This window comes from Oncorhynchus kisutch, linkage group LG26, assembly GCF_002021735.2.
Source record: "Oncorhynchus kisutch isolate 150728-3 linkage group LG26, Okis_V2, whole genome shotgun sequence".
In the NCBI taxonomy this organism is placed as follows: Eukaryota; Metazoa; Chordata; class Actinopteri; order Salmoniformes; family Salmonidae; genus Oncorhynchus; species Oncorhynchus kisutch.
In genome coordinates this window covers 7805658-7877746 of record NC_034199.2, presented here as the reverse complement: position 1 = coordinate 7877746, position 72089 = coordinate 7805658, and the positions used below count along the sequence as shown (strand labels likewise).

At 40.7% G+C, this 72089-nt stretch overlaps 1 protein-coding gene across 1 annotated transcript; it reads right to left on the bottom strand.

The window, feature by feature from the left end:
• Nucleotides 1-30470: 30470 nt before the first annotated feature.
• Nucleotides 30471-52567, bottom strand: LOC109870865 (actin-related protein 3). The gene is made up of 12 exons (XM_020461545.2): nucleotides 52372-52567; nucleotides 49036-49091; nucleotides 48563-48675; nucleotides 47215-47325; nucleotides 46450-46545; nucleotides 46096-46203; nucleotides 37449-37592; nucleotides 35009-35182; nucleotides 33685-33777; nucleotides 33349-33474; nucleotides 32370-32453; nucleotides 30471-31559 (listed from the first exon to the last, which is right to left on the bottom strand). The coding sequence occupies exons 1-12, from the start codon at nucleotides 52413-52415 to the stop codon at nucleotides 31464-31466; spliced, it is 1245 nt and encodes a 414-aa protein (XP_020317134.1). The 5' UTR covers nucleotides 52416-52567; the 3' UTR covers nucleotides 30471-31463.
• Nucleotides 52568-72089: the final 19522 nt, after the last annotated feature.

Sequence of the window (72089 nt, the reverse complement as noted above, 5' to 3'; positions counted from 1 at the left end):
ATACAATGTCACTGTTTTACGTTGAAAGATACAGACAGATTCAGAAGATGCTGGTAACAATAAAAAACTGTAAATACGATGTAAACACTCAATCTCAAACGATGTACACACACACAATCTTGCTAATATAAGTGTGTCTAGTTGGCACTTGACCGACGATGACTACAGAAGATATACAATTGGAAATTATGAGAATAAAACACCCCAAAAAACTCAGACACAGCTATTCCTTTTTTACTTTCATGGCCACATAAAATTAAGATGTAAAATAATTGCAATAATTTTAGGTCAAAAGTAGTCGGCACGTGACCTGTTTTTGCAGCTTTCCAGTTTTAGTCTGTGAAGGGAGAAGACAAACTCCACCTAACTAGTTTCAATGCTTGGAATCACTTGGGATATTTGGGATTTTAGGTCAACTTCCTCTTTAAGAGACTCCCCTGTGGTCTTTGGTGAGCCAATCTAATGTTGAAAACTGCCTCACCTAAAGCCCATTCTTGTGGGAAGCAGCTATAGACCACCAAGTGCTAACAGTCAGTATCTGGAAAATATGTGTGAAATGCTTGATAATGTATGTGATATCAACAGAGAAGTATATTTTGTGGGTGATTTAAATAGTGACTGGCTCTCATCAAGGTACCCACTCAATAAAAAACTTCAAACTGTAACCAGTGCCTGCAACCTGGATCAGGCTGTCAGTCAACCTACCAGGGTAGTTACAAACAGCACAGGAATAAAATCATCAACATGTATTGATCACATCCTTACTAACGCTGCAAAAATGTGCTTTGAAGCAGTATCCAAATCCATAGGATGTAGTGATCACAATATAATAGCCATATCTAGGAAAAACACATTTCCAAAGGCTGGGCCTAATATAGTGTATAAGAGGTCATGCAAGAAGTTTTGTAGTGATTCATATGTTGATGATGTAAAGAATATTTGGTGGTCTGTGGTGTGTAATGAGGAGCGTACCAGACGCTGCACTTGACAGATTTATGAAATAGCTTATTCCGGTTACTAATAAGCACGCACCCATGACTGTAAAAACTGTTAAATCCCCTTGAATTGATGAGGAAATAAAAAATTGTATGGTTGAGAAGGATGTGGCAAAAGGTATGGCAACTAAGTCTGGCAGCCTAACTGATTGGCAAACGTACTGCAAATGAAGAAATCATGTGACTAAACTAAAGAAAAATAAACTATACTTTGAAACTAAGATAAATGATTTAAAGAATGATAGTAAAAAGTTTTAGGGCACCTTCAATGACATTTGGGGAAAAATAGCGAACTTGGCTCCTTCATTCATTGAATCAGAATCATTACAAAGCCCACTGATATTGCCAATTACTTGAATTACTTTTTCATTGGCAAGATAAGCAAATTTAAGGATGACATGCCAGCAACAAACGCTAACACTACACATCCAAGTATATCGGATCAAATTATGAAAGACAAGAATTGTACTTTTGAATTCCATAAAGTCCGTGTGGAAGAGGTGAAAAAATGGTTGTTGTCTATCAACAATGACAAGCAACCGGGGTCTGACAATCTGGATGGAAAATTACTGAGGATAATAGCAGATGATATTGCCACTCCTATTTGCCACATCTTCAATGTAAGCCTACTAGAGAGCGTGTGCCCTCAGGCCTGGAGGGAAGCTAAAATCCATATCCTGTCTAACAGAACACAGAGCGTGTTTTTTAATAGAAGCCTCTCAAACATAATCCAGGTAGAATCAGGAATACCTCAGGGTAGCTGTTAGGCCCCTTGCTTTTTTCAATCTTTAATAACAACATGAACCTGACTTTGAGTAAAGCCAGAGTATCTATGAATGCGGATGACTTAACACTATACACGGCAGCTACTACAGTGACTGAAATGACTGCAACACTTAATTTTGGGATAGGGGGCAGCATTTTCACTTTTGGATGAATAGCGTGCCCAGAGTGAACTGCCGCCTACTCTGTCCCAGATGCTAATATATGCATTGTATTATTGGTATAGGATAGAAAACACTCAGAAGTTTCTAAAACTGTTTAAAGATGTCTGTGAGTATAACAGAACTCATACGGCTGAGAAAAATCCAACCAGGAAGTGGGACATCTGAAGTTTGTAGTTTTTCAAAGCTGGGTCTACCAAATACACATTGAGATATGATATGGATAAAGTTGAACTTCCTACAGCTTCCACTAGATGTCAACCATCTTTTGAAACTTGAATGAGGATTCTACTATAAAGCTGGGGCTCATGAGACCTCTTTGAGTCAGTGGTCTGGCAGAGAGCCTTGGTCTCATGACGTGCACTCCCGGCAGAGTTACCTCGCGTCCAGTGCTTTTCTGAAGACAAAGGAATTCTCCAGTTGGAACATTATAGATGTTTTATGTTAAAAACATCCTAAAGATTGATTCCATACAATGTTGGACATGTTTCTAAAGGACTGTAAGGGAACTTTTCGAGTTTTTGTCTGGATGAAGTGCTTGCGCCTCATGAAGATGGATTACTGGGCTGAACACGCTAACAATAAGTGGCTATTTGGACATAAATGATGGAACTTTATGGAACAAATCAGTCATTTATTGTCGAACTGGGATTCCTGGGAGTGCCTTCTGATGAAGATCATCAAAGTTAAGTGAATATTTATGGTGTTGTTTCTAACTTTGTTGATTCCAAAATGGCGGATATTCCTCTGGCTGTTTTGGGTTCTGAGCGCCGTACTCAGATTATGCTTTTTCCGTAAAGGTTTTTTTGAAATCTGACACAGCAGTTGCATTAAGGAGAAGTCTATCTTTAATTCTGTGAATAACACTTGTATCTTTTGTCAATGTTTATTATGAGTATTTCTGCAAATTCACTGGATGTTTTGGAATCAGTCACTTAGGGTCCTGGGCCATTAGGGTCCCCCTCAATTTATTATTGAGAGTAAGAATACTGGAAAACACCAGGAGCAATTTCGAAATTTGGTTACGCATCACCAGCTGTCAGTCACTCAATTAGCCATGTCAGCTACCAATTTTTAGGTTGGTAGTTAGTCTAGCCAGCTATCGAAACTTGCAGGAGTCATGTCCGAATACTGACCGGAAACACAGGGTGCGTGTCTAGGATCCCTGACTTCCAGGGCCCCCCTTTGATATTGTTAGTCATTCTCACTCAGATATCATATTAACTATGGCATAAGTCATTGCAAAATGTGTAGAATTGCAGGAAATTATCTTTAAAACTGGAAACATTTTTCTTCACCTCATAGCAAATGTGTAGAATTGCATGACATTTTTCTTTTTCAAGCTCTCTCCGTCTTTCCGTTTTACCACAGAGACGGATGGACACATGACTCTGGGAGCGTGAGGGAGCACATTGAGGGCATCTAGGTGAGATATGAACATAACGTGTCATGCCTTTGAGGCTGTGTCTGATTGAGGTCGATTTGTTGTGCTAGGCCGTGACGGGGGTAGATACACAGACACCTCGGAGGCTGAGAAATTAGTACCATCAGCGTCTCCACATCTAGATTAATGAGGGCCTGTAGTGCTGAGCCAGGCAAAGGCTGCTCATTTGTTTGGGTTCCCAACTCCATTAAATAATAAAAAGGGGAATTCAACAGCTCCAGCAGTTTGTTACCCCAGCAACAGCGCCGGCGATGCACGCCACGGCGTCGAGGCTTTGTATTACGACAACGGAGCTCTTCACACTTTGTAAACTCTGATGAAATTAAAATGGCCCGGAGAGCAGCTGCAAGCAATAACATTTTCTTCCCATCACTACCCCCTCTCACCCCACCCACCACCAATACTACCACCATATCTCCTTATTCCTCTTTCAGATATTACGTAGTTTGAGGCACAGTTTCGTGAGCCAAAGACAATATTTTTTTTCACCCGGTTTCATCTATTTGGAAGAACGGTTTACCGGTTTACTGTACCTCTTACAGGTGTTGCACGTAAATTCTTTCCCCTATAGCAGCCAGGTGACACAGGTCAGGTGACCCGGTGATGGTGTTTGGGTGTATTAATTTATACCTCTGACCTATCTCTGTAAATTTTCCCTTTGCCTCGCTCCACCGAATATAATAGAATTGAACAGTGGAGAATGCACAGAAAAGCCCTTATGGTAAATTGTAGATTTATGCCTAAATATACATACCCAAAAGTAATAATCTTTCATGATATGGCCATAAATAATAACTCGTTCTAGAAAGGTCTAGAACTCACATTTCTGGTAAAAAAAAATGTTATAAATTGCTGAATTATATTCACTTTTGAGGACACAAGCTCAAAGCTTGAGGACACAAGCTCAAAAGCTCAATTACTGAAATGCTTTCTAAATGTAGTAACAATACAAATGTAAATGACTTACTATAAGATTTCACCTTTCTTATAACTGTAAAATAAATATGATGATATTTAGTGACAAATTTGTCCCCCTTTCATATAACTGACGACAGAGCATTTTCTGCCAAGCGTCCTCTGAGTGACACAACATTGGAATGTCTGCAGACTTGATACAACTTCAACTTTACGCACAAAGTGATTTTGTCCTTCTGCGACCAAAAGAAAGTGGTCATGTTTCAATTCTACTAAATGATTTTGTATTTTTTCATGTTGAGAGCTCTAAATCCGCCGGAGAATATCACAGCGAGATGAAACAATGATTGCTGTATTTGCTAGACTGTCCCTATGAACATGTCGTCTCCTTGGCTCCATCGCTCAGAGGCAGAGGAAATCTATTATTTGTCTAGATAGAACACAAAATGTGACACGTCACTCCCGATGCAAATGTGGGGTGTGAAACCTGACACTTCAAGTCAGCTCCGCTGAGAGAGTGGTAGTGGAGAGCAAACAGATGGAGCTTTCTGGCACTATAAGGCACAGAACCCTATAATATTCACAGAGCGCTTGGTACACCAAAATGTCAGTCGGTCCAGAACCGCTAAACAGGGAACATAGCAGCTAAGATATTTAAGCATGTCTCGTTAGGCATTAGGCAGAGGGAAAGGACATTAGCATCACTTAGAGAGGGGAAGAGGTACAGTGTAGTTGCCCTGAGAGGAGTCCATTGCTGATGATCTCTGCAGTATGATAATGAGCATCATACTGACTGCAGTCCACACATCATGATGAACCCACCATAGATTTAGTAAAATGTGAGAACAGGTAAATCTCTCAAAAGCACATTTCCATAATTACAATTCAACAACATCATGGTGCATCTGTGTATTTGGATAGCGATGGAAACATGCAGTGAACTACCTAATATATTAAGCTGATTATCATTTCAGTGGTTCTCACCAGAATACAATCAAATGAGTTTGGATGCTTTCTTCCACTTTGGTGCATCTACAATAATGTTCACCTTCTTTTTCACAGTTACATGACAGGCAAGAATATTGTTGTTACGTAAAGTACATCAAAATTGTATGTGACATTTTGTGGGATTTGTGTTTGTTTACGAGACATTAATCAAACAATAAGAAAAAAACTGTGATTCCTCTCAAGTCCATTCAGACACAAATCCTTCATTGTTGAAAATGTGTGGGTGTTCCCAGATGCTGTCTACTGTTTAGCTGTTACATCTCTATCTGCCATGCTCAAGTACAGATTAAAGGCACACACGGCACATCCTCACGCACACATGCACGCACGCACACACGTACACCTGTAGACAAGCATTCAGCTCCTCTGACCTGAAATCGACCTTTGAAAGCTGTGGTCAAAGGGTATTAAGTTCAAGCGCTCTATTTTTGGAAGTGCTTCTATGCTTCCTTTCCTTTTGATGGAGAGCAAAGTATAAGTCAGACGGAAACAGGATAAGCCTGTTGTATGGGTCAAAAGTGATCTGCAGGTTTGTCCCGTATCTTGAATGGTGTATACAAAATAATTGTTATGTTGAAATGGAATTGCAAAATGTTGGTAACTTTCCCAATGCCCCAGGTTTTCGAAAAATCCTGGTTAGATTCAGGATTTCCTGCTTATTCCCTCCTTATTTCCATTATGCTAATCTTCTAACTGGGATTTCTGAAAAAAACAGCAAATTCTGGAAAAGTTATGGGAAATGTACAACCCTATGCTGAAAGAATGTCCATTAGATATTAATTGAAATACATATTTGACCCCTGTGTGTTGCCAGCTTACTCATTACCCTTCTGGCACACTGCGTATTAATCATTAGAAACCCTTGCAAACACAAACTGTATTTAATATAATGAGAGGTTCACTGTGACACACACCACTGGAGTATCAAATTAATACTATAATAAACAGTAACTTCTTGTTAAATTTGAAAATTCTAAATCTCAGAGAAGGTCAATTCTTGTAAGACACAGCAATTGGCAGGACCACCATTATCTCGTTATCTTTGCTCTGCCATGGAAAGCTTTTGTGGATATGCTCAGACTGTACATGCTAATAGAAGTAAGGTAATAGGCCTAAAACAAAGGAACATGAATATTTATGACTATGAACAAATATCTTGAATAAGGTGTGTGGTTACATTTCCTCTGTGTCCTATTAAGCCCAATAAAAAAGTGCACTTTCACACATGCGCTTGCACACACACACACACACACTTTCTCTCTCTCTCTCTGTAAAACACCACGCAATCACCATGGGAATGTAATAGTATTACAGCAATAACATTTTTAGTGAAGCTAATCATCATTTTGTGCACATGTTTGTTTTGTTGTTGGAAATGAAAAAGTAATTTTCTCCCAGTAGTCCTTGGATGCTCATGGAAGTTAAATTGAATTCTGTTGAATGTCCTTTCATTTTTTCTAACTGCTATCTTCAGTGTAGTGCAAACTACCCTTACAACAACAAAACATCTAATTTGCAGTATGTGAAATAGCTGCTTTCACAAGGTGAGCTTAAATTTCACATGTGAAACCATAGTTTCACATGTACTACATTTTAAGTTCTTGGGGCTAGGGGGCAGAATTTTCACTTTTGGATAAATAGCGTGCCCAATTTCAACTTCCTGCTACTCATGCCAAGAATATAAGATATGCATATCATGCATATATTTGGATAGAAAACACTCAAGTTTCTAAAACTGTTTGAATCATGTCTGTGACTATAACAGAACTTATGTAGCAGGCAAAACCCAGATGTCACGGTTGATTTCCTCCTCTTCTTCTGAAGAGGTGAAACAAGGAACGGACAAAAATGCAGCATGGTAGGTGTCCATGGTCTTAATACGAAAAACTCAACATGAACACAAACACAAAAAAAACAATAACCCACAAAATACCCAAAGAATATGGCTGCCTAAATATGGTTCCCAATCAGAGACAACGATAGACAGCTGCCTCTAATTGAGAACCAATCTAGGCAACCATAAACATACAATTACCTAGAATGGCCACAGCCCCATAAACATACAAAACGACCTAGAAAGGGGGCAGCCCCATAAACATACAAAACGACCTAGACAAGACAAAACACATACATTCCCCATGTCACACCCTGACCTAACCAAAATAATAAAGAAAACAAAGAATAACTAAGGCCAGTGTGTGACACCGGAGGACTAACTGTTCAGAATTATTATTATTTTTGCCTCTCTCTGTTCCCTGACTTGTTATTGCCAAGATATATTTCTTAGGAACCTGGTTTCAGTTCCTACCACTTACACTGGATGACACCAGTACTTGGAATTTGGTTGAGGTTATTTGTTTGTGCAATGAAGAAGTAGGCCAACTAGGAACTAGGTACACTTTTGTGAGTTACGCAAGATGTGAAAAGTGGTGCTGGTTTGTTTTCATTCCTGTATTGAACACAGATTGCCCCATCTACAATTTGATCGATTATTAATGTTTAAAAATACGTAAAGTTGTATTACAAAAGTAGTTTGAAATATTTTGGCAAAGTTTATAGGCAACTTTTGAAATATTTTGTAGTCACGTTGCGTTTTTTGTAAGCTGTTTTTTCTGGATCAAACGCGCTTTATAAATGGACATTTTGGATATATATGGACGGAATTAATCGAACAAAAGGACCAATTGTGATGTTTATGGGAAATATTGGAGTGCCAACAAAAGAAGCTTGTCAAAGGTAATGCATGTTTTATATTTTATTTCAGCGTTTTGTGTAGCGCCTTCAGGGTTGAAATATGCTAACTTCTTTGTTTACTGCTGGTGCAGATGGTGCAGGCTATCAGATAATAGCTTCTTATGCTTTTGCCGAAAAGCATTTTAAAAATCTGACATGTTGGCTGAATTCACAACGAGTGTAGCTTTAATTGAGTATCTTACATGTGTGTCACGCCCTGGTCGAAGTATTTTGTGTTTATCTTCATTTATTTGGTCAGGCCAGGGTGTGGCATGGGTTTTTGTATGTGGTGTGTTAGTATTGGGATTGTAGCTTAGTGGGGTATTCTAGTTAAGTCTATGGCTGTCTGAAGTGGTTCTCAATCAGAGGCAGGTGTTTATCGTTGTCTCTGATTGGGAGCCATATTTAGGCAGCCATATTCTTTGAGTGTTTCGTGGGTGATTGTCCTTAGTGTCCTGATGTCCTTGTGCTGTGTTTATTTGCACCAGTATTAGGCTGTTTCGGTTTTCGTTACGTTATGTAGTGTTTGTATTTAGATTCGTGTTGCTTCAGTTTAATAAACATGGATCGCAATCTACACGCCGCATTTTGGTCCGACTCTCCTTCAACTAAAGAGAACCGTTACAATGTGTAATTTAATAAAAGTTTGAATCGTATAGTATTTTATTTGAATCTGGCACTCTGCATTTTCCCTGGCAATTGGCCAGTTGAGATATTTGCGTCCAGCCTATCCCTAACTTAACACCACCTTTTCACATCTGAGAATAATAAGTTTTCGTTGAAATTGGCTGGTTCACATGTTAAACATTCACGTGAAAATCTCACTTATATGTGGAATAGAATTTTCACGTGCAAAACAATTACATGTGAAAATCACATTTAATGTTTCATATGTGAAAATAAGATGTGCACATTTTTGGAAAGGGCAAGAAATAAATAATTTTCCCTGTACTTGTGCACGTTCCAATTAAATTTGAAATGTTTTTCACATATGTGAACTTGCAATTCCACATGTGAAAGTAAAATCAACTTTGCAGTTTCACATGTAAGAAAACTCCAACTGTAAAAATCTCACTTTATTATGTGGAATTGCAGATTCACATGTTGTGTTAAAATAATATTATTCTCCTTACACAGTATTAATGTAGCAGTGTGATGTTGTTCCTCTAGATTGTGCACCAAGTTGCACACAAGGACCAATTCAAAAAGACCAGGTCAAGAGGGGATGTTAATAATTTGATAATAACAATTCAGTGTATTTTTTTTTTTGTTAATTACAGCTGCATAGCTAATGTTTTTCTTTGGTGTACAAACACTTTTTCATATCAATATTGTACATACATGTGATTGTAAAAGTTTTGTATATTTTGGTTTGGCCCATTGCGGGTTATGTGTATTTCCGTACCCCCTTATTGCTCTCTTTTGCCTGACCTTCGGCTAGCAAGGTGCCTGAGAGCTAGGACTGCGCCAAGGGTTAACATCATGTGTGTTGTCTCTTCGTGTGCACGGCAAATAAAAATAATTCAACTAGCAGACCTTCAGTTGTGGCAGCGTCCTAATTAAAAGTAGTTAAATGCACCACGCTACATTAACATGTTGCAGTAGCAATGCTTCCACCGGTGGAATTAGGGTGAACAAATCTAAAAAGCCCAAATGCGAGATAAGGGAATGATTTTGCAGGACATTCAAGGTACAGTGGATAGAATCGATTTTTGTGAGGCAGGTAAATGGATCAATCCTTTAATGAGTGAGTTACTTTTGTGCCATTAATATCAAGCAAACTTCTTAGGTCAAGAACAACATTTTTAGTATTGCAAACAAAAATAATGATATTGAAAGCAAAACGTAAACCCCAAAGTATTAAAAGCAAAACAAAACCTTACATGGAAATCATTTCAAGATGTGAGAACAAATGAATTGTATATGGATGTAAAAAAAAAAATCTCTATCTTTGGATATCCTACCCTGGCATTTGCTGTCACTGCATTTTTCCCAGTTTGCAAATTTTGGCACATTCATTCCAGAAACATAGCACCCTGCATCCCACTGCTGTTTTGCCTTTGAAGCTAAGTAGGGTTGATCCTTGTCAGTCCCTGGATGGGAGACTCGAAGGAGGGGAAAATACATGTTTGAAACATCACACATTTCCAAAAATATTGTGTCTGACTTGTGAACATTTTTTTAAGGGTAAGGAGACCAGATGAGATCAGAGCAAAAAACAGCATGCATTGCTACATATCTAGCTCTTGTATTTTTCACAAAACACTTTACTTGTTCACATTTCTACCCTAGCTTTATTTATGCACTTAAAATGCATCCTTGATGAATGAAACCTTGCATCAGGCCTACATGCTTGCCTGGTTCTAGCATCATAATTTAAGGCAGTATCAATTGTTTCGCACATAAGCAATAAATCATATTCCCATCAATTCTGTAATCTAAAGATCAACATGATTGACCGATTGCTTGATACTTTACTTTTTTGTATCAGACCTGATACATTTAATGTTCAGGCAATGTGTCAAATTATTATTCAAATAGATTAATGAACAGTTTAGTGAACGTTGCAGCAATTTTGTTACTCTACACAACACAGTGCAATGTTTGAATTACAACAAGTCTTTGTGGTATCATTGACTTGCATTTCAGTTTGTTGAGGTTGAACATTCAATGCTTCCATGCTACAATCCAACTTATAGGTAGGGGGACCAGTATGTCAGCTGAATATCTTTTGCCCATTGGAAACCACAACCACGAGAGAACCATTTTGGTTTCATGATTTCAATTTGCGTTTCGCCTATTCATCCCCTTACTTTCGAACAGAAGGCAAACAGGTTTGATTCAAGCGCATATAGGATGATAGGGAAAATGAAGTGAATCCTTTAAGTTGAGTGCATTAACAGTCCACCAGGTTTCATTGCTCTTCCAACCCCTGATTGACGTGAGGGTGTTTTGACACAAAACTGATTTATATTTTTCTGTCACTAACTGCATTTTCCCAGATGATTGTTGGGAGATGGAGGTGAGTCAGTCCAGCCTACAGTCCTGAGGAGCGTCTGCTCAGGGAGATAGACTTGTTCCTAATGAACATTTAGTTCCGGGTAGGAGAGGCAGAATTTGCTACCGCGATGTGCTCGCTCTAAAATGATTATGAGAGGGGGAATTCTAAGCAGATGCCTCATAGCTATGCTAATGAACCCACATTTACCTGAGGCTGGAAGAAAATATGCATGCTAATGTCTGTGGCCTTTACAACAACAAAAAACATTCACATGTGAAAAACACATTTGCTGTTTCACATGTAAAAAAAACTCCAACTGTGAAAATCTCCCTTTCATATGTGGAATTGCAGATTCACATGTGGATGGAGTTGAAATAATGTTATTCCCCTCACATGTGAAAAGATGCTGTAGCAATGTTTCCCCCAGTGGAATTGGGGTGATCACATTTAAAAAGCCTGAGAGCGGGACAAGGCAACGATTTTTCGGGACATACGCAGAACAATGGACAGAATAATTTAATGGATCACATTCAAATGGTGAGATAGTTATGCTATACGAAGGTCACTGCCTGTTAAAGAGCCATCCTTACTTGCTACATCCATTTTAGACTTATAAATTAAGGATATGTACCCATTAATTCTTGAAGTTAAATTCCCCATGAGCTTATTTCAACTTCCATACCCTATCAGAGCCCAAAATATAAACTTGTTTTACTTCAATGTTTGTAAACACAGTAAATGTAAACAACGACTCTATAGCCTAAAAACATGGTAAAACTATAATTTGATATCATGTATGGTCAGTCCTTGCATCCATTGCGTGGTCTATGGATTTGAGAGTAGTTCCATATCTGCAGCCCTATCCCTTAGCTTTTTACTGAAACTGGGGAAGAGAGTACAACGTGTTAAGGTTTAACACTGTAAACACCTTTAATAGAGTAATAGTTTTATTACATGGTGCAACCTTCTAGTGAGTGAGTTACTTTTGTGCCATTAATATCAAGCAAAACCTTAATGTATTTATAGAAAAACAAAATATAGCAAGGAAATATTTTTTTTGAAACTGTAGAACAAATTAATTGTAAATGGATGCAAAAAAGTTTTTGGGGTGAAACCTTTATTTAAATTACACGGTTAAAAAAATTCTTCCCTCTTTCCTGCAGTTTTCAAAGTCTTGGTTTTGGTACATTTATTCCAGCAACATAGAATCCTGCATCCCACTGTTGGATTTCCTCTGAAGCTATAGAAGGAGCTACAGTATATAGCAGGGTTGGTCCTGGTCGTTCCTTCCAGATGTAGCTGGAAGATGTGAAAAATAAACATGTAGAAAATGAATATCACGAGGGGATTTTTTTCTACATGAGTGAAAAACACATGAAATATGAACATGTGAAACTTCAGACCGGTCCGATTGTATTAAAATATATATATATATATATTGAGTAGATCGATGGAAAACATTACAATGTAATCCATTTTAATCCCACTTTGTAAGGCAATACCATTTGAAGAAATACTTTTGTAAGGCACTGTATTTGTTTGGAACCTATTAATAGATCATTTTATTTCAGAGAGACAATCACATTTTGTTGCAAAACGAGATATATCCACCTCACTCTCAGAGAAAAAGGTAGCAATGCAAGGGTTTACACAGTCAAATGTTAAAGAACTGCAAGCAGAACCACACTGAGCATGCTAGCTCTGAAACAAAGAGCCTTGCCAATATCAAACACACCACCATTCCTGAGTTGAGTTTGTGGTCCTTCAAGAGGAAGATATCTTTGTTCATTTAATCAGTATTTCAGTAAACCATGAGAGAGGGATGGACTCAGATGACAAGCTGATCTGAGAGGCTCCCCTCTCAGCAACAATATGGACAGTGAATGCTTTATTACTTCAGAGACCTGGGGAGGTAGGCCTTGATGAAATAGATACCACTACCTTCTGTGTTATTAAAAATACAGTTTTGGACCTCCTGAGTGGAGCAGCTGTCTAAGGCACTGCATTGCAGGCGGTTCTACAGCCCTGGGTTCAATCTCAGGCTATATCACAGCCAGTCGTGAGATGGCGCACAATTGGCCCAGCGTTGTCCGGGTTAGGGGAGGGTTTGGCCAACCGGGATGTCCTTGTCCCATCGCACTCTAGCGACTCCGTGTGGCGGCCCTGGTGCCTGTAAGCATACTTCGGTCCCCAGTTGTACGGTGTTTCCTCCGACACATTGGTGCGGCTGGCTTCCAGGTTAAGCGAGCAGAGTGTCAAGAAGTAGTATGGCTTGGCAGGGTCGTGTTTCGGAGGACAAATGTCTCTCGACCTTCGCCTCTCACGAGTCCGTGCAGGAGTTGCAGCAATGGGACAAGACTGTAGCTACCAATTGGATATCACGAAATTGGGGAGAAAAAGGGGTAAAAGTACAAATAAATAAAAAACATAAAATGTTATTCTAACAGTGCATTGCATTATCACTGGTAATATGGCCTAACTAATGTTTTATAAACAATTATGAGGTTGTTTGTTGTTACTGATATTTACACTTTTTGTTGATTAATAGTATGGTTAATAATGGGCATTCAGAATGATGTATTTATCAACTAGATTATAATTTATTTATACCACCAATTTATTAGATCTGGAGTAATAAACTGTAAATGATTATACTGCATTAGAGAGATCAAAATGAAAAATAGGACAATGAACCTAACCTAAAATATTAACCCTTCTTGCATACAATGTTTGAGAGAAGGTAAAATAAAATAAAAAGTCTGGTTCAGGACCTTGCAAGTGTATCATTTCAAGGGGCCCGAAGACTGTTTGTATCTTATTTTATTAAGACTTATTTTATTTCCCTTTCTCCAAGAATAAACAGCCTACATCTCTGGCAACTTGCAGCAATTGATTTCCCTTTCTTTCTCAAATCAATCCACCTTAGGGCTCTGCCTCGAGCCTCAAGATGAGATTCAAACCATCCCTGTGGCCCATAACTGTTCATTCAGTTGGAGCTGATAGGCATCTGGCTGGGAAAAAGGGGAGTGAGGAGGAGATTCTATTAAATGAGTCTCGCTTGGACATATGAACATGACCCGTGACTTATATAATCGTGGCATCCATTATAGTTTAAGACTTGCTCAGAAATGGTAAAAATATATGTTCAACTCACAATAGGCCTATTGTTCAGGGTGATCTATGTTGTTAATATATTTTATATTACAATGTCTATGAAAGCATTTTGAAAATGTATTTGAAACTTGCCCTGGATGAAGTACTGTCGTGTTCAAAACACTCAGGAGAAAGATATTCTAGTTACAGATAGCTAGCTGTTGTTCAGTGCACACATTCCATCTAACAAAGCTGGACTTAGACATAGATATAAGATAGCTTGATATTGAGACGCATGTTGGTTGAGCTATGCCACAGTCAGGACATCATTTTGACGACTACTAGTGCCTATTCCTCAGAGTCAGACCCCATCTCAAACATGTATGGCTGAATAGGTGTCAGTCTTCAGCAAATATTAAATATATCTACACTGTAAAGGAAGAAGGGTGGTTCCAGCTTTCAAATCCTGACAATTTAGGGAGCAAGGTAAGTTTCTAAGTTTAGATAACTTTTTGATAAAAAAATGTCAAAACAAGCCTAAATCATGTTTTTGTAACAATAATAACATTCCTGTATTAATTCTGGAACGGGTTGAGTGATCCTTTAAAATGTAGAAGTACAGTATTAGTCATTCGATACAAAGCATTTCCCTTGACAGTCATATCCAATTATATGCAGGCTAGAAATGGCAGTGTTATAAACTATCAAGAGATTATAAATGTATATAATGTTTTATGGTCCAGGGGTGAAACTGTATAACAGAAGTTTTTTACGAGTTTACACAGCACTATGTAGAACCTAAACAGGAAGACATCTGACAAAGAAATGCTTATAGATGCTTTGGAAATGACCACATCACCCTGAACGTATAAAAGGTGAGAGAGACACTGCAAGGACACCTTCCTTTAACAACCTTTTCAACAGAAAACAGGGGTATATGTCAACATGAAAAATACATCCAGAATATGCAGTATAGAAAACACAATAGAATTTCAGTTTTCTCACAAAAATGCCTGATGTAAGGCTATTGTGTGCACATCTTTGGACCATGGATTTGATAGTTACAGAAAAGTTAACTTTGAATCTAACTACATATTAACTTCTACCCTTACAATTAAGAGTTACAAATAATATATTTCTCTAATCTCAGTTTGGCATGTCATATACCTGGCCGAGTAATCCAGTATCCGCTGTAGATTTGTCACGTGAAGATGGTGCTGGCAGACATGGCAGCTCTGCTTCTAGCTCTTATCAAACTTTGCAGTATTTTGGTTTTTTGTGTTATTTCTTACATTATTAGCCCAGAAATGTTTTTTTTTTGTGTTATTACATACAGCCGGAAATAACTTTTGGATATCAGAGCTCCGTTGACTCACCAGCATTACGACCAGAAATGCGACTTTCCCAAACTGGATCCTTTTTTACTACCTCCGAGGGAAATTGATCTTATCCAAGAGGCTGCTCCACAAGATGCCGCAGGCGGAGAAGAGGTATTCAGAGTGGACTTCTACTCCGACTCAGGAGGCGTGCACATCACCCACTACTTCAGAGTTTTTTACGCACTACTGTTCAGTCCTTGGACAATAAAATAGATGAGCTCAGGGCGAGGATCTCCTTCCAGAGAGACATCAGGGACTCTAACATACTCTGTTTCACGGAATCATTGCTCTCTTTTGATATAGAGCACTGATTATGCTTTTGGGTCCCAAGGTGCTACTGTGTCTCTGTAGTACTGTAGCCTACTCCCGACCGGTTACGTTGTACAGTGCCTTAGTGGTGCAGTGGTCTAAGACACTGCATTGAAGTGCAAGCTATGTTGCTATATATGCTGCTTCAATAATGATACTGGGAGATGACTGTAGGTTTTGGTTTCTCTCCCTCCAAAAACTGAAATAAATAGTTCCAAATAACAAACTGGCTTTATTTACAAATTAGTAATAACGTCTCACCCCATGTTCAAGAAATACCTCATTTAAGTTATTTGTAAACTAAATAATCTCCAAAATATTGCGAGGTTCAAGGCACAAGGGCAGGGAGCACGGGATGTGCCGCAGAGCCCATTAAGTTATACTTGAACTGAATTTAATGAAAAATGAGATTGTCACACTCTGGCCATAGAGAAGCTTTTATTATCTATTTTGGTTAGGCCAGGGTGAGCCAGTCTCCAGACCTGAACCCAATAGAACATCTTTGGAGGGAGCTGAAAGTCTGTATTGCCCAGCGACAACCCCGAAACCTGAAGGATCTGGAGAAGGTCTGTATGGAGGAGCGGGCCAAAATCCTTGCTGCAGTGTGTGCAAACCTGGTCAAGAACTACAGGAAACCTATGATCTCTGTAATTGCAAACAAAGGTTTCTGTACCAAATATTAAGTTCTGCTTTTCTGATGAAATACTTATGTCATGCATTAAAATGCAAATTAATTACTTACAAATCATACAATGTGATCTTCTGGATTTTTGTTTTAGATTCTGTCTCTCACAGTTGAAGTGTACCTATGATAAAAATTACAGACCTCTGCATGCTTTGTAAGTAGGAAAATCGGCAGTGTATCAAATATTTGTTCTCCCCACTGTATCTTCAAAATGCTTTAAATGCATTATTATCCAAATGTAAAAGCATATATTGTACAGTACTATATTTCTTCATCAGCATCTTTATGCTTTCGTTAATAAAATCATGATGAAAATACTCTTTCAAAATGTCTATGTTTATTTAGTTAACATTTTATGAAATCGTCAATTGGCAACCCATCCCTTATGGGATTAACTGACACATAAACAAACATTACAATAATTCACTATGGTAATTAAATGATAATTCTTCCAGCATTCTCTCCATTGCGCATCACATAAAGAGTGAAAAAAAGAAAAATTATAATAAAATACATCAATTCATAATAGTAAATATTTTTCATCTTTTTTTGTATATATTTCAATTTTATTTTCAATATCTTTTCCATTTTAATTCAATTATACCTTCAGGTAACCCGCCTCACCCAATGTGATACCGAACTGCTATTCATTTTTAATTTTTAGACCTTATAGCAAGAACCACCTAGCCATCAGAAGCTAACCAGCTAATTAGCTACAAGCTATTTAGTCATTGTTAGCCACTGCTAGCGGCCTTTACCTTCTACACAGATACAGTGCCTTGCGAAAGTATTCGGCCCCCTTGAACTTTGCGACCTTTTGCCACATTTCAGGCTTCAAACATAAAGATATAAAACTGTATTTTTTTCTGAAGAATCAACAACAAGTGGGACACAATCATGAAGTGGAACGACATTTATTGGATATTTCAAACTTTTTTAACAAATCAAAAACTGAAAAATTGGGCGTGCAAAATTATTCAGCCCCTTTACTTTCAGTGCAGCAAACTCTCTCCAGAAGTTCAGTGAGGATCTCTGAATGATCCAATGTTGACCTAAATGACTAATGATGATAAATACAATCCACCTGTGTGTAATCAAGTCTCCGTATAAATGCACCTGCACTGTGATAGTCTCAGAGGTCCGTTAAAAGCGCAGAGAGCATCATGAAGAACAAGGAACACACCAGGCAGGTCCGAGATACTGTTGTGAAGAAGTTTAAAGCCGGATTTGGATACAAAAATAATTCCCAAGCTTTAAACATCCCAAGGAGCACTGTGCAAGCGATAATATTGAAATGGAAGGAGTATCAGACCACTGCAAATCTACCAAGACCTGGCCGTCCCTCTAAACTTTCAGCTCATACAAGGAGAAGACTGATCAGAGATGCAGCCAAGAGGCCCATGATCACTCTGGATGAACTGCAGAGATCTACAGCTGAGGTGGGAGACTCTGTCCATAGGACAACAATCAGTCGTATATTGCACAAATCTGGCCTTTATGGAAGAGTGGCAAGAAGAAAGCCATTTCTTAAAGATATCCATAAAAAGTGTCGTTTAAAGTTTGCCACAAGCCACCTGGGAGACACACCAAACATGTGGAAGAAGGTGCTCTGGTCAGATGAAACCAAAATTGAACTTTTTGGCAACAATGCAAAACGTTATGTTTGGCGTAAAAGCAACACAGCTCATCAACCCTGAACACACCATCCCCACTGTCAAACATGGTAGTGGCAGCATCATGGTTTGGGCCTGCTTTTCGTCAGCAGGGACAGGGAAGATGGTTAAAATTGATGGGAAGATGGATGGAGCCAAATACAGGACCATTCTGGAAGAAAACCTGATGGAGTCTGCAAAAGACCTGAGACTGGGATGGAGATTTGTCTTCCAACAAGACAATGATCCAAAACATAAAGCAAAATCTACAATGGAATGGTTCAAAAATAAACATATCCAGGAGTTAGAATGGCCAAGTCAAAGTCCAGACCTGAATCCAATCGAGAATCTGTGGAAAGAACTGAAAACTGCTGTTCACAAATGCTCTCCATCCAACCTCACTGAGCTCGAGCTGTTTTGCAAGGAGGAATGGGAAAAAATGTCAGTCTATCGATGTGCAAAACTGATAGAGACATACCCCAAGCGGCTTACAGCTGTAATCGCAGCAAAAGGTGGCGCTACAAAGTATTAACTTAAGGGGGCTGAATAATTTTGCACGCCCAATTTTTCAGTTTTTGATTTGTTATTGTTGCTCCTACCCCCTACTTTTTCGAACATTCTGTTAAAAATCGCGCAACATTTCAGCGCCCTGCTACTCATGCCAGGAATATAGTATATGCATATGATTAGTATGCGTGTATAGAAAACACTCTGACGTTTCTAAAACTGGTTAAATCACCGCTGTGACTTGAACAGAGCGCGTGTTTCAGCGAAAAGCGCAAGAAAATCTGGTCACTGAAAACTGAAAAAAGTATCAATGCGCCAGTTCAATTCTTTGTTAAATGCGAACCATATTACATATGGTGAAGGCTGCAATCCCTACAGCTTCCACACGATGTCGCCAGTCTCGTCATTTTCTGGCTGTTTATTTCTTGGGCAAACCAACCTGGGAGATCACTTTCCATCCGGTCTCCGACTGGAAGGTTTGGAAGAGAGATTTTTGGAAGATGATTTGAAATCGTGGAGCTATTGAATACACATCGCCCCGTGGTCATTTTGATAGATTATTAACGTTTACTGATACCTAAAGTTGGGTTAGAAAAGTATTTCGAAGTGTTTTGTGAAAGTTTATCGTCGACTTTTTTAATTTAAAAAAATGACGTAGCGTTTTCAAACAGTGTTTTTTCCTGAATCACACAGTTTCCATAGATGGCTATTTTAGTTATATATGGACCGATTTAATAGACCCAATAGTGATGTTTATGGGGCATATAGGAGTGCCAACAAAGAAGATCTTCAAAGGTAATGAAAGTTTTATATTTTATTTATGCTATTTGGGTAGCGCCGGCTACGCGAAATCTTTTGTTTAAGTAGCATTCAGGTATTTTGTGGTGTTGCATGCTCTCTTATAATAGCTTCTCATGCTTTCGCCGAAAAGCATTTTAATAATCTGACTTGTTGGCTAGATTCACAACGAGTGTAGCTTTAATTCAATACCCTGCATGTGTATTTTAATGACCGTTTGAGTTTTAACAAGTGCTATTAGCATGTAGCGTAGCGCATTTGCATTTCCAGATGTCTAGTTGGGACGCAAATGTCTCAACTAGGATGAAGAGGTTAAAAAAGTTTGAAATATCCAATAAATGTTCCACTTCATGATTGTGTCCCACTTGTTGTTGATTCTTCACAAAAAAAATACAGTTTTATATCTTTATGTTTGAAGCCTGAAATGTGGCAAAAGGTCGCAAAGTTCAAGGAGGCCGAATACTTTCGCAAGGCACTGTACCAGCCCTTTTTTAGCCTGGATAATACTAGCCAGCCTACCAGTATCGGACTGTTTCTCCACTACAACGCCGGATTCCTGCCGTAATCCCTGGACCAATACTCCTGATCTTCACAGCTAGCTAGCACCCACTGAGTTACCCAGTACTGAAGCTATCCCTGAGACCCACCTCCCGGCCTACTCAGTTGTTCATCCGGGCTCCACCCAAACACGGCTAGAACCCACTACTCCACCGGATCCTTGCCGTAAGCTCTGGACCTTGGCACCGGATCACTGCTGCTACCGAGTGGCTATAGTGGCTAACGCCCCTGCCCCGAAGCTAGCACCAGTTAGCCGTGAGCCAGGCGCATCTCCTGGCTAGCAAACTAAATTACTACAACTACAATACCTCTTTCTCCATCTGGCTTGGATCCTTTGTCAACATGGCGCCCCGCCGCACCACCACGACTGGTCTGCCGACAAATACTCCATCCGCCGTGCCTTCAATCGGCCTCCGTCTGAGCAGACGCTTCTACTAGCTACTAACTTTAAACGCTGTGTCGCCTGCGTGTTAGCATAGTAGCGACTACTCCGCAGCTTCCCTGTTCCCTCTATTGCTGCCCCCTGGACCCTATGATTACTTGGCTACATATCTGATGCCTCCTGGACTGTCCATTAATCACGGTACTCCATTCTGTTTATTTTTTTACCCTCTCTGCCCATTCATCTCCGTTTTACCTGTTGTTGTTTTTGCTGATTAGCTCTCCTAATGAACACCTGTGATTACTTACTTCAGCCTCGCTGAATGTCTCTCTCAATTGTCAATATGCCTTGTGTACTGTTGTTTAGGTTAGTTATCATTGTTTTAGTTTACAATGGAGCCCCTAGTTCCACTCATCATACCTTTAACACCTCCTTTGTCCCTCCTCCCACACATGCGGTGACCTCACCCATTATAACCAGCATGTCCAGAGATACAACCTCTCTTATCATCACTCAGTCTCTGGGCTTACCTCCACTGTACCCGCTCCCCACCATACCCCTGTCTGCACATTATGCCCTGAATCTATTATACCACGCCCAGAAATCTGCTCCTTTAATTCTTTGTTCCCAACGCTCTAGGCGACCAGTTTTGATAGCCTTTAGCCGTACCCTCATCCTACTCCTCCTCTGTTCCTCGGGTGATGTGGAGGTAAACCCAGGCCCTGCGTGTCCCCAGGCACCCTTATTTGTTGACTTTTGTGATCGAAAAAGCCTTGGTTTCATGCATGTTAACATGAGAAACCTCCTTACTAAGTTTGTTTTACTCACTGCTTTAGCACACTCCGCCAACCCTGATGTCCTTGCCATGTCTGAATCCTGGCATAGGAAGGCCACCAAAAATTCTGAGATTTCCATAACCAACTACAACTTTTTCCGTCAAGATAGAACTTGATGTTAAGATATTTTATCAAGGTTTAAGATAAATGATTAAATAATTCTACCCAGAAACTTAACCATTAGGAATAGAGGTTATGTAGCATGAACAAAGAGTAATTAAAAATAATAAACACAGCTCCAACTAGGTTGGAGGGGGGAAGAGAGGAATGCATGTGTGTGCTTAACGAAAACAAAGAGGATCCTTAACCTATGTTTGAACCGACCCAGCTATAACTCTGTGGGTATAAAATAAGACAACGAGAGCCCCTCCAGGTTTTCCGTATCTGGGGGAGACTGGAACTGTCAGCTAAGTGGTAATAAACTGTGGTGAGACTTCAGGAGATAATCCAGGCGTTATGTGTAATGTATGTTTGTTAGTGGGTTGGAATGGACTTTCGATTCTGCGTTGTCTTTGTGGTATAAAAACTGATGTACATGGTATTTTAAGTATAGTGCTCTCGAGAATAAACGCTATTGGCTAATTTTGATTGACAGGTCTACGTTTTATAGAGTGTTTTTCATCTATAGAGTGTTTTAAATTGAATTGGTTAATGAACACATAAGAACTAAATTCATCTAACAATTTGGTCCTTCGAACCGGATCTTAAGACCTGCCTCTGTCGTTCCAAGGAACTGCTGAAAACCGTGCACGGGCAAATCCAGGATCCGTAAGACAAAGACCTGACCTCTGACTTGAGGGTTTATTTCAGGCCAGTGGTGAACTGGTACATGACAGAGGTGGTGACGAGATTCAACCTACACTGCTTTTCCCAGTCTTCAAGTTAAGGTCGGTAATCTTTATTCTCGAATTTGGGGGGAATGATTAAAGATATCTTTGATTTGATGTTCTAAAAATGCTTAGAATTGATCAATAATAGGAGCTTGAGCATTCCAAACAGATTCACGAGGTTTCTACTTGGTGGTTTAACTTGTTATGGCTGCAATCCCGCTAACTGAAAAATAGAGGGCGCCAAATTCAAACCACAGAAATCTCATAATTACAATTCCTAAAACATGTTTTATATCATTTTAAAGTTAATCTTGTTGTTAATCCCACCAAAGTGTCTGATTTCAAATATGCTTTTAAGCAAAAGCACTACAAACGATTATGTTAGGTTTCCACCAAACCACAATAAGCATAGCCATTTTCCAGCTAAATATAATTCACAAAAAGCAGAAATAGAGATAAAATGAATCGCTAACCTTGAATTATCTTCATCAGATGACACTCATAGGACTTCATGTTACACAATACATGCATATTTTGTTTGATAAAGTTCATATTTATATTTTAAAAAAGAGTTTACATTGGCGTATTAGATTCACTAGTTCCAAAAACATCAAGTGATTTTGCTTAGCCACATCGTTTCAACAGAAATACTCATAATAAATGTAGATGATAATACACATGGAATTATAGATATACCTCTCCATAATGCAACCGCTGTGTGAGATTTTTTTTTAAGTTTAAGAAAAAGCAACCCATGCAATAATCTGAGACGGAGCTCAGAACAGTTGCCAAATTAGCAGCCATGTTGGAGTCAACAGAAACCAGAAAATACATGATAAATGTTTCCTTACCTTTGATGAACTTCATCAGAATGCAGTCCTAGGAATCCCAGGTCCACAATAAATGCTTGATTTGTTCAAAAATGTCTGTCATTTATGTCCAATTAGCTACTTTGGTTAGCGCGTTTGGTAAACAATTCCAAAGTCACAAATCGCGTCTACTATAACGTGACGAAATGTCCAAAAGTTCCGTAACAGTCAGTAGAAACATGTCAAACGATGTACTTAATCAATCTTTAGAATGTTGTTTACATATATCTTGAATAACATTCCAACCGGAGAATTAGAATGACTTCAGATGACCGGTGGAACGCAGGTCCTTCCCCTGTGAACGTGCATGGTGAAAGCATGGTCAACTCATGGCAGTGGTGACTATTTCCTGCCTCATTCGACCCTCCTTCACATTAGAGTCATCAGAAAAGTTCTATTGTCTGTTGACATCTCGTGGAAGGCGTAGGAGGTGAAAACTCATCCATATCTCGCTGTAATTTTAATGAGAGCTTGGTTGAAAATCTGCCACCCCCCAAAAAAATACAAGCAAGAAGTGGAATTTTTCAAGTTTTTGCTTGCAATATGATTTCTGTTATACTCACAGACATAATTCAAACAGTTTTAGAAACTTCAGAGTGCTTTCTATCCAATACTAATAATAATATGCATATATTAGCAACTGAGACTGAGGAGCTGGCCATTTACAATGGGCACCTTTTCATCCAAGCTACTCAATACTGCCCCTGCTGCCATAAAAGGTTTACCAAAATCGATAGGAAGAAAGGCAGGTCCGAAAAGACCTGAGGTAACGTGCACTACCACAAATAAAAAATAACAGAAGGAAGGAAGGACGGGATATAGTAGGTGTTGTTAGATAGGACGGTTGTTTAGTACAAATAGGACAGCCATAAATTTTAAAGACATACCTAAATAAAGTCCTAATACCTAAATGGTCTATATGTATAGTGATAGATATATTAAAATAGGTGAGAATATAAACTAGGCTTGGTGAGAAAGGAAGGTAATAATATGCGAACAGGATAACTTAACCTAACCAATACTAAAATAAATTAATATCCAAACAGGAGGAGGGAAACCTAATCTAGAGGAGTGAGATAAAAGCCAAATCTATAGACAAAAGGTTTCAGGAAGGAGAAACAAAACTATAGTAAAAAAGCACAAACATAGATCATAGAAGCACATACACCTAGATAGGGCAAATAAGCAGAGTAACTACAAAGTTAACTAGCAATGGGCAGTAAATCCTCAAAGGAGGTCCCGGAATTAACGGGAGATGAGAAATTATGCAGGGAAGAGATAAGAGAAACACCTATGTTGGCCCGACATGGAGGAGTAAGTACGAATTTGACGGACTTTTAAATATAGAAAAACTGGGACCAATGAAAAACAAATAAATAGGGTTTGTGGGGACAAGGTAGAGAAGCAACGGACAGAAGGGCTCGACACTGCTCGTATGTGGTTAGCCGAAGCGAGGAAGGGACCTAAGAGAGAAGAAAAAAAATGGAAAAAAATAGATGTTTTAACTGCGATGAGACAGGACATGTTGCCCGGGAGTGTAAGGTTCCCTGTAAACATTGTGACCGAGTAGGAGACAAGCACCGAAATTACTGAGTAGCGAAAGGGTGAGAGTAAATTTAACTTCATATGGCTGCAGGGGCAGTATTGAGTAGCTTGGATGAAAGGTGCCCATTGTAAACAGCCAGCTCCTCAGTCTCAGTTGCTAAGATATGCATAGTATTATTAGTATTCGATAGAAAACACTCTAAAGTTTCCAAAACTGTCAAAATATTGTCTGTGAGTATAACAGAACTGATATTGCAGGCGAAACCCTGAGGAAAATCAAAACAGGAAGTGGCTTCTATTTTGAAAACTCCATGCTCCATAGCCTCCCTTTGCTGGATTTAAAGGGATATGAACCAGATTCCTTTTCCTATCGCTTCCTCAAGGTGTCAACAGCCTTCAGACATAGTTTCAGGCTTTTATTTTGAAAAATGAGCCAGAACGATAACATCGGGCCAAGGGGTCACATGAGTTTTGCTTGCGCAACAGAATTTGGACAGCCATTGTTTCCCCTCTCCTACTGTGAAAGACATTTGCGGTTGATATATTATCGATTATATATTTTAAAAACAACCTGAGGATTGATTATAAAAAACATTTGACATGTTTCTGTGGACATAATGGAAACTATTTGGAATTTTCGTCTGCGTTGTCGTGACCGCTCTTTCCTGTGGATTTCTGAACATAACGCGACAAACAAATAGAGGTATTTTGGATATAAAAATCATCTTTATGGAACAAAAGGAACATTTGTTGTGTAAGCGGGAGTCTTGTGAGTGAAAACATCCGAAGATCATCAAAGGTAACGATTAATTTGATTGCTTTTCTAATTTTCGTGACCGAGCTACCTGATGCTAAATGTACTTAATGTTTTATCGTGCGATCGATAAAATTACACAAACGCTTGGATTGCTTTCCATGTAAAGCTTAATTTAAAAATCTGACACGACAGGTGGATTAACAAAAGGCTAAACTGTGTTTTCCTAAATTGTTATTTCAGGAAGATAAATATTTATAGTAATATTTATTGTATGTAGCGCTATGCTATTTAGCGGTTGCTGATGACACTTATCCCGATAGGGGGATTGCAGCCGTAACAGGTATCAGCAAGGGAAAAATGATGTGCGTGTGTGATACGTTTATTAATTCTTGAACCTAGGGGGCACCATTTTTATGTTTGGAAAAATAATGTTCCCAAAGTAAACAGCATATTTCTCAGGACCAGATTCTAGAATATACATATAATTGACAGATTATGATAGAAAACAAATTTTGTCTGTGAGTTAAACATCACTGATATTGCAAGCTAAAACCTGAGGAAAATTCAATCAGGAAGTGCCCCTGTTTTTGAAACCTCTCTGTTGTTATGCATCCCTATTGCCCATTTAAAGGGATATCAACCAGATTCCTTTTTCTATGGCTTCCCTAAGGTGTCAACAGCCTTTAGACAAAGTTTCAGGCTTTTATTTTAAAGAAAGAGTGTGAACGACCACATTTCGTAAGTGGATAGGTGGGAGCTCTCAGAAAGAGAAAGGCAGCCATTGTTACTCCCGGTCCTAGTGAAAAGCCAACTGTCCCGGTTGATATTTTATCTAATAGATATTTGAAAAACACCCTGAGGATTGATTATAAAAAACGTTTGACATTTTTCTGTGGACATTATGGATATAATTTGGAATTTTTGTCTGCGTTGACGTGACCGCTCTTTCCTGTGGATTCCTGGGCATAACGCACCAAACTAACGGAGGTATTTGGATATAAAAAATATCTTTATGGAACAAAAGGAACATTTGTTGTCTAAGTGTTCCCTTTATTTTTTTGAGCATTGTATTTTCCATTTTTTTTATTCAAATGGAATAGAGTAGAACAGCAAACACACACATGGCTACTTGCGCCTGCTACTCCTCTCTATTTCCATATGAAATAGCCATTGGGTGCTGTTCGGAGGGCAGGCCCACAACAATGGCCGGAGTTGATTGGAACAGCACTTCACCTTAGTGACTGTTCCCTCTGCTCTATACAATACATATCTGTTTATTTTATGTGATGATAAAAGGCTCATACAATACAAATATTTTTTTTTATGTTTTCTTTCACAGTGACTCCGACTGGGAGCCCCCGGTGACAAACTGCCCGCTCTACCTCTGCCCCCTCTACTCCTGCCTCCAGTGGTGTTCATATGCCACAGTTCATTACTGCAGGCATGACTGTGCCTCAGGGCCAAAAGGGCACAGCATGGAGATGTTGTTGTGTTCTGTGTCACATGACCTGCTCCACTTGTTCAGTTTGCCTCTGCTTTACATCAGAAAGAGACTGCTATGGGAATGGCACAGGCAGCAAAATATTGTGTAGAGGACTTCCAAAGGGTGTACTGTTCTTTAAAATATTTATTTTCTTGTGTGTGTGTGTTAGAATTGCTTTTTGATATGTTGTATATAGTTATTTGGACCAGGAAATCCTGGTAACACTTTATACATAACATTCTTATTCCAAGCCATAATGTAAAGTGCTACCAAAATGCTGCCTTCCCTCCATATGTTTTTTCAGCATAACTACAACCAGGTATAGGTCTCTTGAACAGCAAGGATTTCCTTTCCAACCATTTCCATTGGAGAAGAACAGGTGCAAACTCAAAATAGCTCAGATTTGTTTTTAAATAACTTATGCATGAGGCCTCCCAAGGCACTGTATCGCAGTGTTGCGGCATCACTACAACCTGGGGTTCGATCCCACAACCGGGCCGTGACCGGGAGTCCCATAGGGCGGTGCACAATTGGGTTAGTGACTCTAGCCACTCCTTGTGGCGGGCCAGGCGCCTGCAGGCTGACTTCGGGCATCAGTTAAACAGTGTTTCCTCTGACACATTGGTGTAGCTGGCTTCCGGGTTAAGCAAGAAGGTGTGAAGAACGCACGGCTTGGCGGGTCATGTTTCGGACGACGCATGACTCGACATTTGCCTCTTCCAAGCCCTTTGGGGAGTTGCAGCGATGAGACCATATCACGAAAAAGGGGGTGAAAATGACAACAACAAAAATAACTAATGCATTAGAGCTGATATTGACTTTCTATTTTGAATTGTGGGCTAATTTCCTTGTGTCGAAGGTATCTACATTAGGGCAAAATCTACAAACACCAAGTGGTGCACCAAATTGTGTTCCCCTTTGAAAATAGCTAAATAAGTTGAGACCAAGACTAACTACCTCACCCAAGTGACAAATCAGGCACTAGTACTCTGTTTGAGTAGACATCACCTCTGCAGTCTCAATCCCCTCTTTCCCACTCGTGTGTAAGTGGTCTGGTTCCAAATTGTCTTGAGGACTATGTCCTCACTTGTCAAGAGGACAATGTGACCATGTACACACAGACATTGATAGTTTCTGGTGGCTTCAATTCTCCTGAAGGACAGAAATAGCCCAGAGGTAGGAAAAAGGTTTCCTCCAGCAGTCAGTAAAGCCATTAATACACTTTGTGTCTGAGTATTTCGGATGGAGCCAATGCTTTTTAAATGGGAGTCAGCTGTTGCTGGATGAACGACAATGGAGATTATTGCCTCTACATCATTGTCAAAAGTACAACTAATTTCTACTTTTTTCGTACAAGTTCGCAGCATGTTGCATACGTAAAAATATTATTTGTGCGGGGGTTTGTCAGACAATCATCACTGTTGTCTGACAACGGATAACTCCTGTTGAAAAAGAATTGGCCCCACCTGAAATTCTTGGGAAAAAAATCCCTATGTGGCTAATGCTGGCATCATCACCTGTTGTCCGTTTGACATAACTTTCTGATGCGGTATCACTGCCTTGTCCCATTCTCCTATTTTGCGGTCTCTGAACGCATGTTTGAAAAAGTTTCTGGTGGGGGGAATGGGTATCCGTAACTCCAATGAAAATATGGACTTATGAGTAAAACTACAAGGTGTGAAGACTGTTTTGCATGTCAGTCACATCCCATACTTAACAATGAATTATACAAAGGGTGATTTAGAATTCCCATTGTTAGAGCCTATCGTGCCCATGATATACTAGACAACATACACATGGCCGGAACACTTGTAAAAAGTGTCATCTTTTACGTCAATCCCTAGCAACACACTACTACTTTTAGAGATCCACTGTCCAGCCATGCAATTTATAAACTTGATCTCCACCGTAAAAAGTATCTCGACATCATCTCTGACCCTTGCAACATTGTTGCAATATTAAAATAAGATCTGGGACACAGTGGCTTTGCCTCCTGGCTATGTCCACATCACAGCCATGATAGAAATGTCATAATACATGGCCTCATGTATGATTGCTTAATTGATTGCCCTCCACAGTTGAAGTCAGAAGTTTACATTCACCTTAGCCAACTACATTTAAACTCAGTTTTTCACAATTCCTGACATTTAATTGTAGTAAGTTAGGGTCGCCACTTTATTTTAAGAATGTGAAATATCAGAACAATAGTAGTAGAGAGAATGATTTATTTCAGCTTTAATTTCTTTCATCACATTCCCAGTGCGTCAGAAGTTTACATACACTCAATTAGTATTTGGTAGCATTGCCTTTCAAATCTTTAACTTGGGTCAAATGTTTTGGGTAGCCTTCCACAAGCATCCCACATTAAGTTGGGTGAATTTTGGCCCATCCCTCCTGACAGAGATGGTGTAACTGAGTCAGGTTGTAGGCCTCCTTGCTCGCACACGCTTTTTCAGTTCTGCCCACAAATGTTCTATAGGATTGAGGTCAGGGATTTGTGATGGCCACTCCAATACCTTGACTTTGCTGTCCTTAAGCCATTTTGTCACAACTGTGGAAGTATGCTTGGGGTCATTGTCCATTTGGAAGACCCATTTGCAACCAAGCTTTAACTTCCTGACTGATGTCTTGAGATGTTGCTTCAATATATCCACATAATTTCACCTCCTCATGATACCATCTATTTTGTGAAGTGCACCAGTTCCTCCTGCAGCAAAGCACCCCCACAACATGACGTTGCCACCCTTGTGCTTCACGGTTGGGATGGTGCTCTTCGGCTTGCAAGCCTCCCCCTATTTCCTCCAGACATAACGATGGTCATTATGGCCAAACAGTTCTATTTTTCTTTCATCAGACCAGAGGACAATTCTCTAAAGTACAATCTTTGTCCCCGTGTGCAGTTGCAAACCGTAGTCTGGCTTTTTGATTGCGGTTTTCAACTGTATGGCTTCTTCCAGAACGAGTCTCCTTCCTGAGCGGTATGACGGCTGCGTGGTCCCATGGTGTTTATACTTGCATACTATTGTTAGTACAGCTGAATGTGGTACCTTCAGGTGTTTGGAAATTGCTCCAAAGGATGAACCAGACTTGTTGAGGTCTACCATTTTTTTCTTCTGAGGTCTTGGCTGATTTCCTTTAATTTTCCCATGTCAAGCTAAGAGGCACAGAGTTTGAAGGTAGGCCTTGAAATACATCTACAGAAAAACCTTGAATTGCCTCAAATGATGTCAATTAGCCTGTCAGAAGCTTATAAAGCCATGACATCATTTTCTGGAATTCTCCAAGCTGTTTAAAGGCAGAGTCAACTCTAGTGTATGTAAACTTCTGACCCATTGGATTTGTGATACAGTGATAAGTGAAATAATCCATCTGTAAACAATTGTTGGAAAAATTACTTAGGACATCTACTTTGTGCATGACACAACTGACTTGCCAAAACTATAGTTTGTTAACAAGAAATTTGTGGAGCGTTGAAAAACGAGTTTTAGTTACTCCAACCTAAGTATGTAAACTCCAGACTTCAACTGTATAGGCTAGATGTTGTTATTTAAGATGTCTGAGAAATCATTGCACATGAAACAGTGAATTATCAAATCACTGGACAATTAGAGACAAGGCAAACAAGAACCCAGTCAGAAATGTGTTCTAGTTTTGTTTTTTGTTTTATCGTGGGCTGGAGCTCTTTATATGACATTGTGTGGTGTTGATTGTGTTTGTTGCTGTAAAAACAATAGTCCAGTCAAGCACTGAGAAACAAATTTGAGCCTTTATTGGAATGTTGTAAGGCATTAAATACACAAATCCCACATTTTTTGATAATTTGGCATTTAATTTAAAAAAAGAAAAGGCTAACAATACTGGTCCTACAGTCATTCTCTTTCAATGTCATCATAATTATTTTATGAATAGAGTTCTCTTTTCTTTCACTGCAATATAGAAGAGGAAATCTGGAATGGTCGAAAATAAAAGCAGAGGCGTGTTAATGTAGAATTAAAAGGGAAATAGCAAGGACAGACATGGGTAGAATAATGAGGGAGAGCAAAAGTTTTCTAACTTAAAAAAATACTGTGTATCAAAGCTGCATTGTGGGTTAAAATGGTCACTTGCTGATACTGGTATGCATTTTCATTTTTCTCCCCGGATATTCCAAGTTTTACATATAAAAAACCTTTGTATGAAATATAAACAAGCTCTTGCTGTGGTACATAAAGTGAAGTGCATTTGAAGCAGAAAAAAAATTATGTAAAGGAGACATTAATATGTTCTATAACCTTGCCATGATCAACAATAGCTTGAGTTGCCAGATATTCCCTGGACTCAAGTTCTACAAACATAAATAATGTTTTATGACTTCTGGTTTATTATCATCATCAATGTTATTGTCGGCATCAACGTCACCATCAAATCCCCCACCACCATCCCGCTTTCAGTATGTTGCTCGACAGATCCGGAAATGATCTTTTATTGTTTTGGTTTAGAAACCATATTTCCCTCATTTTGGAAAATGAAACAAAGAAAAAAAAAACATTTCCAATGAATTTTCCAACCGGACTGTGTTTGGTCTGGTCTCTTTTTTTCCTTTTTTAAAATTCTGTATCGCCTTCTCGTTCTGTACAATGAACGAGCAATCAAAAATCGCAAACGCACCAACCCTGACCCGCAGCATCCCCTCCCATGACCACCCCCTATTCTCCCAACCCAACCCACCCCATCTAACCATTAGATATTGGAGGGCCACAGTTAAGACATGACTCCGAACACAGGGTTGTGACGACAGATGCTAGGCCCAATCTCCTCATAGTCCTTTTTGGTGTGGCATACCTGGTAGAACTCAGGCTAGAAAAGAGAAAGCAATGTGTTGACATTTGGCATATTTGAATAAAATAGAAAAAAATGAAAAAGTTGAACAAATGATCTGAAAAACTTTTTTTTTTAAAAAACAGAGTCAAAGAGTGTGGGTTAGAGTTTTTCATTCTCTATCTTAAAAGACATGTTTAAGATGCCCGTCTCTACCATACAAATCAAAGGACGTTCTGTAAAAAAAAAAAATCTACAGTATATGTCCTTATTAACCGAAGACTAAAAGCATTTAATGCTGTGCTGTAAAATGTCAGTGATGACACAACCCACTTTACAGTCACAACCTACAGTACCGGAGTTCCTGTTCTAAAAAGGTGTTATTCAGTTGACTCATCATGACTAATGCAATGTTGTAAACTCGCAACAATCACAATGAACATCATCAATGGATGCCCCTGATTTGACATTGGAATTATACACAATTACTTTGGCATTTCAATCGGGTTACAAGGAAACTGGAAGATAATATGCCCTTAGAGTAAACACAAAATGGCAGTAATCATGCTGACAATGCAAATCACTGTTATTCAGCTAAAGTGCTGACAGTAACCTTTTATTGCATTATCTTGGACTACATTCTAGGAAGGTAGTTATGCAGTTATGCAGATGGCACATAGAATATTTTCTGAATTACATTTAAAATCATTAAAATTGTTTTACTATGTGACAAGTTAGATGTTTCCTTATCATATGAATTTTGTTCCAAGAACATTTTGTTCAAAGAACACGACAGAATTTCTACAATTCCACTTATACTGTTTTCCCCCACAGAATAGCAATACTTACAGTTGAGGCTAACATGGATCCTCCAAACCACACTGCATATCTCTGCATATGATGAGTGATGACTTGCACATCAATTGGTTTGGGCTGAGAAGACAAAAGCAAAAACCAGAAATAAATCGATGTTAGGGATTTTTTATTTTTTTGGGCAATCGGCACGACTGAATTTTAGAGAACATTTTAGAGACCCCCATCTTGGCGGTGTAAAGCCAATTTAATGCAATTCTACACATTTAGCCAGTTTCAAAGCTAATTTCCTGCTATTCCATGCATTTTGCCATGGCTAATGGTGTGTTCATTTGCTCAAAAATGACAAAATCAATATTGCTAAATAGATTGTTTTTGAATTTTCAATTCCCGTGTGACTATAGCTTTAATTTTGATTATTGTTAGTTCTCATTATAATTATTATTATTTTTAATTATTATTTTTGAAAAAACTGTTTTCATTATGGGGTATTGTGTGTAGATTGATGAGGAATGTTTGTATTTAATCCATTTTAGAATGAGGCTGTAATGTAACAAAATATGGAAAGGGGAAGGTGTCTGAAAACTTTCCAAATGCACTGTACTTAATATCTGGATTTTATTTGTTTAAGTTTACACTGAAAGCATAAGGTCCAATGTAGCAATTCTTTTAAATCTCTATTATGAAATAATTTCTGGGTAACAATGGTAACTTTAGGTGGTCAGCCCAAGGATTTAAATGGCTGAAAAGTCTCTGGATGATACATTTATCTGCCAAAACAGTAGCTGGTTACAAGCTCTGACTAATAACAGCAGGGATTCAGTAACTTTAGGTGGTCAGCCCAAGGATTTCAATGGCTGAAAAGTCTCTGGATGATACATTTATCTGCCAAAACAGTAGCTGGTTACAAGCTCTGACTAATAACAGCAGGGATTCAGAGCTTCTGACGGGACCAGTTATGTAAGGAAACAGGAACAGCTCTCATAAGGTTACCATAACTAGGTACTGCTCTCACCTTGAGCTTGCCCCCACTCAGCTCCTCACTCATCTTCAGCCTGGCGTCCACAGTCCTCTTCAGGTCCCTCTGCAGGCGCCGCCCAAAGTCCCTGAACATGGTGGAGCCGCCTGACAGGACAATGTTCTGGAGAGGAACACAGTGGGACGTGTCAGATATTGTGGCAAATAAAGAGGGTTCAACTCGTTCACACGCACATACAGAACATTTTGATATTGAAAGGAGTTGCAGACCAGAGAGCTGATAAGTCTGTTCAAGTCAAATCCAAAATGCTTATTGGACATTAATGGGATGTGGTTTTAACCAAGATCTATGTAGTTCCAGGGATAGGATTACCTTGTAAAGAGGACGTCTGACATCAATGGGGCAGTTCTGGATAACCTCGTCCACAACTTCAGAGATGGGCTGGGTGAAGTCAGGATTGGCAAACTGGGGGATTTTAAGGAAGAGTGAAGGGAGAAGAAAAGTATGAGAGAAAGAATTTATAATTGTATACACATTCACAGAAACATATCGTTCCGAATATCTTAACCATTTTAAAGATGTCTATCTCCATCATTCACTCCGGCCTCTGCAGCCCTGATCTGCACAACTCCTCTTCTGCCTGTAATTTGTGATTATAGGACATTGTAGGACAGGGTTCCCCAACTGCCCACCCCACATTTTTCGGTGAAAAAAAATATATATATTTAATTTTTTTTATTGTTGAATATAAAACTAAAAACACCTGAAAATCAGCTCCAAGTGATTTACATTTTGGAAATCTGTTCCAAAGTACTCCCACACTTAAGAGATACAAGTAACTGCCAAATAAAGAAAACACCTAAATAAAGTGTCTTAAAAGGGCAAGTGAGAACAGCTTCAATGCACATTGGCATAGATTTTACAAGTGTCTGGAACTCTAATGGAGGGATGAGACAATTCTTCGACGGGAAATTCTACCATTTGGTGTTTTGTTGATGGTGGAAAATGCCGTCTCATGCGCCGCCCCAGAATCTTCCATTAGTGAGCAATTGGGTTGAGATCTGGTGACTGAGACTGTCGTGCCATATGATTTACATTGTTTTCATGCTCATCAAACCATTCAGTGATCATTAGTGTGCTGTGGATGTGGGGGCATTGTCATCCTATGGGAACATAGCCATGGTAGCCAAAATAATGGCCTGCTCAACATTTTTAAACATGACCCTAAGCATGATGGGATGTGAACTGCTTAATTAACTCAGGAACCACACCCTGTATCCCTTGTTTACTTTTTTTTGCAGGTAAGAGTACATGTGATCGTATACAAATGTAAGCCAGGTTTTAAATTATGATTTTTTTTTTGTCAAATATTTTATCTGTTTGGGCTTCTTGCGGTCAATTTGCAGTCTACAAATTATTTGTAATTATGTTCCGGCCGCATACCATCTGCTCAAGAAGAAATCGACCCGCGGCTGAATCTAGCTGATGATCCCCGATGTAGGATTATTCTACTTATGATGGTCTTACCACAAATGTTTAGCTACTGTAACTTAGGACCTATAGGTCAGAGTTAACATTATGCTAATGTTCGATGACACTGAAGAGAACATTTCCCACTCATGGTATGCTAGTCTAATTAGCATAGCGCTAACCTCTTGCTATAAAGCAGTTTAACAGCATAGTAATAACTGCTTACCTCTGGGTGGAAGAAGATCTCAGGGCCAAGGAAGCGCTCGTAGCCCACGTCGACAGTGAACTCCTTCTTGCTGATGTTGTTAATTCCAGTGTACTGCTTGATCCACTTGGAGCCATCCGTGTCGTACTTGTTGAACTCTTTCACTAGGTCAGGACACACGTAGCTGAAACGCTCCTGGTGGAAAAATACATGTATTTTTTATTTAACCTAGGCAAGTCAGTTGAGAACAAATTCTTATTTACAATGACGGCCTACCCCGGCAAAACCCGGTCGCTGCTGGGCCAATTCTGCGCCGCCTTATGGGTCTCCCAATCTTGGCTGGATGTGATACAGCCTGGATACAAACTAGAGACTCTTGCACTGAGATGCAATGCCTTAGACCGCTGCGCCATTCGGGAGCAAGGTGTGGAGGACAAAGCGTGAGTGGATGCTGAAGTACAGTGTAACTGGTTACATACTGTACGTTACATTCTGTAGGGTCAGTGTGGTCCACAGAACTTACAGAGCTGGACTGAAACTTTTTTAAAAGTTCAATAGTAATTTATTTCCATTTCTTTTGTTTTAGTACACATGTTTAAAGGTCTTTGATCTTGGTGAGCAATACAACTCAGGAAGTAATTCATTCCACAGTATCTCTAGAGAGAAATCAGATCAAGCCCAAAATGGGCGATGTAGTAGGGAGTTGTAGTTTCCAACAGGCCAATATTCTACATTGTTAGTGCAGAAAACATGGTAATTTACTTACAATGACCATAATCAATTGTGCACCTACTTGTCTGGTCTGGGTTTCTTTTACACGTGCTACGTTAGTTTAGGGCAGACACAGAAAGGGAGAGAAGACAGAAAATGTGCAATCGAGAGGGATAGAAAGCATCGCCTGAAAATACCTGATCTAAGTGATTGAAAGCTGGTATTCAGCAGTCATAAAAGTATGTGTTATTTTCTTTGAAGAACTACTAAAATAGTGATTACCTGTGATACGCGGTAATGAAGTCACTACCATCATGGTGTATTGCTGTATTCTGTGTTGTTACAGCATTCAACCCACATAATGCATAGTGCATTTAATGTTTTAAAACATGTAATCGAACCAAAACCATTAATTTGCTCAACACTAGTACCTGCATGATTCCGTCCCTGTTTTGACCATGATTTTGGCCCCAATTACATTCTAAATTATTTTAAGACTTTCCAACAACACAGGACTCCACTTAAAACAATTCTACAAAACACCGATTTTGGTAGAGACAAATGCAAATGATTGGACAGCTTTTTTTAAGAGCAAGAACATAGCATACAAATCAAGCTACCAATTGCAGTCAGTGATCAAGTCTGTGGGATGAAAAGAGTGTATGTTTGCCTCGGGTTGAAAAACAATGACCTTCAACAGTACGCCCAAAAAGGATTTAGGTGAGCCTTTCAACAAAAATGTACTGCTTATGATCAAGAAGGGAAGGGAGGTGAATCCCAATTGATTCTGGTGAAAACAAGGGGCAATTTACAAGCTTGGGGTTAATGGGAACACCACACACCCTTTGAACCACCTGGGGGTGTCACACCCTTTGAACCACCTGGGGAGTCAAGTCATCCATCTTGAAGTGTAAACTTAAAAAATCAAAAACAGAACTGCATCTGTGTCCCACATTTCAAACTACCTTACAAAAGAGAAGACTGAACATCAAGTGATGTTCTTAGCAGGAGGTATTAAACTTACAGGGTAGAACATTGGCGCCACCTAGTGTTATAGTCAAACTACAGACACAGTCAGAATTACACATTTCCAATTGTAGAAATCTTGGTTTATTTATTTCTTCATTTATATTTCAGAAAAAAATCAGAGTTGTGTTAGCAATGTTCAAATACTCAGTCAACTTCCAATGCAAACAGTGACAAAATCTGAACTGGGTGAGTGGTGGTAGAGGAATGCTGTTGGGGCGCATACCTTCATTAAATGAAAGTGCTGGACAATAATGAGAGCGGTAGACTAGTTGTTGGAGAAAGACAAAACAGTGGGACTTCTGCCAAAGTGGTCGGTCCAGGACCCAGGACCAGAGTGACAAGTGTTATGATGCAGTAGCGTGAGTTATGAGGAACTGTCTGACTGTTGTAATCAAGCCAAGCTAGTATGCTACTGCAATGTAGACTTCACCTTGTAAATCGCACACCAAAACAGTTCTTGTGAAAGCAGAAGATATTTTGTTGAATTCTCACAAAATGGCTTAGGGAACCGCAACAGAGTACGTTATTCCTGTGTGAAAATGCCCTTAGGCAAAACAGGATAGTTTCAATTTAAAATCAACATTCTGGAAAACCTTGCCTCAGAGAACCAGGGATACGGTTGAGAATTTGGTCTAGGATTGGCTCCTTGACTGTACTATGAACCACAGTGGTTGGTGAGTGGAGTAGTGGTTGACGGGAAACATAGTTCACTGTGACCTACCTTGACTGCCTTGGCCGTTTCCAGGGACTGCTCTGGGGGGATGCCCACCTCCCGCTCCCTCAGAAGCTGCTGGGTGAAGTAGGTGATGTCACGACCCGCGATGGGGATGTGCTTTATACAGCTGCCGATGACGTAGCCCTCAGCCTACAGCAACACAAAAAGAAAGATGGTTCAGAGCTCAATGTCTAGGGTGAGGTGACATCACAGCATATAAGAATAAATAGGTCAAAGTAGATGCACGTGTTTAAATAACGCTCATGCCAGATTTACACCATTGTGCTGAACTAAACCGTACTGTACTGGCCTGGATATTTTCTTTTCACATTGTCCTTTCCAACAACTATGGTGGATGTGTAGTCAAGCCAGCCCAGTATAGTTCGGCTCAGTAGTTAGAAAAAGGGATCAGTTAATATATAACTGACTATTCTTTTAGCAACATTGAAGGCATATTTTTCTATCATAGATGCTCACATCCTGAATTATGTTTGGCTGACTTTCTGTATGTTAAGCAGTGGCTTGTACATCCTACAAGATGCTGACTTAATCTCCACTGTCCACACAACGTGTGTTCTTGCAATACATTTACTTGCCAGGTAATTGCTCCTGTATCTAAGGCTGTGTCAAAAGCATAGTGGCCTACTTTGATAGTTGCCTTCATCTGCACTGATTGAAAAGAAATGGACAAGAGAAAATACTGAACAAAAATAAACACAACATGTAAAGTGTTGGTCCCATGTTTCATGAGCTGAAATAAAAGATCCCAGAAATGTTCCTTACACACAAAGCTTTTTTCTCTCACATTTAGTGCACAAATTTATTTATATCCCTGTAATTACTCCTTTGCCAAGACAATCCATCCATCTGACAAGTGTGGCATGTCAAGAAACTGATTAAATGGCATGATCATAATACAGGTGCACATGGGGCTTGGGACAATAAAATGGGCACTAAAATGTGCAGTTTTGTCACAGAATAATGCCAGAGATGTCTCAAGTTGAGGTAGTGTGCAATTGGCATGCCGACTGCAGGAATGTCCACCAGAGCCGTTTCCAGATAATTTAATGTTCATTTCTCTACCATAAGCCGTCTCCAATGTTGTTTTAGAGAATTTGGCAGTATGTCCAACTGGCCTCAAAAACAACGCCAGCCCAGGACCTTCCCCAGGACCTCCACGTGCGGCTTCTTATCCTGCGGGATCGCCCGAGACCAGCCACCCAGACAGCTGATGAAACTGAGGAGTATTTCTGTCTGTAATAAAGACCATTTGTTGGGAAAAAAATGAATTCTGATTGGCTGGGCCTGGCTCCTCAGTGGCTGGGCCTGGCACCCCAGTGGGTGGGCCTATGCCCTCCAAGGCCCACCCATGACTGTGCCCCTCCCCGGTCATGTGAAATCCATAGATTAGCTCCAAATGAATTTATTTACATTTACTCATTTCCTTATATGAACTATAACTCACTAAAAAATCGTTGAAATTGTTGCGTTTATATTTTTGTTCAGTATAGATTTCTTTAGTAACGGGGAAGGAAACAGGCAAAGGAGGCCACTAAGAAGTATTGAGACACATGCAGGATCAGGGGTCTGGCTGAGGGAGCCTTTCGCTGGGACCATGTTTGTGTTAAGTATGACACGCAGTAGAAAAACATTTAGCAATGGAACACAACAATCTGTGTTCCTATTGGACAAGTTCAGGTTGTACATCCGTCTCTGTTTAAAAAAAAATCCTTATACTCTCTGGGTGTTTCTCAATATGCATACTACCGTGACTACACACTCATGCTCAGAGTGCATTCTCTCGACCACGTTCTCTTGAGTACATTCTTGTGAGGATGAGTGTAGAGAATGCATAACAATATGAAGCACACACTCCCCCTACTGTATTACCTCACACTTCATCTCCCAATTCACTGAGCCTTCTTCCAAGATATACACAAAGCAAGTGTTTTACTTGATAATTATCAGCTAGATACAGTGCATTCAGAAAGTATTTAGACCCCTTTTCCACATTTTGTTACGGTAGAGGCTTACTCAAATATTGATTAAATTTGAAAAAAATCCTAAACACAATACCCTAAAATGACAACGCGAAAACAGGCTTTTAGAAATTAAAATATTAAAAAACAGAAATACCTTATTTACATAAGTATTCAGACCCTTTGCTATGAGACTCGAAATTAAGCTCAAGGGCATCCTGTTTCCATTGATCATCCTTGAGATGTTTCTACAACTTGGTTGGAGTGCATGTCAGAGCAAAAACCAAGCCATGTGGTCAAAGGAATTGACCGTAGAGCTCCGAGAAAGGATTGTGTCGAGGCATAGATCTGGGGAAGTGTACAACATTTTTTTTGCTGCATTGAAGGTCCCCAAGAACAGTGGACACCATCATTATTAAAAATTGAAGAAGTTTGGAATCACCAAGACTATTCCTAGAGCTGGCGGCCCAGCCAAACTGAGCAATCGGGGGAGAAGGGCCTTGATCAGGAAGGTGACCAAGAACCCGATGGTCACTCTGACAGAGATCCACCTTGGAGATGGGCGAACCTTCCAGAAGGACAACCATCTCCGCAGCACTCCACCAATCAGGCCTTTATGGTAGAGTGGCCAGACGGAAGCCACTACTCAGTAAAAAGGCACATGACAGCCCACTTGGAGTTTGCCAAAAGGCACCTAAAGGACTGTTAGACCATGAGAAACAAGATTCTCTGGTCTGATGAAGCCTAGATTCAACTCTTTGGCCTAAATGCCAAGAGTCACGTCTAGAGGAAACCTAGCAACATCCCTACGGTGAAGCATGGTGGCAGCATCATCATGCTGTGGGGATGTTTTTCAGCAGCAGGGACTGGGAGACTTCATGGGACTGGGAGACTAGTCAGGATCGAGGGAAAGATGCACAGAGCAAAGTACAGAGAGATCCTTGATGAAAACCTGCTTCAGAGTGCTCAGAACCTCAGACTGGGGCGAAGATTCCCCTTCCAACAGGACAATGACCCTAAGCACACAGCCAAGACAACACAGGAGTGGCTTCGGGACAAGTCTCTGAATGTCTGAGTAGCCCTGACAGATTTCTAAAAACCTGTTTATACTTTGTCATTATGGGGTATTGTGTGTAGATTGATGAGGGAAAATAATATTTAAATCAATTTTAGAATAAGGCTGTATTTGTATGTGAAAAAAGTCTAGGGGTTCTGAATACTTTCAGAATGCACTTTATATGAATCGTAATAATGTAGGTAACCAGATAGTTTAACTGGCAAAAATGACCTAAAACTAATATTATGCAAGATAGCCATGAAGAATTTAACCTCTGGCTAGCTAACAGTACTAGTAGCTAGCCCATTTGACTTATTATGGGCTTGCGATCTATGGTACGTAGGGAGATAAACATGCCAAACTTAACACAGTATTTATTTATTAACGTATCAAGATAAAATATTGTAGTCAAGCAACATATGAGATGTGAATAGGCAACATTTCAACTTGCACCAAGATGGCATAGCAGTTCAGACGTCTTTTGTCCGCGTCTTGTTGTGTCCCATATATATATATATATATATATATATATATATATATATATATATATATATATATATATATATATATATATATACACACACACACAACTTTTTTCACATACATTTTTTTAATTTTCCATAAACTCATCTTCAAAACACTCTCCTGCAACCCGCCTCACCAATTTATATTTATAAAAAAGTATTATTTACCTCAAATCTGTAATCCTCCAAGAAGCTAGCCAGAAGCTAGCCAGGAGCTAGCCAGAAACTAATCCAGAAGCTAATCCAGAAGCTAATCCAGAAGCTAGTTAGCTTCTTTACTGGCAAATCGTTAGTATTCAGCTAACCACGGTTTGTGGTCATCAGCTATCCTTTAGCTCGAAAATCTATCGGCAGTTTTGTATGGCGCAGCGCGGCTCGGAACGGAACATACCGGACCAATTTCTCTCTCCATGTCCCTGGATTTCAACCGCTAACTCTGGACATTCATCTGGATCTCACAGCTAGCTAGCTGCTATCCGTGTGACTATCGGCTTTCGTCGATTGCGGAGCAAACATCAATTATTCCGGGCTAGCCAGCTGAAGAGTTCCATCAATCACTCCTGGGCTGCAGTCACCTATCCGGACCCGTTTTACTGCCTACGCGGAGCCCCACCGGGCCTTCACAACTGGACTGCCGACGTTATCTACCCGAAGGAGTTATCCGGCTGGCTCCTCCGTCACGACGTTACCTGAACGCCCATCTGCGGCCTGCTAACCGTTAGCTGTCTTATCGGCTGCTATCTGAATAGACAATCGGACAATTTATTTATTTTTATTATATATAGAGGCATGCTTATATATATAAGTATATAACTATATCTATTGTTTTTATTGTTGTTGTTGTTGTGTGATTTGGATTAATCCCCTCTACCACATGGAACCCCACTAATCTACTGACGCAACGCAAGAGGTGGCTAATAACAGACCTCCATCCTATGCTAGCTTGCTACCGATGGCCTGGCTAGCTGTCTAAATCGCCGTGACCCCCAACCAACCTCTCCACTCACCGGACCCTTTTGATCACTCGACTAAGCATGCCTCTCCTTAATGTCAATATGCCTTGTCCATTGCTGTTCTGGTTAGTGTTTATTGGCTTATTTCACTGTAGAGCCTCTAGTCCTGCTCACTATACCTTATCCAACCTATTAGTTCCACCACCCACACATGCAATGACATCTCCTGGTTTCAATGATGTTTCTAGAGACAATATCTCTCTCTACATCACTCAATACCTAGGTTTACCTCCACTGTATTCACATCCTACCATACCTTTGTCTGTACATTATACCTTGATGCTATTTTATCGCCCCCAGAAACCTCCTTTTACTCTCTGTTCCAGACGACCAATTCTTATTGCTTTTAGCCACACCCTTATTCTACTCCTCCTCTGTTCCTCTGGCGATGTAGAGGTGAATCCAGGCCCTGCAGTGCCTAGCTCCACTCCTATTCCCCAGGCGCTCTCTTTTGACGACTTATGTAACCGTAATAGCCTTGGTTTCATGCATGTTAACATTAGAAGCCTCCTCCCTAAGTTTGTTCTTTTCACTGCTTTAGCACACTCTGCCAACCCGGATGTTCTAGCTGTGTCTGAATCCTGGCTTAGGAAGACCACCAAAAATTAATCCATTTTTATTCCAAACTACAACATTTTCAGACAAGATAGAACTGCCAAAGGGGGCGGTGTTGCAATTTACTGCAAAGATAGCCTGCAGAGTTCTGTCCTACTATCCAGGTCTGTACCCAAACAATTTGAACTTCTACTTTTAAAAATCCACCTCTCTAAAAACAAGTCTCTCACCGTTGCCGCCTGCTATAGACCACCCTCTGCCCCCAGCTGTGCTCTGGACACCATATGTGAACTGATTGCCCCCCATCTATCTTCAGAGCTCGTGCTGCTAGGCGACCTAAACTGGAACATGCTTAACACCCCAGCCATCCTACAATCTAAATTTAATGCCCTCAATCTCACACAAATTATCAATGAACCTACCAGGTACCTCCCCAAAGCCTTAAACACGGGCACACTCATAGATATCATCCTAACCAACTTGCCCTCTAAATACACCTCTGCTGTCTTCAACCAAGATCTCAGCGATCACTGCCTCATTGCCTGCATCCGTAATGGGTCAGCGGTCAAACGACCTCCACTCATCACTGTAAAACGCTCCCTGAAACACTTCAGCGAGCAGGCCTTTCTAATCGACCTGGCCGGGGTATCGACCTGGCCGGGGTATCCTGGAAGGATATTGATCTCATCCCATCAGTAGAGGATGCCTGGATATTTTTTTTTAAATGCCTTCCTAACATGCCCCATTCAAGAAATTTAGAACCAGGAACAGATATAGCCCTTGGTTCTCCCCAGACCTGACTGCCCTTAACCAACACAAAAACATCCTATGGCGTTCTGCATTAGCATCGAACAGCCCCCGTGATATGCAGCTGTTCAGGGAAGCTAGAAACCATTATACACAGGCAGTTAGAAAAGCAAAGGCTAGCTTTTTCAAGCAGAAATTTGCTTCCTGCAACACTAACTCAAAAAAGTTCTGGGACACTGTAAAGTCCATGGAGAATAAGAACACCTCCTCCCAGCTGCCCACTGCACTGAAGATAGGAAACACTGTCACCACTGATAAATCCACCATAATTGAGAATTTCAATAAGCATTTTTCTACGGCTGGCCATGCTTTCCACCTGGCTACTCCTGCCCCGGTCAACAGCACTGCACCCCCCACAGCAACTCGCCCAAGCCTTCCCTATTTATTTCTCCTTCTCCCAAATCCATTCAGCTGATGTTCTGAAAGAGCTGCAAAATCTGGACCTCTACAAATCAGCCGGGCTAGACAATCTGGACCCTTTCTTTCTAAAATTATCTGCCGAAATTGTTGCCACCCCTATTACTAGCCTGTTCAACCTCTCTTTCGTGTCGTCTGAGATTCCCAAAGATTGGAAAGCAGCTGCGGTCATCCCCCTCTTCAAAGGGGGGGACACTCTTGACCCAAACTGCTACAGACCTATATCTATCCTACCATGCCTTTCTAAGGTCTTCGAAAGCCAAGTCAACAAACAGATTACCGACCATTTAGAATCTCACCATACCTTCTCTGCTATGCAATCTGGTTTCAGAGCTGGTCATGGGTGCACCTCAGCCACGCTCAAGGTCCTAAACGATATCTTAACCGCCATCGATAAGAAACATTACTGTGCAGCCGTATTCATTGATCTGGCCAAGGCTTTCGACTCTGTCAATCACCACATCCTCATCGGCAGACTCGACAGCCTTGGTTTCTCAAATGATTGCCTCGCCTGGTTCACCAACTACTTCTCTGATAGAGTTCAGTGTGTCAAATCGGAGGGTCTGCTGTCCAGACCTCTGGCAGTCTCTATGGGGGTGCCACAGGGTTCAATTCTTGGACCGACTCTTCTCTGTATACATCAATGAGGTCGCTCTTGCTGCTGGTGAGTCTCTGATCCACCTCTACGCAGACGACACCATTCTGTATACTTCTGGCCCTTCTTTGGACACTGTGTTAACAACCCTCCAGGCAAGCTTCAATGCCATACAACTCTCCTTCCGTGGCCTCCAATTGCTCTTAAATACAAGTTAAACTAAATGCATGCTCTTCCATCGATCGCTACCTGCACCTACCCGCCTGTCCAACATCACTACTCTGGACGGCTCTGACTTAGAATACGTGGACAACTACAAATACTTAGGTGTCTGGTTAGACTAACCTCTACTTCCAGACCCATATCAAACATCTCCAATCCAAAGTTAAATCTAGAATTGGCTTCCTATTTCGCAACAAAGCATCCTTCACTCATGATGCCAAACATACCCTTGTAAAACTGACCATCCTACCAATCCTCGACTTTGGCGATGTCATTTACAAAATAGCCTCCAATACCCTACTCAACAAATTGGATGCAGTCTATCACAGTGCAATCCGTTTTGTCACCAAAGCCCCATATACTACCCACCATTGCGACCTGTACGCTCTCGTTGGCTGGCCCTCGCTTCATACTCGTCGCCAAACCCACTGGCTCCATGTCATCTACAAGACCCTGTTAGGTAAAGTCCCCCCTTATCTCAGCTCGCTGGTCACCATAGCATCTCCCACCTGTAGTAGCACACGCTCCAGCAGGTATAGCTCTCTAGTCACCCCCAAACCCAATTATTTCTTTGGCCGCCTCTCCTTCCAGTTCTCTGCTGCCAATGACTGGAACGAACTACAAAAATCTCTGAAACTGGAAACACTTATCTCCCTCACTAACTTTAAGCACCAACTGTCAGAGCAACTCACAGATTACTGCACCTGTACATAGCCCACCTATAATTTAGCCCAAACAACTACCTCTTTCCCTACTGTATTTAATTTATTTATTTATTTTGCTCCTTTGCACCCCATTATTTTTATTTCTACTTTGCACATTCTTCCATTGCAAATCTACCATTCCAGTGTTTTACTTGCTATATTGTATTTACTTTGCCACCATGGCCTTTTTTTGCCTTTACCTCCCTTATCTCACCTCATTTGCTCACATCGTATATAGACTTGTTTATACTGTATTATTGACTGTATGTTTGTTTTACTCCATGTGTAACTCTGTGTCGTTGTGTGTCGAACTGCTTTCGCAATTGTAAATGAGAATTTGTTCTCAACTTGCATACCTGGTTAAATAAAGGTGAAGAAAGAAAGAAAAAAAATGAAAAAAAATTATCTCCCTGTATTTTCTCTCGCTTAAACTCAAATAATGGCTGAAATTGATTTCAAGAAATGTTGCATAATTTTTTACGTGGTTGCGTCATATTTCTTTGCATACTTTCCGTTGAGGCTTGCATCTATGCATGCTTCAAAATATGTACAAACGGTGTACGCATTTGAGAAGTGCCCTCCATGCTCCGTTTCGCATACTTTATTTTGGAGTAATACTCCGACCCTCCCGTGAGCACAGTAGTATGCATTTTGAGAAACACTGTGTGTGTGTGTGTGTGTGTGTGTGAGATTGTATAGCGTGTGAATGTGTGTAATAGATCAGTCTTTTCTGTCAGACGTGATAAGGCTTTCCTCAGATCAGGTGTGTTTGTCACTCACCACAGGGATAACGTGGGTGACTCCGTCTCCGCTGTCGATGACCGTCCCCGTCAGTGTCCTCTCCCCCACCTGTCTGGATGTCCAGGAGGCAGCCAGCGCCAGGACAGCCTTGGGTAGAGAACACAAGGTCAATATGACACCATTGTAAAACAACAACAGTAAAACAACACTGAGGGTGTCCATGATGTCATTGACCACATTATTTGACCACATTATTTAAACACAACATTAAACAGCAGGGGGCAGTGGCAGTGAGGAAGTCTGTGTTTTACATAAAAGCATAAAGGCTGTGTGTGTGCAAGTGTTTGTTTCTGATATATATAAATAGTGTTCCCAGGGATGATGAGGCCATACCTGCACTGCAATGTAGAGCCCTGGGACGTTGAAGGACTCAAACATGATCTCTGCTGTATACTCTCGGTTCTCTGGTGTGTTCAGAGGAGGCTCTGTCTGCAAGAGGACACCACAGTACTGGGAGTTAGACTTCAACACAGACACACTAATCCAACCAGCATCAGATTTATTAACAACCACATCACCCTCAATTACAGGTAAAAGTCTATGCTATGTACCTAGACCTGTACAGAAAAGGTTTTAGTTACAATGTATTACAACAGCCTTAGTGTTCGCCCTACATTGATTTATCAGCAGCTTAAAATTGGAGGAGAAAAAAATGTATATTTTTATTCTCCTGAGACGCGCTTTTAAGATCAGAGTAACAACTTATATCAGACCGTCCAAGAAACCTCCAGATAGCGAGCTTGTAAACCTGGAAGTGTTGCCAACCCTATTAATAGATGTATGCCCCAGAAAGACCCAAGGTTTTTAGCCCACTGTTCTAAACCATTTCGTTTTAGTTCCCTTCACTGGGTATTCTATTTCACTTGGCTCACAGTGCTGATATAGTCCTACTTCCTCAAGTGTACAGTGGCATTCATGACAGCACTTTTAATCCAGGGGTGCACAACTCAGTACCTCCAGTTCCGCAGACCCATTGGTTTTCATTTCACCCATCAGATTGTAAAGAGAGCCCACCCTCTTTGACAAGTGTGCCCTCTATCCATCTGTATGGTGTCTTTCTATCCTGTAAATGTCCCATTTGGACCATGGTCCACTTACCAACAGAAAGTAGTGGTCCTCAGGCTCCGCCCTCAGGTACTTGAAGATCACCTGTTCCATGAACCTCTCCATCAGGTCCCAGTCCTCGACAATGCCATGACGGATGGGCCACTGTGGGCGAGAGGTCAAAGGTCAATCACACTGGCAAACATACAGGGCCCGGTTTGAGGCATGTGTCGATACTGATACGATCAAAAGACAATGTTCTCGGATCAGCTTTCTCCATTAAAATCTTACCTTAACATTCAAATTATTCCACAATACTGATGACGGATCAGCTCCGAAAAACATATAATCCCTGCCTGCAAATATTGAGGTGGGTTATTCTAATACTTACCCTACAATAATGCACTAAAATCAAGATTTGGCACACTACTGCCCACGTGTTGAATCAAAATTAAACAGTAGCCTACAATTAGCTAAATATAACTCAATTGAATGAACATGAAATTGATTTGAATATTAATGAATTATACATCCGTATGCATCCTATAATGTAGTATATTTATCTTTTAATGCAGTCATCTCAGTTTTCATTTGAAACATCTTTTCATCCTTCTCTTGTTCGTAACAATTTCGAAGACATTGGCAACTTTGTACTCATAGTTAACTTCTTGTGAAGCTACCAGTGGTCACAGAGAGACAAATAAACATTTTGAATCTATGTTTAGTGGATCTCATCTGTGCATAAAGTGACTCCGTAGGAGGAAAAAACGCATATAATGACGCACTTAGCTGTTCTACGAGAGGTCTGAGGTAGTCGGTAAATAACAAGCATTTTCAAGTGCTACGTTAGTAACGATGGTTTTTGAAAACAGCTCAGAGATTTAACGATGCTCCTATGAAGGTTCTAACTATGAAAGCAGCCTTAATACACTTTTGGGAAACTAGGCCTTGGCTTGTAAATTACTTTGCGACTAAGTACACCAACATACATTTTAGTGCATGGTTGAATGACACATCAAGTACAAGACCATAATGAGTAGGCCTGCATGGCCTAGTAGCACATAATGTGCACTAACAAACATTGAGTGCATTGCGTAGTGACAAATAGTCATGTGAAATGAGAGTGACTGGCCGTTGACAGACACCTCTCTGGTGCAGTATACTGGTTTCCGTATTTCCTTGGAATAGGTATCTTTGAAATGCACAGTATGCAAGTTCACATGACAACTTGTAGGCCATTTGTCATGTTCAATTGGTAGGCTTGTACTTTGTATTGGTCACATACAAATGGCTCTTCAGGGCTGTCATGTTTGGCATTGGACAGGTTTGCTTGTGGTATATGTGAGTTTTAATATACTGTATTGGGTGGCCCTGTAGCCTTTTTGAGTCATGGGTTTGGTACCTTTGTGGCATAATTGGGCTTGTCTATCCCCTCATCTCCGATGAAGAAGTCCAGGTCGTCCACCCCCTTGACCGTCCTTGATCCAACCTTGGCCGACTCTTTGATTGCAATACCTGGTAGGGATGAGAGACGGATGGAGGAAGAAAGAAACACACACAGAGACAGAGAGAATCAATTAGACTAAGGCCGTGTTTGATGAAAGGGCTTAAGACACAAATCCAGTCAAACACCAAGTGCAAGAGTGACCTACAGTATGCCCTCACTGTTCACTATCCAGCCTTGTATTTCCAAAGCATTGCCCCAAAGAGCTCTAAAATAGAATAACAGGCCTGAAAATACTTTTAGCATCAACGATATCAGATCATAACCTAGACTCTTTGAAACCGTGTTAGGGCTCTGCTTATTAAAATTACTTTTGTCTAGGCAACAGTTAGCCTATCCTCAATGTGAGGTGAATGGAAACATATACCCACATGACGGAACAATGAACTGTGGCTCTGTGTTCCCTGCATACCCCAGCTTAGTGTATCTGAAAGAGAGAAGGCACACCATTAGATTGAACATCACTTGATCACATTTTTTTGTATGGGTGACACTTTGTAAAAGGAGAAAATAATACAAATTGATTAGCAGGCATAGCCTATATTTTGGTTAGGCCTAGCTTCTGTGATTTTTATGAATAAAACCCCTGTTCTTCCACAGATCAGTATAGTGCCAACAACTGCAGCTCAACTCTGAATAGCCTACCCTTCAATAGGAAGAGTGTAAAAGGGCATTTGGAATCTAAGGGGCTATTCATACATTTCCCCAAATCCACCACTTTGAGTAGAAATCTTAGCATAGCATCATCCTACAACTGGTCAGAGTGCCAGAAGTGTTGCAAATAAGGTTCACTTACACACAGCTAAAGCCTTATCGCAGAAAGATAAGCTGCATACAACAGTTAAGTTTGTGTTTACTGTAAATGGGTAGCCTAGAAATCTCAGCCCAGCTCATCGTAGTTGAAACATAAGCTACTACCATAAGGATATAAGACACATTGCCTGAGATGCTTTTCAATACCATCGTTTCAGTGCAGTAGGTTAGCCTATAGAGTAAGCTAGTTGCTTTTAAGTCCTATTTTAACCGTATTGTAAATATAACAAGGCCTACCCAATGAGTGAGGAATAACAGAGCTGGTAAGGATTAACATTTTAGTAGCTGCACGTGGAAGACGTAGGCTTGGGGCTTCATTCCACAGAACAGTCCTAGCTTGTCTGGGGCAGCTACCTGCTTCAACAAGCCTGTTTCACTACACTCTTACCAGTGGACATAACCACAGGAGTACTCAAATACAAATCGATCCTCAAGCCCCTCCTCACTGAGAGGATCAGATAAGTATAGCCTACAAAATATGACAATGCTTAGGTAACATCCATTCAGTATTCTTAGAAATAGGTCTCTGCAAGTGCCTAAAATGGAGGGTAGGGAATAGAGGTTGATTTGGGGCATTAGGCCTAGGCAAGGCCTGAAATGTAAGCTAGGCTACCTTATTGCTGTGTTTGAAGAAAGACTACAATGTGAATCATGGCCTGGTATAGGCCAAGTTTGAATAATGATAATGGCCTTACTGTGTGAAATCAAAACTGTTTGCTGAGCATGATAAGCAAATTTCGACTCCACCATAGCCCCAGGTACTACACTTAGCAGCAAGCCTGGCCTGTAACACCTGCATTTGAAACATTTGTTTAGACCAAAACTGACCCATACAAAATAAAAAAACATACAGTAGCCTACATAAAACAGTGGCTCTTCACAGACCTCCCAACAAAACTGTTATAGAGAAGTGAACAAAATAAGCAGTACAATAACTCTGCTGCTCCATTTCACTGTTGAGTTCTAAGAATAGCGGCCCACTTGTGCTTGAGGTAAGAGGATGTAGAGTTCAGTTCAAATATTTTGGCTGTCGTGAGCATGACTCATGAGCTGTGTGGTGGTGTAGCCTACTCAACCAGACTTCTGCTGGCCTGGTACTTTAGCAACTTGGCTTTTATGGCAGTTTCAAACATCTGCTCTACAAAGGAGTTAGCCTCATTCTCCATCCTCAGCTGTAGTTTTCCAGTCCTCCCTCCCAGTGTGGACCAGATGCACTAGCCTAACTAATAGCCCAAAGGGAGCGGGGAAGATAAGTGGAGAGGTATGTAAGGAAACATGCAGAGAGGTATGTAAGGAAACATGCAGAGTGAAGAATTCAAATCTCTGTATGGATTGCAAACAACGTTGCATATTTAGTTAGGCAATAACCCCAACTATAGTATTAAACATAAATCTAGGTCTCGGCTATATCAAATGCCTACATTAGATATCGCTCCTTAGATTACAATCTGTGCATTAATAGACAGCAAGTAAGAGTAACAATTAGGGCTGGGAAGCCGAAAAGATATTATCACGATACTTAGGTACCAATATGATGTGTATTGTGATTCTCACGATTCTATATGCATTGCGACTCGATACTGTGAATTTATTGCGATTCGATGTTCCAAACATATCGCTCACCAAATGTTTGTTGCAGAGGGACAAGAGAGAGCCATGAGAAAACAAGTTTTGATCAGTCATGTAAATAAAAGGGCTGAAATCAAATTGGCACCCAATTTGATTAAAATGAAGACGGAGAACAAGGTATGAAAGGAAAATACTGGAGTTTTGGTGCAGGTATAGTTGACTAGCGCAAAAATAATATTGCGATCATGTCAAAACGATATATCGTCAAAAATATATATCCTGATACATAACTGTTCCCCCCCGTTACTTGTAACGAAATGCACAAAAACATTATTGTCACTGAATAACATTTACCAAAGTGATTAACTGCCAAAACACCCTTTATTTAACTATTAAGATCACATTATTGCAGGCAACTAGAATGATGTGGTGCATTGCACAGCTCAATAATGAGGGATTAGTTTAGGTCCAACTGTTATTAATTCACTGGCTTAAAATAGATCTTGGGACGTGCAATCAGCATATTGGCATTTACAATATTTACAGATGATAAAAAAGGATGGGCATGAAGCAGAAGTATGCACAATCAAAACAAAGTGCTGTAGAACTGTGAGGTCACGCAAATGAGAATCCTCGAACTTTTCTATTGAATACAAACCAGTCTTTGTTATTCAGAAAATTATTAATGTATGGTTTCATTTGAGATGGTAAAGGAACGGCTAAATTTAGGAAATTAGAGAAGTATGCTAATAAAAAAAACATGTTCAGTTGCCGAAAACGACCATATATGGACTAAAAACGCTGAATGAGGAAGTCGACAATGTAGGAAGTCGCTCTGCGCATGCTCAATGCCGGGCATCACTAGTAAGCAAGCACTGTACAATTACTTATGAAATGAATACCATTAACGATACAAAATTCAACTTTACAATAAACATGGAAGACCCTTTATACTGTCCATTCAAAGTATTTCCGAAATGCAATATATTAGATCCCCAGCAATGAAGAACAGATTGGGTGGATATGTTGTATTGAAAATGCCTTTCCAACAGGAAGAAAACATTTTGTGATGATGAAAGCAAATAGCAGGCGTATAACTAGCCAGCTAGTGAATACAGCATAAATGTATGTTAAACAGCAGTACAATAACAGCCTAATAAAAAACGTTAGTTTTGTAATAAATGGCCCAAGGTTACATTGATTCAATGTATTAGCAAGCTATAGCTAGCACACACACCCAGTTGCTGACAGCGATGGGCTCGGAGTCGGTGACACCCAAAATCTCGGTGCGCTGTCTGCAAGGCGGTCTAGTTTGAATAGCTTACCCTGTACCGCAGTCGACAACACACGCCGGTAATCGTCCTGCCATCTCGTGTGCTTCTGGTAATCACAAATGTTTTCTGTTAATCGATAGCTGTCTGTGTCGGCTGGAGGATATTGCAAACCGTCCACAGGCGGAAACCTGAACCTGCACAAAGTACAGTTTCTAACGTTACTTCCGCAATCGGTCTAGGGCAGGCAAGATGGCTGACGCCGGGGAGCGCTTGAGTGAAGCAGGCAGAGTCAGCTTCACAGCTGTCAATCACAGTGGCCCCTGAGAGTAAAGCATCAACACTGCCAGGGGAATAAAACGTGACACAATAGGTGGTTGTGCCTAAATAAAATCCATCTAACTTTATTAGAACTAATAAAATAATATAATGCTGCAATGGTCAATACTGGCCTAGGGCACATCAATTTAAATGGACAAATTCTCTGGACCAGGATTGAGATCAAATCCAGAATTTGAGTTTTACAGTGCTATACAATTAACCGAGTGCATTCTTATTAAAATATGCATTAGACAGCCTGAAATTCATGAATCTACAGTATTATGCAACATACACTTAATTTCCTTCCAAATTATCTATGTTGCCATATTCTGATGTGTGATGCATGTTGTTCACTCAATTTCCATATAATTCCATCAGATTCCATAAATCAACCAAACAATTCTACACAATTTCTTAATTCTTATTTTCTTAGACCTTTCCAAAATTGTCATCAGATACAATGGGTCATCATCATGACCATCATATCATCATCATCATCATCAGACAGATACAGTATGTCATTCAGCACTGAGAATATCCCCAAATGATCTGTCTGGTTCCCACTGTCTCTGTTTTTCTGACAAATCCAAGCAAAAGGGCATGGATTATGAGTCTGGATTTCTTAATATGAGCTGCGCTTAGGGCTGTTACGGTGACTGTATTACCGCCACACCAGCGGACACGGGTAATGACGGCAGTCAAATTCCACGTGACCGTTTGGTCAAGGTAATTAGGCTTCTCCAAGCTCTGATGCTGCTCCTAATATTAAGCACATTGCTTCGCTTTACAACAGGAGTATAGCCTACCTGGCTGGCATGAAAATGAACCATGGGAAAAGTGTCCCCCGTTCGCTATTTAAGTGCATAGATGACATGTATTTTTTTCCCCCTGCTTCGAGACAGGTGCAGGAGAATTGTCCATTCTAAATAAATACACATTTCCCACATATTATTTAGTGTATGTAAAGACAAGATTAAATCAATAATATTCTGATGGGTGACAATATTAGCCTACCACTTGTGAATTATATATGATCACTTGTGAATGATGCCCAGCTTCAGGCAAGAAAAAAACATTCAGCACTGAGAATTCTTTTGTGACATTTTCAAGTCATAGTCGCACACCTCATGTAGCCTAGCCCATAGGCCTATATGTTTTGCTTAGAGCTGAGCTCGGGTCCATCCTGTTTACATTGATCATCCTTGAGATGTTTCGACTTCTTGATTGGAGTCCACCTGTGGTAAATTCAATTGTTTGGACATGATTTGTAAAGGGACACGACTGTCTATATATGGTCAAGCCGATACCCCTCAAGCCGATACCACGACAGCCCTCAAGGAACTCCAATATTCTCCATGTAAACAGGAAGTCATATACAGCTGAAGTCGGGAGTTTACATACACCTTAGCCAAATACATTTAAACTCAGTTTTTCACACTCCTGACATTTAATCCTAGTAAAAATTCCCTGTCTTAGGTCAGTTAGGATCACCACTATTTTAAGAATGTGAAATGTCAGAATAATAGTAGAGAGAATGATTTCTTTCAGCTTTAATTTATTTCATCACATTCCCAGTGGGTCAGAAGTTTACATACACTCAATTAGTATTTGGTAGCATTGCCTTTCAATTGTTTAACTTGGGTCAAACATTTCAGGTAGCCTTCCACAACCTTCCCACAATAAGTTGGATGAATTTTGGCCCATTCCTCCTGACAGAGCGGCTGTAACTGATTCATGGTGTAGGCTTCCTTGCTCACCCATGCTTTTTCAGTTCTGCACACACATTTTCTATAGGATTAAGGTCAGGGCTTTGTGATGGCCACTCCAATACCTTGACTTTGTTGTCCTTAAGCCATTTTGCCACAATTTTGGAAGTATGCTTGGGTCATTGTCCATTTGGAAGACCCATTTGCAACCAAGCTTTAAATTCCTGACTGATGTCTTGAGATGCTATATCAATATATCCACATACTTTTCCTTCCTCATGACGCCATCTATTTTGTGAAGTGCACCAGATACTCCTGCAGCAAAGCACCCCCACAACATGATGCTGCCAACCCGTGCATCACGGTTGGGATGGTGTTCTTCAGCTTGAAAGCCTCCCCCTCCAAACATAATGATGGTCAGTATGGCCAAACAGTTCTATTTTGGTTTCATCAGACCAGAGGACATTTCTCCAAAAAGTACGATCTTTGTCCACATGTGCAGTTGCAAACCGTAGTCTGGCTTTTTTATGGCGGTTTTAGAGCAGTGGCTTCTTCCTTGCTGATCAGCCTTTCAGGTTAGGTCGATATACGACTTGTTTTTACTGTGGATATAGATACTTTTGTACCTGTTTCCTCCAGCATCTTCACAAGGTCCTTTGCTGTTTTTCTGGGATTGATTTTCACTTTTCGCACCAAAGTACGTTCATCTCTAGGAGACAGAATGCGTCTCCTTCCTGAGCGGTATGACGGCTGCGTGGTCCCATGGTGTTTATACTTGCGTACTATTGTTTGAACAGATGAACGTGGTACCTTCAGGCATTTGGAAATTGCTCTCAAGGATGAAACAGGGGTCTACAATTATTTTCTGAGGTCTTTGCTGATTTTCTTTGATTTTCCCATGATGTCAAGCAAAGAGGCATTGAGTTTGAAGGTAGGCCTTAAAATACATCTACAGGTACACCTCCAATTGACTCAAATGATTTCAATTAGCCTATCAGAAGCTTCTAAAGCCATGACATCATTTTCTATAATTTTCCAAACTGTTTAAAGGCACAGTCAACTTAGTGTATGTAAACTTCTGACCCACTGGAATTGTGATACAGTGAATTATAAGTGAAATAATCTGTCTGTAAACAATTATTGGAAAAATTACTTGTGTCGTGCATAAAGTAGATGTCCTAACCGACTTGCCAAAACTATAGTTTGTTAACAAGAAATGTGTGGACTGGTTGAAAAATGAGTTTTAATGACTCCAACCTAAGTGTATGTAAACTTCTGACTTCAACTGTATCCGGAGGCTGCATTTATTGTAGCTGGGTATTTTAAGAAAGCAAATTTGAGAACAAGGCTACCTAAATTCTAGCAGCATATTAATTGTAGTACCCGGGCTGGCAAAACACTGGATCACTGCTGCTCTAACTTCCACAATCCATACAAGGACCTCCCCTGCCCTCCTTTCGGCAAATCTGAACACGGCTCAATTTTGCTTCTCCCCTCCTATAGGCAGAAACTCAAACAGGATGTATCGTGACAACGGCCATTCAATGCTGGTCTGACAAATCCGAATCCACGCTTCTAGTTTGCTTTGATCACGCAGACTGGGACATGTTCTGGGTAGCCTCAAAGAATAATATAGATTTATACGCCAATTCAACGAGTGAGTTTATAAGGAAGTGCATAGGACATGTACCCACTGTGACAATTAAAACTTTCCCTAACCAGAAACCGTGGATAGATGGTGGCATTTGCACAAAACTGAAATCGCAAACCACCGCATTTAACCATGGAAAGACGACAGGGTAAATGGCCGAATACAAACAGTGTAGTTATTCCCTCCGCAAGGTATTTAAACAAGCGAAATGTCAGTATAGAGACAAAGTGAGGTCGCAATTCAACAGCTCAGAGAGGAGACGTATGTGGCAGGGTCTACAGACAATCATGGACTACAAAAAGAAAATCAGCCACGTCACGGACACCGACGTCTTCCTTCCAGACAAACTAAACACCTTCTTTGCACACTTTGAGGATAACACAGTGCCACCGATGCAGCCTGCTACCAAGGACTGTGGGCTCTCCTTCTCTGTGGCCGATTTGAGTAAGACATTTAAACATGTTAAGCCTCACAAGGCTGCCGGCCCAGATGGCAACCCTAGCCGCATCCTCAGAGCATGCACAGACCAACTGGCTGGTGTGTTTATGGACATATTCAATCTCTCCCTATCCCAGTCTGCTGTCCCCACATGCTACAAGATGGCCATCATTGTTCCTGTACCCAAGAAGGTAAAGGTAACTGATCTGAATGACTGTTGTCCCATACACTCACTTATGTCATCATGAAGTGTTTTGAGAGACTAGTCAAGAATTATATCACCTCCATCTTACCTGTCACCACTGCAGTTTGCATACCACCCCAATAGGTCCACAGATGATACAATCACCATCACACTGCACACTGCCCTATCAGATCTGGACAAGAGGAATACCTATGTAAGAATGCTGTTCACTGACTACAGCTCAGCATTCAACACCATAACACCCTTCAAGCTCATCATTAAGCTTGAGGCCCTGGGTCTCAACCCCGCCCTGTGCGACTGGGTCCTGGACTTCCTGACAGGCCGACCCCAGGTGGTGAAGGTAGGAAACAACATCTCCACTTCGCTGATCCTCAACACTGGCGAGGGTGCATGATCAGCCCCCTCCTGTAATCCCTGTTCACCCATGACTGCATGGCCATGCACGCCTCCAACTCGATCATCAAGTTTGCAGACAACACAACAGTGGTAGGCTTGATCACCAATAACGGCGAGACAGCCTACAGGGAGGAGGTGAGGGCACTCGGAGTGTGGTGTCAGGAAAACAACCTCTCAACCTGTCAACAAAACAAAGGAGATGATTGTGGACTTCAGGACACAGCAGAGGGAGCACACACCTATCCTCAACGGGACAGCAGTGGAGAAGGTGGAAAGATTTTAAGTTCCTCGGCGGCGTACACATCACAGACAAACTGAAGTGGTCCACCCACACAGACAGTGTGGTGAAGAAGGCGCAACAGCGCCTCTAACCTCAGGAACCTGAAGAAATGTGGCTTGTCACCTAAAACCCTCACAAACTTTTACAGATGTACAATTGAGAGCATTCGGTCAGGCTGTATCACCACCTGGTACAGCAACTGCACCACCCACAACGGTAGGGTGGTCTCCAGAGGGTGGTGCGGTCTGCACAACGCATCACCGGGTGCAAACTACCTGACCAGGACACCTACAGCACCCGATGTCACAGGAAGGCCAAAAATATCATCAAGGAAAATAACCACCCGAGGCACTGCCTGTTCACCCCGCTACCATCCAGACGGCAAGGTCAGTGAAGGTGCATCAAAGCTAGGACCGAGAGACTGAAAAATAGCTTCTATCTCAAGCCCATCAGACTGTTAAACAGCCAACACTAACACAGAGAGGCTGCTGCCTCCATACATACTTGAAATCATTGGCCACTCTAACAATGGATCACTAGTCACTTTATTAATTCCACTTTAATAATGATGTCTTCATATCTTGCATTACTCATCCCATATGTATATATTGTATTTTATACCAGCTATTGCATCTTACCTATGGCCGATAGGTATAGGTCAGTCATTGCTCATCCATATATTTATATGTACATATTCTTATTCCATCCCTTTACTTAGATTTGTGTGCATTGGTTGTGGAATTGTTAGATTACTTGTTAGATATTTCTGCACTGTCAGAACTAGAAGCACAAGCATTTCGCCACAATCGCAATGAAATCTGGTAACCATGTGTATGTGGCCAATACAATTGGATTTGATTTGATTAGTGCTCCGTGAAAGGATTCTGTCGAGGCACAGATCTGGGGAAGGATACCCCCCAAAAAAATTGCAGCATTGAAGGCCCCCAAGAACACATGGAGGTGACCAAGAACCGGTTGGTCACTCTGACAGAGCTCCAGAGTTCCTCTGTGGAGATGGGAGAACCTTCCAGAAGGACAACCAGCTCTGCAGCACTCCACCAATCAGGCCTTTAGAAGCCACACCTCTGTAAAAGGCTCATGACACCCTGTTTGGAGTTTACCATAAGCTGCCTAAAGGACTCTCCGACTATGAAATTCTCTAGTCTGAACTCTTTGGCCTGAATGCGAAGCGTCACGTCTAAATGAAACCTGGCACCGTCCCTACGGTAAAGCATGGTGGTGGCAGCTTCTTGCTCTGTGGGGATATTTTTCAGCTGCAGGGACTGGGACACTAGTCAGGATCGAGGCAAAGATGAACAGAACAAAGTACAGAGAGATCCTTGATGAAAACCTGCTCCAGGTTGCTCAAGACCTCAGACTGGGGTGAAGGTTCACCTTCCCACAGGACAACAACACTAAGCACACAGCCAAGACAATGCAGGAGTGGCTTTGGGACAAGTCTCTTAATGTCCTTGAGTGGCCCGGTCAGAAACTGGACATGAACCCGATTGAACATCTCTGGAGAGACCTGAAAATAGCTGGCCAGCAACGCTCCCCATCCAACCTAATAGAGCTTGAGAGGATATGCAGAGAAGAATGGATGGGAGAAACTTCCCAAATACAGGCGTGACAAGCTTGTCGTGTCATACCCAAGACAAATTGAGGCTGTATTTACATCCTCCCCCCTTTCCAGCACTCCAGGGTGCTCCTCTCTCATTCTTGCTCTCCCCTTCCTCTGACAGATTAACAGAGCTTTGCACTTGGACAAATGCTTTGTCCATCATCTCCAACCTTCTCCTCATCTGTTACTGTCATATCCCCCAATTTTGTCAACACAACATAATCGTATTCCCTTCGGACCCCACTCATCCTCTTGATCATCTCACACTGCTCCCACAGATGTCACCCTTCCAATGGTATCACAGAAATGATGCCAACATGCCCTCTTTGCTTGATGTATAGTCCTCCTCACCAGGGCCTGCTTATACTGAATTAGATGTGGGAAGTCATTCACCGCCGCGCTCTCCCTTCCTCCCCTCAAACTGACCAACAGATGCAGGCCATCAGTCCAGTAAAATAAAATAAAGCAAATTATTATACTCAATAAGCTTTGTAACACAATAAATTACATATTACCAGTGTGATCATATACCTACAATTTTTTTTAAATAGAATTTAAAAACAGTCTGAGAAGAACAACATTGGCAGGGCAATTCAAGGATAGCCAATATGCATTGATAATGTATTGGGCCTACTGCACAAGCCTCATTACTACATAACTGTTTTTAGTAGATTATTGATGCATAGGCTTATGGTTTTTAAGTTAAAACATTTTTTTTTACGCCAAATAAAACAGGTGTGGACCTTACAGTGAAATGCTTCCTTACAAGCTAGTAACCAAAAATGAAGTTTCAAGAAAAATACAGAAAGAAAAATAAGAAATAAAAGGACAAATAATTAGAGCAGCAGTAACATAACAATAGCAAGTCTACATACAGGGGGTACTGGTACAGAGTCAATGTGCGGGGGCACCTGTTAGACGAGGTAATAGATATGTAGGTAGAGTTATTAAAGTGACTTATGCATAGATACAGAGATAAGCAGAAGTGTACAAGAGGGGGGGACAATGCAAATAGTCTGGGTAGCCATTTTATTAGATGTTCAGGAGTCTAATGGCTTCGGGGTAGAAGCTGATTAGAAGCCTCTTAGACCTAGACTTTGCACTCCGGTACCGCTTGACATGCGGTAGCAGAGAGAACAGTCTATGACTAGGGTGGCTGGAGTCTTTGACTATTTTTAGGGCCTTCCTCTGCCACCGCCTGGTATAGAGGTCCTGGATGGCAAGAAGCTTGGCCCCAGTGATGGACTGGGCCGTACGCACTACCCCGTGTAGAGCCTTGCGGTCGGAGGCCGAGTAGTTGCCATACCAGGCAGTGATGCAAACAATCAGGATGCTCTCGATGGTGCAGCTGTAGAACCTTTTGAGGATCTGAGGACCAATGCCAAATCTTTTCAGTCTCCTGAGGGGGAATAGGTTTTATCGTGCCCTTTTCACGACTGTCTTGATGTGCTTGGACAATGCTAGTTTGTTGGTGATGTGGACACCAAGGAACTTGAAGCTCTCAACCTGCTTCACGACAGCCCCGTCGATGAGAATGGGGGCATGCTCGGTCCTCCTTTTCCTGTAGTCCACAATAATCTCCTTTGTCTTGATCATGTTGAGGTTGTTGTCCTGGCATCACATGGCCAGATCTCTGACCTCCTCCCTATATGTCGTCTCCGTCTCGTTGCTGTTGGAGATCAGGCCTACCGCTGTTGTGTCATCGGCAAACTTAATGATGGTGCTGGAGTCGTGCCTGCCCATGCAGTCATGAGTGAACAGGGAGCATGCATCCCTGATGGGCCCCTGTGTTGAGAATCAGCGTGGCGGATGTGGTGTTACCTACCCTTACCACCTGGGGCAGCCAATCAGGAAGTCAAGGATCCAGTTGCAGAGGGAGGTGTTTCATCCCAGGGTCCTTAGCTTAGTGTTGAGCTTTGAGTACACTATGGTGTTGAACGTTGAGCTGTAGTCAATGAATAGCATTCTCACATATTTAGCTACCTTTTGTCCAGGTGTGAAAGGGCAGTGTGGAGTGCAATAGAGATTGCATTATCTGTGGATATGTTGGTGCGTTATGCAAATTGGAGTGGGTCTAGGGTTTCTGGGATAATGGTGTTGATGTGAGCCATGACCAGCCTTTCAAAGCATTTCATGGCTACAGACGTGAGTGCTATGTGCGTGAGTACTATGGGTCATTTAGGCAGGTTACCTTAGTGTACTTAGGAACTATGGTGGTCTTCTTGAAACATGTTGGTATTACAGACTCAGACATGGAGAGGTTGTAAATGTCAGTGAAGACACTTGCCAGTTGGAGTACACGTCCTGGTAATCCATCTGGCCCTGCAGCCTTGTGAATGTTGACTTGTTTAAAGGTATTACTTGTATCGGCTGCGGAGAGCGTGATCACACAGTTGTCCAGAACAACTGATTGTTTCATTGTTACTTGCCTCGACGCGAGCATAGAAGTGATTTAGTTTGTTTGGTAGGCTCCTTCTCACTGGACAGCTCTCGGGTGTACTTCCATTTGTAGTCTGTATAGTTTTGCGAACCCTGCCACATCCGATGAGCATCGGAGTCGGTGTAGTACGATTCGATTTTAGTCCTGTATTGACGCTTTGCCTGTTTGATGGTTCGTCTGAGGAAATATCAGGATTTCTTATAAGCTTCCAGGTTTGAGTCCAGCTCCTTGAAAGCGGCAGCTCTACCCTTTAGCTCAGTGCGGATGTTGCCTGTAATCCATAGCTTCTGGTTGGGGTATGTACGTACAGTCACTGTGGGAACGACGTCATCGATGCCAGTGACTGAAGTGGTGTACTCCTCAGAACATATTCCCGTCTGTGCTAACAAAACAGTCCTGTAGCTTAGCATCTGCATTATTGGACCACTTTTTTATTGACCGAGTCACTGGTGCTTCCGGCTTTAATTGTTGCTTGTGAGCAGGAATCTGGAGGATATAATTATGGTCAGATTTGCCAAATGGAGGGCGAGGGAGAGCGTCTCTGTGCGTGGAGTAAAGGGGGTCTAGAGTTTTTTTCCCCCTCTGGTTGGACATTTAAAATGCTGATAGGATTGAGGTAATACAGATTTAAGTGTCCCTGCATTAAAGTCCCTGGCCACTAGGAGCGCCGCCTCTGGATGGGCGTTTTCATGTTTGCTTATATACAGCTCATTGAGTGTGGTCTTAGTGCCAGCATCGGTCTGTGGTGGTATGTTGACAGCTACAAAAAATACAGATGAAAACTCTCTAGGTAGATAGTGTGGTCTACAGCTTATCATGAGATACTCAGGCGAGTAAAACCTTGAGACTTCCTTAGATATAGTGCACCAGCTATTGTTTACAAATATACATAGACTGCCACCCTGTGTCTTACCAGAGGCTGCTGTTCTATCCTGTCGATGCAGTGTGTAACCCGCCAACTGTACTGTATGTTATTCACGTCGTCGTTCAGCCACTACTCGTTGAAACCTAGGATACAGTTTTTAATGTCCCATTGATAGGTTTTTGTGTTTTTAGCTTGTCCAATGTATTTTCCAGCGATTGTACGTTGGCCAGTAGTACAGATGGCAAGGAAAGATTAGCCACTCGTCGTCTGCAGATCATCACAAGGCACAATAGCACGGTTGGTTAATAAGAACCCATGAAACGGCAACCATCCTCTCTGGCGCCAGCTGTGTAAGGGCTATTTGACGAAGAAAGAGCGGGATGGAGTGCTGCATCAGATGACCTGGCCTCCACACTCACCTGACCTCAACCTAATTGAGATCATTTGGAATGAGTTGGACCGCAGAGTGAAAGAGCCAACAAGTGCTCAGCATATGTGGAAAACGTTCCAGGTGAAGGTGGTTGAGAGAATCCTAAGAGTGCGCCTGGCTGTCATCAATGCGTGGTTACTTTTTTTCACCTTTATTTAACTTTGAAGAAACTCAAAAAGAAAATATATTTTAATTTGTTTAACACTTTTTTGGTTACTTCACGATTCCGTGTGTTATTTCATAGTTTTGATGTCTTCACTATTATTCTAAAATGTAGAAAATTGTAAAAATCAAGAAAAACCCTTGAATGAGTAGGTGTGTCCATACTTTTGACTGTTAATGTATATACCCTCCTGTTCAAAAGTTTGGGGTCACTTAGAAATGTCCTTGTTTTTGAAAGAAAATATAATTTTTTGTCCATTAAAATAACATCAAATTGATCAGAAATACAGTTTAGACATTGTTAATGTTGTGAATGACTATTGTAACTGGAATATCTACGTAGGCATACAGAGGCCCATTATCAGCAACCATCACTCCTGTATTCCAATGGCACGTTGTGTTAGCTAATCCAAGTTTATAATTTTAAAGGGCTAATTGATCACTAGAAAGTCCTTTTGCAATTATGTTAGCATAGCTGAAAATTGGCCTTCTTTAGACTAGTTGAGTATCTGGAGCATCAGCATTTGTGGGTTCGAATATAGGCTCAAAATGGCTAGAAACAAAGACCTATCTTCTGAAACTTGTCAGTGTAATCTTGTTCTAAGAAATGAAGGCTATTCCATTCGAGAAATTGCCAAGAAACTGAAGATCTCGTACAACGCTGTGTACTACTCCCTTCATAGAACTGTCTCTAACCAGAATAGAAAGTGGTGTGGGAGGCCCCGGTGCACAACTGAGCAAGAGGACAGGTACATTAGAGTGTCTAGTTTGAGAAACAGATGCCTCACAAGTCCTCAACTGGCAGCTTCATTAAATAGTACCTGCAAAACACCAATCTCAACGTCAACAGTGAAGAGGCAACTCTGGGATGCTGGCTTTTCTTTAAAATACAAGGACATTTCTAAGTGACCCCAAACTTTTGAACAGTAGTGTATATATATCTATATCTATATATATTTACATAAATATAGTGTATTTAACTAATGAGCTAACTGTAGCTATGCAAACTTTAGCTAGCTAAACTAGCTAGCTAGATTTACATACAATTCAGTTCTATTGTAACTAGCTAGCTCTCACTCACTCACTAGCTAGCTATTTTAGATGCTGGCCTGACAAAAAAAGTTACTAGCTAGCATGGAATCTGATTACCACGATATTGTAATTGATTCATGGGGACACTTATTAGGTTATAAGTTATAAAGTTATAAATTATAAATTGACCACAGTCCTATGGACTCAGCCAGCCTAAACAGAACCCTTTTAGGTTACAAATAAAGCCAGGGACAAATAGCTTACTGACGTTCGTGGCAGAGAGCAATCTAGCCACAATGGAGCCGAGTTCAATGTAATCTAGCTAGCTAGCTAGTTTAGCTGGCTAATGTTAGCATAGCTACAGTTACCTCGTTAGCTATACATCTATCTAGATAAACCAACGAGTGTGTCTTTAGCAGCACGCGATCACAACTCCCGACCTCTTGCCTTCCAGTCAGTCAAATAAACTCAGCTAGTCATTCCACCAAAAACCTTCCATTCAACCTTCCATAGCAGTCTGCGCTGTCAATTCTCTTGCAGTGGGACAGTGCAGTTTGGCACAGTCCATCAGATGCCCCTCCATCACTCCCTCCATTTCTCTCCAATAGTCTTCCACTAAAGTTTCCATTTACAATCGTCTACTCTCCCCTAGCAGTTGGTGCTTCTGGTTCTCATTGCATGAGCGGTTAGATTATTTTTGAATATTGCATTATACAATTGAGGAAAAGGCAAGTATAACGTCTCATGTTAGGATGCACTGTAACTAGCTCACTTACATTTTGTGAAGCGTGTGTTGTTGCAGAAATAAATAGGCCTGTGCTAAAACATTTTTTACATTGTTATGAATTTCGAGATATGAATTATAAATGTTTGTTTTGGGGGGGGGGGGGCACTTGCCCCTGAATATCTGTGAATGGTCCTGACTACCACTAGCACCCCTGTCTCTCTCAGCCACACCTCTACTACCACATATTCATTTTCAGTACCTTTCCCCAGCATCCTGTAAGAAAGTCCTCGCTATTTGGAGGTGGCACATCCCCCCACCCCCCTACGTGTCTGTCCCTACAAATCACTACATATCCCTGTATGATGAACTCCAAGGTCAGTTTGATCCATGTTTCCTGAAGACAAATCACATCAGGTTTAGCAGGCATATCCACAATAAACTGCTGGAACTTTTGCCCATAGGCCAACATAGCCTGCCCATTGTAGTATAACCACCATAACTAACCAGCTAGCACATTTGGTTGTGGGAACATATGTTTTTAGTTTCCTATTGGTTCCATTAGCCATAAGTTTCCTGACCGGTAAATTATTTTCTTTTGAAACATTCTGAGAACAGAAGTGAACATTTCCAGAACATAATTTTTTTGGTTGCAGCGAGGTTCTGAGAACATTTTACAATGGTTTCCTGAAAGTTTTCCTGGGATGTTTTATGAAAATCCACAAAAGTATATGCCCCCATGGTAATCTAATTAGCATAATAAACAAATCCCCATCAAAATCCTTCTGTTTCAGCTAAATACAGTGGAGCAAAAAAGTATTTAGTCAGCCACCAATTGTGCAGGTTCTCCCACTTAAAAAGATGAGAGAGGCCTGTAATTTTCATCATAGGTACACTTCAACTATGACAGACAAAATGAGAAGAAAAAAAATATAGAAAATCACATTGTAGGATTTTTTATGAATTTATTTGCAAATTATGGTGGAAAATAAGTATTTGGTCAATAACAAAAGTTTATCTCAATACTTTGTTATATACCCTTTGTTGGCAATGACAGAGGTCAAAAGTTTTCTGTAAGTCTTCACAAGGTTTTAACACACTGTTGCTGGTATTTTGGCCCATTCCTCCATGCAGATCTCCTCTAGAGCAGTGATGTTTTGGGGGCTGTTGATGCTGGGCAACACAGACTTTCAACTCCCTCCAAAGATTTTCTATGGGGTTGAGATCTGGAGACTGGCTAGGCCACTCCAGGACCTTGAAATGCTTCTTACGAAGCCACTCCTTCGTTGCCCGGGCGGTGTGTTTGGGATCATTGTCATGCTGAAAGACCCAGCCACGTTTCATCGTCAATGCCCTTGCTGATGGAAGGAGGTTTTCACTCAAAATCTCACTATACATTGCCCCATTCATTCTTTCCTTTACACGGATCAGTCGTCCTGGTCCCTTTGCAGAAAAATAGCCCCAAGCATGATGTTTCCACCCCCATGCTTCACAGTAGGTATGGTGTTCTTTGGATGCAACTCAGCATTCTTTGTCCTCCAAACACGACGAGTTGAGTTTTTACCAAAAATATCTATTTTGGTTTCATCTGACCATATGACATTCTCCCAATCTTCTTCTGGATCATCCAAATGCTCTCTAGCAAACTTCAGACGGGTCTGGACATGTACTAGCTTAAGCAGGGGGACACGTCTGGCACTGCAGGATTTGAGTCCCTGGCGACGTTGTTACTTTGGTCCCAGCTCTCTGCAGGTCATTCACTAGGTCCCCCCGTGTGGTTCTGGGATTTTTGCTCACCGTTCTTGTGATAATTTTGACCCCACGGGGTGAGATCTTGCGTGGAGCCCCAGACCGAGGGAGACTACCAGTACTCATGTATGTCTTCCATTTCCTAATAATTGCTCCCACAGTTGATTTCTTCAAACCAAGCTGCTTACCTCTTGCAGATTCAGTCTTCCCAGCCTGGTGCAGGTCTACAATTGTGTTTCTGGTGTCCTTTGACAGCTCTTTGGTCTTGGCCATAGTGGAGTTTGGAGTGTGACTGTTTGAGGTTGTGGACAGGTGTCTTTTATACTGATAACAAGTTCAAACAGGTGCCATTAATACAGGAAACAAGTGGAGGACAGAGGAGCCTCTTGAAGAAGAAGTTACAGGTCTGGGAGAGCCAGAAATCTTGCTTGTTTGTAGGTGACCAAATACTTATTTTCCACCATAATTTGCAAATAAATTCATTAAAAGTCCTACAATGTGATTTTCTGGAATTCTTTTTCTCATTTTGTCTGTCATAGTTGTAGTGTACCTATGATGAAAATTACAGGCCTCTCTCATCTTTTTAAGTGGGAGAACTTGCACAATTGGTGGCTGACTAAATACTTTTTTACCCCACTGTACATGTTTTTTTTTTGCATGGGCAGCATCCAAATCCACGGCATCCACCAATGTTGGCCTTCCGTACCTGCTGTGGAAAGTGGCAGAGATACAGCTGCGTTTGTCAGACCAGGAGACGTTCTTGTCACGAAAACGTCTGCAGCGTCCGAACGGTTTGGCCTACAAACTAATATGACCAATCTATGGAAGATAATATTCTCAGAAACACAATGGTATTCCCAGCATAAACATCACCGGACTCGTCTAAAGTCGGTACCACCGATCTGTGAATTTCTGTCTGTAGCTTCCAAACAGTTTTGGGCTACCCAGTAATGTGACCCCACCATCGAAGGTAAGAACACAGTAGTCAAATGTTTGGACACACCTACTTATTCCATAGGTTTTTCTTTATTTTTACTATTTTCTACCTTGTAGAATGATAGTGAAGACATTAAAACTATGAAATAACACATATGGAATCATGTAGTAACCAAAAAAGTGTTAAACAAATCAAAATACATTTTATATTTGAGATTCTTCAAAGTAGCCGCCCTCTGCCATGATGACAGCTATACTCTAAAATATACTGTACTGTAGGTGTGAAATTTGTTTTGATTCAGAATGGACCATTGTCATGCACCTGTCTCGAAACAGGGGCAGCGGAAAAAAGGTCACTATAATGACACAGTAATTATCAGCTTTGACATTACATGCTTCACTGTCATGGTGCAGAGTAGAGGTCAGCACAGGACTGGTTTCTTCATCCCGCTCCCCACCTCACCTGCTGGCTTTCTGTTTTACTTCCACCCGCTACCGTAATAACTGGTCCCAAACCCAACTGCAGTTCCGCAATGTTATTTTAGGCATATGTGAAGCAGCTCACTTGCTAGCCATGGTCCCAGCAATTTTGCACCCTATAGGCAATATCAAATGCGCAAAAATAACTTAAGAAATAGGTTTTATTACTAGAGATTCTCACATGGCCCTTACATTGTATTACTGGGCTATATCAGTCAATGTGCTAGATGTAGTTTGAAGAAAGCAGAGTTGGAGAGACTTGCACAAATGCTTAAAGATCTAGCCCTTTTTTCCATTTTTGCCTAAAATAACATACCAAAATCTAACTGTCTGTAACTCAGGTCCTGAAGCAAGGATATGCATATTCTTGGTACCATTTGAAAGGAAACTTTTAACTTTTAACTTTGTGGAAATGTGAAGGGTATGTTGGAGAATATAACACAATAGATCTGGCAAAAAAATAACAATGGTTATTTTGTATTTTTTTGTACCATCATCTTTGAAATGCAAGAGGAAGGCCATAATGTATTATTCCAACCTAGCTGCAGTTTAGATGTTGGCCAGTAGATGGAGTGTATTTGCAACATTTTAGACTGATCCAATGAACTATTGCATTTCTGTTCAAATTTTGTAGCAAGACGGCCCAAATCTGCCTAATTTGTTTATTAATAACTTAATAACTCTCCTCAAACAATAGCATGGTATTATTTCACTGTAATAGCTACTGTAAATTGGACAGTGCAGTTAGATTAATAAGAATTTAAGCCTTCTGCCAATATCAGATATGTCTATGTCCTGGGAAATGTTCCTGTTATTTACAACCTCATGCTAATTGCATTAGCCAACATTAGCTCAACCGTCCCGTGGAAGGGACACCGATCCCCTTAAGCTATTTTTATATCCTATCTTTTAGGACTGGGAAGATGGAGAACTATGGGTTATCAATATTTAGGCCTATTTCTAGGCAATGTAGTAAACTAAAGCCTAATCATAGGCCTATTTAGGAAGAACATTTCCTTGGAAAGATAACTGTCCGGTGCTTCTCCGCCCATGTATACATAAGCTATAGCCTACTCTACTTAATTGAGATCACACATGCACCTGATCTTGCAGATCTGGCTACCAAACTCATTTTTCGTAATCCTATAGGATGTAGCCTACCTTCTAAGAGGATGTTTGCAGGCAGAGACAAATAAATGGGTAATCCATACACTCGCTCAGGATAGTAGCCTAACCTATGGGCACATTGTGCCTTTTCAATCATGATAACATTCTTTGATTGCACTTCGACTCATGTAGGTTGAGCGCCCTCCATATTTCATTATCAATATTTATTTACAGACACTGTAGTAAACTACAGTCTAATCATATTTAAGTTAATTTCATATTCAAAAGTCAACTGCCACATGATTCTCCACCCATGTAGGCAGTCTACTCTATTTCAATAATACCACAGATACTAGGCGCACATGAACTTTCACACCCAACTAGAAGAGGTAGGCTACTGAAGTTGAAGCAGCAAATTCGGAGTGTGCGAATAATGCAAAAAATATATGCTTTTAATACAATAGGTAGGCTAACGCATACAAAGCAGAAAGAGGACTGTTTCAAAATAATCTGTGGGACAACAAAACATATTTTCATCCTAAAGTCTTCTGTCTGACCGCCCACCCGTTCCCGTCTGCAGCATGTAAAATGCAGACTGCACAGCAATGATATCTGTCAGGACCCTCAGGCGTCCCGTGGGAATGCAGCCGTCACTACAACACTATGCTTATCATGTCTTAGCAGGATCAGATGGTGACAGGGGTCCCAGCACGATCAGACAGCCGAGGAAGACCCGTCTACAGAGCTCAGGTGAATTTTGCAGTATATTCAGTGTTCCATCTTGAATTGATGGGTAGTAGACCTACAGTAGCTACAGGACAGCAGCTTCAGCTTAAAGCTACAGTCTGGGATCTGGGAGTAATGGTAACTTAAATGATTGAAGCATTGATTATTTTCTTGGATAATATAATGTATAAATGTACACCAAGGTAATTCTTTGTCATGACTCATTTTAGGAGGATCAGATGGTGACAGGGGTCTCCGCAGAGTCAGGCAGCCATAAAAGACCAGTCTGTGACAGACGTGATGTGAAATTTTACAGATACAACACTTTATTCTCTCTGTCTAGAAGCCAGATGCTATTTTAAGGCACTCTGACAAACCTCCAAAGTGATTTCCAAACTGTAATAAGGGTTGATAGAGGATTTTCCCGATGACACAAAACATATAAAACAAAAATGTGAGGAAGACCTGGGAGACGCAATTGATAGTGATGAATGGGTACAGATGTTAGAATGTCCAGTCATGTTCATATAATCTCAGACATAAATTACTGCAGTTTAAGATCATCCATAGAAAGTACTATATGCCAGTGAAACTGAATATCATGCAGTTGGAAATTGTATTACTCTGCATGAGGGGTAAAGCACAAAAGGGGACATATTTGCATATGCTGTGGTCTTGAAGGCTGGCTGAATTCTGGCAAATAGTATCTTTTATCTCAGCATGTCTACAGATTATTCCTTCTCCCTGTTATTGCTTGCTTGGAAATATTAATACTGGAAACTGTTATCAGAAGAAACTGTGTAACCTAGCATTTATAATGGCTAATAAATGCATTGCCCTTAATTGGAAGGTTGGTTATCCTCCCACAATGTATGGAAGAAATGTGAAGTTATGTACAGTTTCACTAGATCTGTTTTAAGATTAAGGGTATACTGTGCAAATTTCATAAGGTCTGGATGCCTTATATTGAATACTATAAGACAAAAGAAGTCTGTATTGAAAACATGCCCACGTTAGGGGAGATTTAAGCAATCCCTAGCTGCTGGGCTGCTCAGTCCTGGCCCTGGGGGTCTGCTGTACTGTTGTCACTCTGGCCTTGGCCTAACACATCTGAAACCAATAATGAATGTTTCACTAAGATCCTAAAGCTGAGTGGGGTGTGTTGTGTTGGGGCACTATAGGGCCGTGGACCCCTAAGGGCAGGACGGGATTACCTAGCTATATTGTTTGCAAGTAAAAAAGCTCTACAGTACTATTAGGCCTAAAATATGAATTATATGGAGGGTGTACTGCTTCGGTGTGTTACTCTGTAGGTGTACAGTGGTTCTTCCGTTAAAAGTTTTAAGTTTATGCCGCGACCGTTTGTGGTTGATGGTGGCTGATTGCATCATTCTGTCATTGCACCACACTATCACAAGGGGGAGTTAGAATGCTGATCTATCGGTAGTCTAAACTGTGGCACAAATTGACTATCTTTTCGTAAATTAATGGAGGTGTTTTCAGTCCGAGAGTCTCTCTTCTCTGGCACTGGTCCTGAATCAGGCAACTGGAGTTGAGAGAGACTTAGGTAAACACAAATGGGGGAATTACACTTGACATGTGGACTGACGATAATTCGAAAAATAGGCACCTTGGGCTTTTGGTTTCTCTCCCTCTAAAAACAATAATTGTAAATAACAAACTGGATTTATTTACCAGTGTGAAAGAGTGATAGCCCCTCTATATAAAGTTTGTTTCTGAAACATGGAGTCCTTCTTTGCTGATTTGAAGAAGAAATGGAATGAAAGAGAGTCCAGCGAGGATTTGTCAGCATAAAGCTGAGTGACTCACTCATTCATGGCTTTGGATCAAAATAAATAAGTCCAAACAGCCTTTCTGATAGTCTTTAATAAAGAAATGCTTTGACTGTTTTGACCAAATTAATCTGCTCATGCTGTGTGTGTTCAATTATTTGTGACATTGTGGTTACAATGAAGAATGTAAACAAAATAAGTCAAAAAAATCATATTCATAAGGAATAATCAGACACGTGTTGCCAGCTTTATTATATATATTTTTTACTTACTATATCACAAAAAAATATACATTTTACATTACCGTGTAGTTTACCTTTAAAATGGACTGAAATGATCTCACTCCAATACATTTTTATAGAAAGTTAGCAAAAATAGTTAAGATCTTGCTACCATGGAAAGGAAAATACCTGTCTATTTGTGGAAAACTCTTTAGTCACATCACAGTTTCCCTATTTGCTTACGGTTTTGCCTACACCTAGCGACTTGTCTAAATTATATGAGCAAAAAATATTCCATTTTATTTGGAATGGCAAGCCAGACAAAATTAAAAGGGACTATTTATATAATGAATATGAATTCTGGGGGCAAAAATGAATAAATATTAAAGCATTTGACCTCTCACTAAAGGGGTCAGTCATACAAAAGTTATACTTAAATCCAAACTGGTTCTCTAGCAAATTGGTAACAATGTCTCACACTATGTTCAA

Bases quoted from the DNA above. Each gene is read 5' to 3' on its own strand.
- LOC109870865 (XM_020461545.2), bottom strand. From the start codon at position 52,415: ATGGCAGGACGATTACCGGCGTGTGTTGTCGACTGCGGTACAGG. The intron at 49,092-52,371 runs GTAAGCTATTCA...TCTCTCTTTCAG, and splicing joins GTTGTCGACTGCGGTACAGG to ATACACTAAGCTGGGGTATG. The intron at 33,778-35,008 runs GTAAGCAGTTAT...AAAATCCCCCAG, and splicing joins AGATCTTCTTCCACCCAGAG to TTTGCCAATCCTGACTTCAC.